The 68,655-nt window shown below is 61.6% G+C and overlaps 1 protein-coding gene across 8 annotated transcripts; it reads left to right on the top strand.

Moving 5' to 3' along the window:
- The first annotated feature begins 10,080 nt into the window (after positions 1 to 10,080).
- ABLIM2 (actin binding LIM protein family member 2) lies at positions 10,081 to 61,347 on the top strand. 8 transcript variants are annotated; one of them, XM_060188540.1, is made up of 22 exons: positions 10,081 to 10,216; positions 28,963 to 29,106; positions 29,237 to 29,420; positions 31,223 to 31,335; positions 32,226 to 32,352; positions 33,115 to 33,208; positions 37,502 to 37,589; positions 38,784 to 38,842; positions 39,523 to 39,600; positions 40,118 to 40,258; positions 41,281 to 41,313; positions 43,828 to 43,948; positions 46,675 to 46,770; positions 48,307 to 48,405; positions 50,411 to 50,464; positions 55,571 to 55,623; positions 56,917 to 57,055; positions 57,284 to 57,345; positions 59,230 to 59,284; positions 59,501 to 59,508; positions 59,693 to 59,773; positions 60,839 to 61,347. In XM_060188540.1, the coding sequence occupies exons 1-22, from the start codon at positions 10,207 to 10,209 to the stop codon at positions 60,950 to 60,952; spliced, it is 1,953 nt and encodes a 650-aa protein (XP_060044523.1). In that variant the 5' UTR covers positions 10,081 to 10,206; the 3' UTR covers positions 60,953 to 61,347. The 8 variants fall into 8 exon arrangements, with proteins under 8 accessions (XP_060044523.1, XP_060044515.1, XP_060044516.1 ...); XM_060188532.1 differs by adding an exon at positions 54,137 to 54,256 and having other exon boundaries at positions 59,501 to 59,773; XM_060188538.1 differs by lacking the exon at positions 29,237 to 29,420 and adding exons at positions 24,637 to 24,764; positions 54,137 to 54,256 and having other exon boundaries at positions 10,102 to 10,216; positions 59,501 to 59,773.
- Positions 61,348 to 68,655: the final 7,308 nt, after the last annotated feature.

The following is a 68,655-nucleotide window of genomic DNA, read 5'->3' as shown; positions in this document are numbered from 1 at the left end:
TCCGGTTGGCTAGAACTTTGTTCAATATTTTTGCATCTATGTTTATCAGAGATATTGGTCTGTGGTTTTCTTTTTTGGTTGTGTCCCTGTCTGCTTTTGGTATCAGGGTGATGTTGGCTTCATAGAAGCTGGCAGGGAGTACTCCAGTGTCTTCAATCTTCTGGAAGACTTTTAAAAGTAGAGGTATTAGTTCTTCTTTGAAGGTTTTGTAGAATTCATTTGTAAAACCATCTGGTCCAGGACTTTTATTTTGGGGGAGATTTTTGATAACTGTTTCAATTTCATTAGCTGTGATGGGCCTGTTCATGTTATCCACTTCCTCTTTACTTAGTTTGGGAAGTTGGTAGGTATCTAGGAAATTGTCCATTTCTTCCAGGTTCTCTAGCTTGGTGGCATAGAGTTGTTCATAGAAGCCTCGCATGATATGTTGAATTTCTGCGGTGTCTGTTGTGATAGCTCCTCTTTCATTTACTATCCGATTTATTTGGGTCTTCTCCCTTTTTTGTTTTGTGAGTCTGGCTAAAGGTTTGTCGATTTTGTTTATTCTTTCGAAGAACCAACATTTACTTTCGTTGATCTTTTGTATGGTTTTCCTATTCTCAATGTTATTTATTTCTGCCCTAACTTTAGTGATTTCTGTCCTTCTGGTTGCTTTAGGGTTCCTTTGTTGTTCTTCTTCTAGGTCTTTAAGATGTGCAATCAGGCTGTTTATTTGTGCCTTTTCTTGTTTCCTAATGTGTGCTTGTATAGCTATGAACTTCCCTCTTAGGACTGCTTTAGCTGTCTGTGTCCCAAATATTTTGATAGCTTGTGTCTTCATTTTCATTGAACTCTCGAAACATTTTGATTTCTTCCTTGATTTCCTCTTTGACCCAGAAGTCGTTAAGAAGTGTACTTTTGAGCTTCCACATTTTGGGACTGTTACTAATCTTTTGTTGATTGTTAGTTTAATTCCACTGTGGTCTGAGAAGATGCTTGGGATGATTTCAATGCTCTTGAATTGGCTGATGCTATCTTTGTGGCCTAACATATGGTCTATCCTTGAGAATGACCCATATGGATTTGAGTAAAATGAGTATTCCAGTTTCTTGGGATGAATGACTCCGAAAATTCCAATAGTTCTAGTTTATCTATCTCTTCATTTAGCTCCCTTATGTCTTTATTGATTTTCTGCCTGGATGATCTGTCAAGTTGAGAGAGTGGGGTGTTGAAGTCCCCTACTATGATTGTGCTGCTGTTAATATATTGCTGTAGCTCTTTCAGTAGAAGTTTGATGTATTTAGATGGCTTCTCATTGGGTGCATAGATGTTAATAATTGTTAAGTCCTCTTGATTGACTGATCCTCTGAGCATGAAGTAGTGTCCATTCCTATCTTTTTTAATCTTATCTATTTTAAAGTCTATCATGTCAGATATGAGAATAGCTGTTCCTGCCTTTTTTTGTGGGCCATTGGCTTGTATGATAGTTTTCCATCCTTTCACTTTAAGTCTGTGTTTGTCTTGTTGAGTTAGGTGAGTTTCCTATAGACAGCAGATTGTTGGGTTGTGTTTTCTGATCCATCTTCCTACTCTGTGTCTTTTAATAGGTGAATCCAGGCCATTGACATGTATTGATATCAAAGATTGAAGATATTTTAATGCCATTCTTGTAGAGTTTTAGAGTGTTTTGATATATGTCCTATTTGTGGTGGTCTTGTTGTTTATAGGAGACCTTTCAGAACTTCTTTCAGGGCAGGCTTGGTGATGGTTGATTCTTTCAACTGTTGCTTGTCTGAGAAGGTTTTGATGCCTCCCTCTAGTCTGAATGACAGTCTAGCAGGATATAGTATTCTTGGCTGAAAGCCTTTCTCATTGAGCACTCGACAGATATCTTGCCATTCTCTTCTGGCCTGTAGTGTTTGTATGGAGAAGTCTGCTGCTAATCTTATGGGTTTTCCTTTGTAGGTGACTCTTAGTTTTTCTCTTGCAGCCTTGAGGATCCTTTCTTTATCCTTATTCCTTTCCATTCTAAGTATGACGTGTCTTGGTGTCTTTAGGTCTGGGTTAATTCTGTTTGGGACCCTCTGGGCTTCTTGAATCTTTATGTCTTTGGTGTTGCCTAGACTAGAGAAATTTTCAGCTATTATGGCCTGGAGAATGCTTTCTTCCTCTCCTTCTCTTTCTTCCTCTGGTAAGCCAATAATGCGTATATTGTTTCTTTTGAAGTCATCCCATAGGACTCTGTTGTTGTTTTCAGCATCTCTTAATCTCTTTTTGAGATCTCTTACTTCTTTTTTAGTTGCCTCTAATTCATCCTCAATCTTGCTAATTCTGTCTTCAGCCTCAGAGATTCTATTCTCTCTGCCCTCTACTGCTTTCTGGAGTTCATCTTTTTTTTTTTTTTTTCCCTCCAGGGTTATTGCTGGGCTCGGTGCCTGCACCATGAATCCACCGCTCCTGGAGGCCATTTTTCCCCCTTTTTGTTGCCCTAGTTGTTGCAGCCTCGTTGAGGTTATTATTGCCATTGTTGACGTTGCTTTGTTGTTGGATAGGACAGAGAGAAATGGAGAGAGGAGGGGAAGACAGAGAGAGAGGGGAGAGAAAGACAGACACCTGCAGACCTGCTTCACCGCCCGTGAAGCGATTCCACTGCAGGTGGGGAGCCGGGGGCTCGAACCGGGATCCTTACGCTGGTCCCTGCGCTTTGCACCACATGCGCTTAACCCGCTGCGCCACCACCCCCTGGAGTTCATCTATTTTGCCCTGCTCTGATACTGTTTTAGCTTGTTCAGCTAGTTGCATTCTTAGCTCAGGGATTTCAGCTTTCAGCTCTCTAATAACCATGAGATAATTAGTATTTTCTTCCATATTCTCATTTGTTTTTCCTGCATTTCTGATCACAATTTTTTCAAATTCTTTACTCACTCCTGTTATTATTTCCTTAGCTAATGTTTGGATGTTGAACTCGTTGTTTTGTGCTTCACCCTCTGGAGGACTTTTAGCTGGACTCTTGTCCTGGTTCGATTCTCCAATATTTTTTCTTGTTGTTTTAACCATTTTATATATTAAGTTATGAGTTCCCTTTATCAGTACTTTTCAAATTATTGATCACTATTGCCTGGATTGATTTGTGTCTAAGTAAGTTCATTAAAGGGTTCACAGTGGTGGAAGTTAACACTTATTTCAATCCCTGAGTTGGAGCTCAGTGGTGTAAAAGCCTCTTTTTTTTTTCTTCCCTGTAGGCTATGGGAGCCTGAGGGCTTTTAAACTATCAATAGGCTTCAGCTTAATCACTGACTCCTGACCAAGAGATAAAGCAGGGTGTGGCAGAGATAATCCAGTGGTTATGCAAAGAGACTTTCACAGCCCCTCAGCTCTGTCACTGAGGTATAGGTCTTCTCCTGAGTTTCCCGGTTAGATCTCTGTCCCCTGGTGTCCCTCCCTGTTGCTGCTCCAGATTCTGAGGGTAGTAGCAATGGAGACTCAGAGTTGCACTTGGTGAGTTACAGTTCTACATTATACCTACTGCCTAGAAAAATAAACCAAACGTACAAGTGCCCAAATATTGTGGGTGAAAGGGAAAAAGTTACTTAAGATTTTACAAAATACAGAGCCACAGAAGATAAGATGCCCAAAAGTCAGATGGAGTCACGCTAGATGTTGCTGCTTTTTCTCCGAGAAGGGTGTTACCCAGTCATCCATGTCCACAGCCGAACGGTGGTCCTGCACATCTCCTAGACAAAAACTAGATGACACTTTTCTCCCAGCCAAGATGCCATCAAACAAAAGGTGATTTGTAACACAGCAGGTCTCTCATCCTAGAGAGACAGTGAGGTTCCGTGAGAGTCACACGCACGTTTCTAACCGAACGCTCACTAAATACAAGCGTGTATCCACAGGGCTTGTATCTGTACAAAGTGGTTCTTACTGACATAGGGGAAACGTTTAAGAATACCACAATCCAGATTTCTGAACAGTAAGTCAACAGCTTCATTCTCCAAGGAGAAAAATCCCTTTTCATTAAAAAAAAAAAAAAGTGGAGTTATACATGTAACAATGTGTTTATACAGTAACTGTGATGATTACAATTAACCTTGTGTTTCTGTGCTTTTTTTTTTTTTTACCACATCAAAGGTTTTATTGCAGAATTGGAACTATATTCTTATTCGGTAAATTTGAGTTTTAGGATGAGTCAGATATTAGCTATATAAAATGTTAGCATTTTTTAAATTTCAGATTAAGAGCACATACCTAGAATTTACGGTTGCAATCCTAACTGTGTTGACAATGATAATAGCTACAAATGGAAGACATACCACACACAAAAAAAATCCTGATGTGACCCTTACTTGATATTTAGTCTAGTCTTCTTTGGGATAAAAGGGTAAGAAGACACAAATACCATCATCTTAGCACCGTTTTCAAATTAAACACCAGCCTTCAGCTAAAAAAATTAACTTACTTCCAACTAAACAAACTAGCACAAGATGGATGTGAGCGGCCTCCTTCCCTCTGGTGCATGACTACATTCTAGTGGCTCCTCTGTGTTGCATCTGAGAGATGGGACAGCAACAAGAAAATCCATCTTTCCCATGTCACACCAGGTGGAGAAGAGATATCCGTAACTCAAGAAGCCGCAGCACGGCCAGATAAAAGAAGCAGGACCACCCACTCTGGGAGACAGGACAGGAATATTTGCCAAGCCCTGAGCTCAGAATTTTTGTTTTCACTTCAAGATGAATGTGACAGCACCCCAAACTCAAGGGAATGTTCGTCCTCGTCTGGACCAGCAGAGGCTCTCGGCTGCCCTAGAGGCCGGCCAGCTGGCCATCCCATCAGACCCCACCCAGACGGCCAGCCGCCCTCATCTTCTCTAGTGAATGAATTATTTTTTAAAAGAATTAGTTTATTTATTTATGAGAAAGATAGGCAGAGAGAGAAAGAACCAGACATTACTCTGGTACATGTGCTGCAGGGAATTGAACTCAGGACCTCATGCTTGAGAATCCAGTGCTTTATTCACTGGGCCACCTCCCCTACCAGACCACTCGAGTGAATGAATTATTCTTTTTTCTTTAATATTTATTTATTTATTTATTTATTCCCTTTTTGTTGCCCTTGTTTTATTGTTATTATTGTTGTCTGTCTTTGTTGTTGGATAGGACAGAGAGAAATGGAGAGAGGAGGGAAGACAGAGAGGGGGAGAGAAAGACAGACACCTGCAGACCTGCTTCACTGCCTGTGAAGCGACTCCCCTGCAGGTGGGGAACCGGGGGCTCGAACCAGGATCCTTCCTCAGGTCCTTGCGCTTTGCACCACCTGCGCTTAACCCTCTGCGCTACCGCCCAACTCCCCAAGTGAATGAATTATTAAGTGAGTGAATGAATGAGTGAATGAGTGAGTTGAGTGGGTGAATGAGTGAGTGAATTATTAAGTGAGTGAGTGAATGAGTGAGTGAGTGGGTGAATGAGTGCCAGTCGCTGTTCAGGGCACCAGTTGCCGGTCTAGCTTCGCGGGCGGGAGACAGACGACCAGGGACTCATGGCCGAGCTGGGAAGCAGTATCTCGTTTATTAATCAGATACATCGCCTTTTATGCGTCTCTTCACTGGAAGTGGCAAGGGAAAGGAAATGACTAGGAGAGGGGGCGGGGCAAAAAAAAGAGTGGGAACAGAACCTAGAAAGCTTCCATCTAACCAGTGGGGATTAAGCCGATACCCTGCAGGCAGGGCGGGACCCAGGGAAAACAGTGATGATGTAAACAGACCACATCGTAAGTAAGACAAGCGAACCTAATGTGATGCTCAAAACAGAAGGTCTTAGAAGCAGAATTTAGAAGCATACAAACAAATGAGTGAATGATTTATTAACTGAGTGAGTGAATGAGTGAGTGGGTGAATGAGTGAATGAATTATTGAGTGAGTGAATGAATTATTGAGTGAGTGAATGAGTGAGTGAGTGGGTGAATGAGTGAATGAATATGTGTGAGCAAATAGGGAAGTGAAAACAGGAGGAAGGGAAGGAAGAAGGGAGGGGAGGAGGGGTGGGGCGGGAGGTGACAGCTGTGAAAGCTCTGGTCGCTTGAAACCAGGAATACATGGGCCTGCAGGGGTGGGCAGGGCTCAGGGACCCCATCCCTTTTTTTCTTCCCCCGGAGCCCTGCTCAGCTCTGGGTGATGGTGGTGCTGGGGACTGAACCTGGGGCCTTGGAGGCTCCGGCATGAAAATCTCTTTGCAGAACCATGATGCTGTCTTTCTGCATTATTATTAATATTATTATTATTATTATTATTCATTATAGCAACCAGAGCCCTGGGTGATGGCAGTGCTGGGGACTGAACTTGGGGCCTCAGAGTCCCAGGCAGGAGAGTCTTGTGCAGAACCCTGTGCTGTCTCCCCAGCCCCATTTGTTATTTTTTTTTTAATGAGAGATGCAGAGAAACACCAGGGCCCTGCTGAGCTCTGGCTGACAGTGGTGCTGGGGATTGAAGCTGGGGCCTCAGAGCCCCAGGCAGGAGAGTCTTTTGACAGAACCATTATTATTATTATTATTATTATTATTATTATTATTTCTCAGAGCCTTGCTGAGCTCTGGCTGACGGTGGTGCTGGGGATTGAAGCTGGGGCCTCAGAGCCTCAGGCAGGAGAGTCTTGTGCAGAACCCCATCATCGTCCTCATCATCTTACCCAGAGGCCTTGGTTTCCCCGCCTTGGTGTGGAGGGTGCTGGGCCGAGTCCCTCTGTGCAGGCTCGGTTCCCTGGCCCTGGCGAGCTGCCAGCCCCTCACTCCAGTCCTGGCGGCCCCAGACCTCCCAGAGCCTCCACCCGGCGGCCTGCCCGCCGCCACCCTCTAGCAGGTGGCCCCCGGAGGAGCCCGGGCCGCAGCCCCCACAGGCCGGCTCCCCGCCCCCCCCCCCCGCATGTGGGCCGCTGGACGGCGGGACGGGGGCTTCCGGGCTGCTCTGACCACGCCGCCCCTCAGCCTTCACAGAGCAGGAGGCTGGGGCAGAGATGTGAGTGGGCCGAGCGTACATGTCACCCTGCCCAAGCACCCGGGTTCGAGCCCCCTCCTCACCTGCAGGGGGAGCTGCACAAGTGGTGGAGCAGGGCTGCAGGTGTCTCTCTGTCTCTCTCCCTCTCTTTGTCTCTTTCTTTATTCTTCCCCTTCTTCTTCTTCTTCTTCCTCCTCCTCCTCCTCTTCTCCTTGTCCTTGTCCTTGTCCTTGTCCTTGTCCCCCTCCTCTTCTTTCTGACACAGCCCTGCTCAGCTCTGGCTCACTGTGGTGCGGGGGATTGAACCTGGACGTCAAAATCTCAGGCAGGAGAGTCTCTGCAGAACCATTACGCTATCTTCCCCCGCCCTCCCCTCTCAATTTCTCTCCACCCTGCCAAATAAGATAGAAAGAAAACATTAAGGAGGGGGCCGGGCAGTAGTGAACCCAGTCAAGCAAGCACACTAAGGGTAAGGGTCTGGGTCTGAGCCCCCCCCATTCATTTTACCACCTGGTTTACAGCTGGGGCTCAGTGCCCGCACCACAGATCCACGGCTCACGGTGGCCACTTCTTTCTTTCTTGTTTTTAAATTTATTATTATTATTTTTTAATATTTATTTTATTTATTTATTCCCTTTGTTGCCCTTGTTGTTTTATTGTTGTAGTTATTATTATTGTTGTTGTCATTGTTGGATAGGACAGAGAGAAATGGAGAGAGGAGGGGAAGACAGAGAGGAGGAGAGAAAGACAGACACCTGCAGACCTGCTTCACCGCCTGTGAAGCGACTCCCCTGCAGGTGGGGAGCCGGGGATCCTGACGCCGGTCCTTGTGCTTTGCGCTGTTGTATGCTTAACCCGCTGCACCACCGCCCGACTCCCCACTTCTTTCTTTCTATTTTGTTGTTTGACAGAACAGAGAGAGAGACTGAGAGAGGAGGGGGAGATAGAGAGGGAGACAGACAGACACCTGCAGACCTGCTTCACCGCCCCTGGTTTCCCCCCTGCAGGTGGGGGGCGGCGAGCGGGGGCTCGAACCTGGTCCTTGTGCACCTTAGTGTGCTGTACCAGCTGCGCTACTGCCCAACCCACAGGCCCGTCTTAGATGCTGGTGGTGCTGGTGCTGGTGGTGCTGGTGGTGCTGGTGGTGCTGGTGATGGTGGTGATGGCGGCTGCTTGCAGGCAGGGAGGGTGTTGAGGGCAGAAAGAAGACAGATCAAAGCAGCGGAATGAATGGGTGGGGATCTCTCAGGCAAAACAGTGATTATGGTGATGATAAGTTTGGTAAGACGACAGGATGGATGTCACCTCAAATCAAACCCTGCCAAGCTCGACCACATCCTCACAATTCCCGACAGTGCAGCTGGTGGTGGTGGTGGTGGTGGTGACGGAGGTTGCATGGTGATGGTGTTGGTGGCGATTTTGGTGGTGATGGTGGTGGTGGTGCTGGAGGGGCCCGAGCACAGGCGACCCCCGGCCTGTAGGAGGAGCTGGGTCACCTGGGAGCCCGTCCTCTCCGCCTGGCAGTGGGCGCCGTGACAGCTCCTGCACCAGTGTGGGTGGCGGGGAGGCGGTGCACCGACGATGGATAGATAGAGGGACGGGGACGGGGGACAGATGGGTGGGTGGGACAGTGCAGGGACGGTGCGTGGGTGGCGGACATGCCGGGTAAAGCAAACGCACTGGACAGGCGGCCAGACTTCAAGGCCAGCGTGGGCACAGTAACAATCATGATGGCACGTCTCGTCTGCCACACCCCGGCTTCTCCCAGGCCTTTGAAGAGTGGAGATGACATGGCCCCTGCATGTCATGTCTTCCTAGCAACCTGCAGGGGAGACTGAGGCCCGCGGGGGTGGGGTGTCCCTCTGGGCCTGGGGTGTCCCCCACCCTTGGGGCCCGCTTGCTGGGTGACCCCGGGGAGTGACTCCTCACGAGAGAAGGCGACGGGCCCTGCGGGGCCGGCCAGACACCGACCGCCCGCCCACCCCACCCTCTGGGCCTCAGGCACTCCGGGCCGTGCCACCCGCGCCCCAGCGCCTCCCTCGCCCGCCCGAGGGGCAGGTCTCCCCAGCTTAGGGGACGGAACGCCACCCCTGGGCCTTTGGGGACACGGGACATGCTTCTTCCAGGCAGGCCTCCGGGCCCATCAGCCCCTCACCCCGGGCGCGGTCGGTCTCCCCGCCGTGGGGGGGGGCCGGGGCGGCTTGCTCAAGGTCACGTGAGGGTGGCGTGACCTCTGACCCTGCCCGGAGCCCTTCCATCGCACTCGCGGGGGTGGCGGGTTTCAGGGCCCGGGGGCTCGGCCGCCGTCTGGCCCAGCCTCGGGGGTGCAGCGCCCCCAGCTTGTTTTCCTGCTTTTCCCCAGCACGGGGGTCCGGGCTCGAACACGGTCACGCACACGGTCACGGTCACGCACACGGTCACGCACACTGTCACGGTCACACACTGTCACGGTCACGCACACGGTCACGCACACTGTCACGGTCACACACGGTCACGGTCACACACGGTCACGCACACGGTCACGCACACTGTCACGGTCACACACTGTCACGGTCACGCACACGGTCACGCACACGGTCACGCACACGCACACGGCGGAGCTGCTCTCGCGCTGCGCCCCGACGCCCTGGCGTGGCAGGTCCCGAACCCTCGTCGGGGCGGCCGCCTGCTCCCAGCCGCGCCTTCTGCCCCGGGCCCGGCGCGGACCTCACCGAGGACAGGCTGCGGCGGGGGTGTCCCGGCGTGTGCGCGCACCCCAGCCTGGGCCCCGAGTCCCGGGCCGCGCGTCGCAGCCCCTGGTGCCCTGGTGGGAAGCCCAGGGGTGTCCGGGGGCTCGGGACGCGCCCCCCAGCTCGCCCGCAGGCCGCCAGCCAGGCCCCGCCCGGGGCAGCTCCGCCGAGACGGACAGCGGCCGGAACGGGGGGGGGAGGGGGGCAGCGCGCCGCGCGGCCTTCTGGGACTTGTAGTCCGCGCGCTCTCGCAGGTGGCGGCGCGCGGGCGGGGAGGCGGGGCGCGGCGCCTACATTTCCCGGCAGCGTCCGCGCGCGGCGGGGCGGGGCGGGGCGGGGGCGGAGGGCGGGGCCTGCGCCGCTCGGGGGCGGGGCCGGGGCGGGGCCAGCGCGGCCGGCTGCGGCGGCGCTGCGGGCGCCCAGCTCCGGGACTGCGCGGGGGAGCGCGGCGGCCGCCGGCAGGGGCGCAGCTGCTGGGGGCTCCGGCCGCCGCCCCCCGCCGCCGCGATGAGCGCCGGTGAGTGTGGGCGGGGGTCGCGGGGTCCCGGGAGGGTGACATCGGCCGGCGTCCCCGGCTGCACCTGTCGTCCTCCCCCCCGCTCCGCAGCGCCCCCCCAACTTTTTCTCGGGCGTCTGGCCGCCCCCTCCCCCGCAGGCTCTGCGCACACCGGATGTTGGCGCTGCGGGGCCGGGACCCAGGTGGGCGCCCGTGGGTGACAGCGCCTCTGCGGGGCTCCCGGGGTCCCCCGCGGGAAAGGGGGTGCGGGGGGTGCGGGGGCGGCCAGAGGGGGCGCCACGCGGAGGCTGGGACCCGGGGCGCCGCCGGGGGAGGGGGCGCCGCCCTGCGCGTTTCCGCGGAGCCGGGTGGGGACCCCCAGGCCCCCCCGCCGACACATCCGGCCGCAGATGTGGGGGTGCGGCCTGCGGGAGCCCGAGACCCCGAGAGAGACCCCCGCACCCGGCACCCAGTACCCCGCCGCCCCGCACCCCGCCGCCCCTGCGCAGCCGGAGAACCCGCGTCGCCACTGGCCGCGCCCAGGGGTGTGGGGGCGGGAGGCTCACGGGGGTCTGAGGCTCAGCCTGGGGATCCTGGCCTGGGGGGTCCTGGCCTGGGGGGTCCTGGCCTGGGGGGTCCTGGCCTGGGGCATTAGCCTGGGGGTCCTGGCCTGGGGGGTCCTGGCCTGGGGCATTAGCTTGGGGGGTCCTGGCCTGGGGGGTCCTGGCCTGGGGGGTCCTGGCCTGGGGCATTAGCCTGGGGGTCCTGGCCTGGGGGGTCCTGGCCTGGGGGTCCTGGCCTGGGGGGTCCTGGCCTGGGGGGTCCTGGCCTGGGGCATTAGCCTGGGGGGTCCTGGCCTGGGGGGTCCTGGCCTGGGGCATTAGCTTGGGGGGTCCTGGCCTGGGGCATTAGCCTGGGGGGTCCTGGCCTGGGGGTCCTGGCCTGGGGCATTAGCCTGGGGGTCCTGGCCTGGGGCATTAGCCTGGGGGGTCCTGGCCTGGGGGTCCTGGCCTGGGGCATTAGCCTGGGGGGGTCCTGGCCTGGGGGGGTCCTGGCCTGGGGGGTCCTGACCTGCGGCATTAGCCTGGGGGGTCCTGGTCTGTGGGGCACGGCCTGGGGGGCTCACCCTGGGGGACTTGTCCTGGGGGATTAGCCTGGGGGTCCTGGCCTGCGGCATTAGTCTGGGGAGGGGTCCTGGCCTGTGGGGGGCCTAGCCTGGGGGTCCCGCCCTGGGGGCTCGGCCTCCTTCCTGGCCCTCCTTCCGAGGCCGGGTCGCGCCTGCCCTTGGGTTCCCGGCAGGGAGGGGCCGTCCGGTTTTCAGGGTGCGACCAGGCGGCCTGCCAGTCACAGGCTCAGCTGGGTGGGGTGGGGGCGGGGACTCGAACCCAGGTCGCCCCCGCAGGGCCCCGCAGAGCCGCCGCCCCCACCCAGCAGGCCGTGCTGGTGGCGTCTGAGGCCCCCTTGGCTTCGCCTAGTGGCAGGTGCGGTGGCCGCCGCTTCTGCCCCTGGGACGAGCCGAGCCGTGGCCTTGCCATCAGGGCGAGCAGAGCATGCCCGGTGCTGTCCTGGGAGGAGCCCGGGGGCCTGGCCGAGAGATGCCACAACCGTGAGGCCGGGCTGGGCCCTGGGGTGGGGGGCCCGCAGCCTTGCTGGCTCAGTCGGACCCCCAGTCGGACCCCCATGCACCGGACCCCCCTCCCGGCACCCCCCAAGCAGGTTCTCACCTGGGCCCTGGGGTGGGTGGAGTGAGGCCCCTGTCTGGCCCTGGTTGCTGACTCCTGGTCAGGGGGCCCCAGAACCCAGCACCCCAGAAGCCAGCCCAGGAAGCCAGCACCCCAGAACCCAGCCCAGCAAGGCCAGCACCCCAGAACCCAGCCCAGCCAGCCAGCCAGCACCCCAGAACCCAGCCCAGCCAGCCTGGCACCCCAGAACCCAGCCCAGGCAGCCAGCCAGCACCCCAGAACCCAGCCCAGCCAGCCCGGCACCCCAGAACCCAGCCCAGCAAGGCCAGCACCCCAGAACCCAGCCCAGGCAGCCAGTACCTGCAGGCACAGCTGGGGAGATCCTCAGCTCCCCACCCCATGTCTCCCTAGACTGATAAAGGCAGTGTCAGGGGTGGTTCCAGGGCGGCCTCTCATCCTGCTGGGCAGAAGGGGGGCAGGTGGCACTCAGCGTCAGGTGGGTGTGGGGCCAGGCCAGGTGGCCTCTCGGTGCCGTGGGTCCCCACCCCCCGTCCCCCCGTGCGTGGAGGACGAGCTAGTAGCCATATGCAGATGGAGAGTGTGATGGTGGCGGCCACACAGCAGCCCTTGTGCTCCACGAGGCAGGACGCGCTGGGGGCAGGGGGCTGGCTGTGTCCACCTGTGTCCTCAGGGGCCGGCCGTCTGGACACGGGCGCGAGTCCAGGGCCACCTGTGCCCCACCACCCCTCCCCCCCCCCCAGTCACACCCGTGGCTCCTCCCAAGTGGGGAGACTGAGGCGGGTGGTGGGGGGTGTCTGGGGCTGGGGGCGTGGGCACGTGGGGACCCGGCACGCAGGGCAGGCAGAGTGGGAAGCAGAGACCGCAGGTGAGCTCAGCTCTGCAGAGAAAAGTCTGGAAGGAACATGGACTCCCTGCTAAGCACATGCACTGCGGTGTGCAAGGACCCGGGTTCGAGCCCCGGTCCCCACCTGCAGGGGGAGCTTTGTGAGCCGTGAAGCAGGGCTGCAGGTGTCTGTCTCTGTCTCTCTCTGTCTCTCTCTCTCTATCTCCTCATTTCTCTCAATTTCTGGCTGATTCTATCCAATAAATCTCGATAATAAAAAATGAAATGAAATGAAATGAAATGGAAGCGTGGAGGCCAGACAGCGGCCCTCTGCCGGGTGGACGAGGACACGGTGGTCAGGTCCCGGCCCCTCCGTGTCCGGACTCTGGCGCTACCCGGCAGAAAGCGGCTGCCGTCCATGGGGCTTGGCTGCTCCCTGTCTGGGTCCCGCCTGCCTCCACGCCCCAGAGCGCTACAGGGTGTGTGTGTGAGCCCTGTCTGTCCGTGTGTGTCCGTGTGTGTGTCCGAGTCTGTGTGCGTGTGAGTTTATGCGTCTGTGTATGAGTCCATTTGTGTGTTGGTCCGTGTGTCCATGAGTCTGTGTGTCTGTGGGTCTGTGTGTGTCTGTGGGTTTGTGTGTGTCTGTGTGTGTCTGTCAGTCTGTGTGTGTCTGAGTCTGTGTGTGTCTGTGGGTCTGTGTGTCTGTCTGTGTGTGTGTGTGTGTCTGTGAGTCTGTGTGTGTCTGTGAGTCTGGGTGTGTGTGTGTCTGTGAGTCTGTGAGTCTGTGTGTGTCTGTGAGTGTGAGTCTCTGTGTGTGTGTCTGTGAGTCTCTGTGAGTCTGTGTGTGTGTCTGTGTGTCTGTGAGTCTGTGTGTGTCTGTGAGTGTGAGTCTCTGTGTGTGTGTCTGTGAGTCTCTGTGAGTCTTTGTGTGTGTCTGTGTGTCTGTGAGTCTGTGTGTCTGTGGGTCTGTCTGTGTGTGTCTGTGAGTCTGTGTGTGTGTGTCTGTGAGTCTGTGTGTGTGTGTCTGTGAGTCTGTGAGTGTGTCTGTGAGTCTCTGTGAGTCTGTGTGTCTGTGAGTCTGCGTGTGTGTCCGTGAGCTGCGAGTGTGCGCTGCACCCGGGGTCGCAGGGGTGCTGTCCAGGCTGTGGTCCCCGCCCGCAGCCCCGGGACCCTGCACTGACGGGGGCTGGGTGCTGGGCGCAGCGAGCGCAGCGTGGGTGGGTGGGTGGGTGGCTGGGTAGTGGCCCCGTCCGGCCGGGTCTCGGCGTGTGTCCGTCCAGGAGGGCGGGGCCTGGCTGCTGGTGCCCCGTGTTCACCCCACGCTGGCTCCGGGCACCCTGGGGTGCTGAGCAGGACCAGGCTCTCCAGCCCCGGGGTGGGGGCGCCCCTGCACTGGAGGAGGCAACATGGGAGACCTGGAAGCACGTCCCCGCGGGTGGGAGGGTCTGCTGAGAGCCCTGCACCTGCACGTCCCAGGTCCCGGGTTCGAGCCCGGCACACGGGGAAGACAGGGAAGCAGCGGGCTTGTGAGGGCTCAGGTTTGAGGCCCGGCGTGGACCTTGCAGGAACGCGGCTCCCGCCCTCTGGTCCGCTGATGAATAAATACTCTTTACACAGTGGTTTTTCTTTGAAAGTGAGTTGCCGGGGTGCCAGCGCCTGGCAGAACAGGGCAGTGGTTAGCGCCAGAGCTGGGGAGGGGTCCTGAGATGCCGGCTTCTCCATGTGGGCAGGGGGCTCCCAGGCCTGCCCACCACAGGGGCAGCCAGATGGAGGCCAGCCAGAGGAGGGAGGAGGGAGGGGAGCGCCCTCCCCCTCTGCAGGGCTCCCATGCCAGTCCCCGGGGCAGCCCCGTGCCCTGGAGGCTGTGTTGTCAGGGCTGTGGGCCTCACCGCGGCTCCCCCGGGCCCAGCGTCCTGGGTCCTGGTTGCCAGCCCTGGAGCAGCTGAGGCCGGGCCGGGCCGGGCCCTGTGGGGCTTTGCTGTGTGCCAGGCACCCCAGGGTGCTGCCTGGGCCTCGACCCGCTGACACCCCCCCCCCGCAGACCTCACGCAGGCTCCCCTCCTGCCCTCCTCTGTCCCCCGCTGCTGCCTCCCCATCCTGCGCCAGACCCCCAGGTTCCCCCAGGACCCGCCCCTGAGGCACCAGCCACAGTGGTAATGAGCCTCCCCCCCCCCCCCCCAGGGCTCAGGGCAAGATTGGCTCTCCCAAGTAAATCAGGGCTGGCTCCCTGGAGGAGGTGTGCTATATGCTGAGGCAGTGGGGAGGCTCCCAGCCGCATGTGAGCCCCCACTGGAGGCTGGTCTGTGGGGGGTTGCTGTGAGGCAGGGTTGGCACAGACGGAGAGGACATGGGTTAGAGGCCCCTCTAGGCCTGAGGCAGCACAGTGGGTAGTGCTCTGGCCCCACTCCTAGGGCCCCAGAGGCCTCAGGTTCAACCCCAGCACCCGCGTGCCCAGGCTAAGCAGAGCTCTGATCTCTCTCTAGCTCAAAATAAATAAATAAGTAAATGAACAAGGGCCAGAAGCTCACCTGCACAGCCCTCCGTGGGGCCTTGGTCAGAGCCCTGGTGCAGCGTGGCGGGGGCTTTGTACCAGGGGAACCTCCAGGGATGTGAGTTGCACTGTCTCCCTCTCTTTCCCCCTCTGTCTCTCTCTCCCTCTCTCCCTCTCTCTCTCCCTCCCTCTCCCTCTCCCATCTCCCTCTCTCTCCCCTCTCTCTTCCCCATCTCTCTCTCCCTCTCTCCCCCTCTCCTCCTCTCTCTCTCTCCCTCTCCCTCCCTCTCTCTGTTGCTGTCTGAATCAACAGCCCCGAGTGTTGACATCACAGGACTGCAAGCCTCCAGCCCTGAAAGCAAAAGGAAGGGGCCGGGCGGTGGTGCACCCGGTTAAGTGTGCACAGTGCTAAGTGCAAGGACCCGGGTTCAAGCCCCCGGTCCCCAGCTGCAGCGGGAAAGCTTCACAGGCGGTGAAGCAAGGCTGCGGGTGTCTCTCTTCCTCCCGTCTCCCCTCCGCTCTCAGTTTCTCTCTGTGTCTAGCCAGCACAATGGAAGAAAAAGGGAGAAAAAGGGGGCCGTAGGCTGGAGGTGGACGCCGGCCAGCCCTGGGGGCCGCGCGCTGGGGCTGGGGGCCGTGTCTGCTCTGTGGGCGCCGGGGCCGGGGCGGCGGCTCTGGGAGCCCCTGGGACTCCTGCAGGGGGGCGGGGGGGGGGCACTGGGACCCGAGGGTGACTAGCACCGGACGCTCAGTCCTCTTCCGGCTTCTCATCTGCGATCCGGAGTGTGTGTGGCCGCTCCGTCCGCGGCCTCCTCGGGGCTGCGGGCAGGGCGGGCGGGGGGTCCCCACACTGTCCCCAGCCCCCTGCAGTGTCCCCAGAGCCCCCCTCTGCCGCCCAGCTCCGCGGCCCTGACCCGTCGGCCACACAAAGACCTTTCTGACTGTTACTGGACAGGACAGGGAGACATCGAGGGGAGGGGGAGACAGAGACCCCTGCAGCCCTGCCCCACCGCTTGCCAAGCTTCACCCTGCACGTGGGGCCCGGGGGCTGGAACCCGGGTCCTGGAAGTTGGTGCACTTAACCAGGTGCGGCGCTGCCCAGCCCTCGTGTGCAAACCAGGCTCCCTGAGTGGAGCCGCCAGGCACCGTCCCCGGGGCCTCCCCACCCGGACAGGTCAGTCGCTGGCCGAGAGGAGGAGGGGGTCCACCTGGTCGCCCCCACAGTCGCTGCACCCGGAGAGGGGAGGACGGTCACGCGGGACAGAGCCCCTCGCTCCCTCCCACCAGGGCTGGGGGCCCCGCAGGTGGGGCTCTGAGCCAGTGACCCCCAGAACCGCATGCTGCCCCCCAGCCGGCCGGACCCCCCTCCCGGACCGGGTGTCGCTGCCCGATGGGCCCCACTGCGGTGCTGTGGGCGCCGCCCACCAGGCTCCTCTGTCCCCCTCGTGAGGTGGCCCTGCTCTCCCGACGGCTCCCTCCCGGGGGGCAGACCCCAGGGGCCACGGCACTCGGCCGCAGGAGGAGACCGCAAGGGGGGCCCCTTCCCACCCTGTAGGGACCCCGGCTACTCTGACCTCCTTGGGGGACATGGGCGGGTTCCTTGGGGACCCGGGGCGGCCAGCCCTGCCTGTCCCAGTTCTGGGAAAGGGGGTCACGCCAGGAATAGCACCATGCCCCCCCCCACCCAGTGCCACCTGGCCCGGGGCCCAGTGGACACAGAGGAGAGGCACTGGCCACCGGCTGTGCTGGGGTGGTGGGGACGGTCACTGGTCCCTCGCACTGAGGACAGCAGAGCCCAGCGCTTCCTGTCCTGTCCTGAGGGAGAGAAGTGCAGGGAAAGGAAGGGGACATGGAGGGATAGGGAAGGGACATGGAGGGGACATGGAAGGGGACAGGAAGGGACAGAGGACAGAGAGGGACAGGGAGGGGCAGGGAAGGACATGGAGGGGACAGGAAGGGACAGGGAGGGACAGAGAGGGACAGGGAGGGACAGAGAGGGACATGGAGGGACAGGGAGGGGCAGGGAGGGACATGGAGGGGACAGGGAGGGACATGGTTGGGACAGGGAGGGACGGGGGACAGGGAGGGACAGAGAGGGACATGGTGGGGACAGGGAGGGGCAGGGAGGGACATGGAGGGGACTGGAGACAGGGAGGGACAGAGAGGGACATGGAGGGGATGGAGGGGACAGGAAGGGACAGGACGGAGAGGGACAGGGAGGGGCAGGGAGGGACATGGAGGGGACAGGGAGGGACATGGTTGGGACAGGGAGGGACGGGGGACAGGGAGGGACAGAGAGGGACATGGTGGGGACAGGGAGGGGCAGGGAGGGACATGGAGGGGACTGGAGACAGGGAGGGACAGAGAGGGACATGGAGGGGATGGAGGGGCAGGGAGGGGACAGGAAGGGACAGGACGGAGAGGGACAGGGAGGGGCAGGGAGGGACATGGAGGGGAAAGGGAGGGACGGGGGACAGGGAGGGGCAGGGACTGGGAGGGACATGGAGGGACGGAGGGAACGGGCAGGGGCAGCACTGAGCTGGCCTGGGGATGCAGGGCTCGCTCTCTGTGTAAACAAAGTGGGAGTGGGGGTGGGACAGAGATGGCACTCAGCAGGCAGGTGGCATGCCTTGCTCCACCTGTGACCCCGGCTTGAGCCCCAGCACCACATGGAAGAGCCCTGGCGCTGGGGGAAGCTCGCTGCTATGGCGTCTCTGTTCCTTTCTCCATCTGAATGGCAAAACAGCCCAGGGGTGAAATCCCAGGTGTGGTGAGAGCACGCCTGACCCCCCCCCACAGGACCCCTCACACGTGCCCCCGCCCCCACGCACAGACACTCATGCTTGCTAAACTGTGGTGAGGCCGTGGCCCAGTGGGGAGGACCCTGGACTGGCCTGCCCGAGGCTCCTGGTTCCACCCAGGGGCTGTGGAACCCCCCCCCCCCAAGGTGAGTAGATCCGGAAGGAGAGGGGAGGGGCAGAGGGCGACGGGCACTTGTCTGAGGAGAGAGCAGAGCCCCTGCCCTGCACACAGGAGGCTGAGGCCCAGACAGGCCACCCACATGCCTCGTGGGGAGCCGGCTGTTAGTGACTGATTACTATTACCGTATTGCTACTGTTTATTACTATTATTGCCATCAGGCGTATCTGTGGTACTCAGCGCGCCTGCACGGTGAACCCACCTCCCCCACCGGCCTTTCTTATAGTTTTTTTTTTTTGCTATTTGATTTGACAGGACAGAGTATAATTGAGAGGGAAGGAGGGCAGGGCTGGGTGGTGCCACACCTGGTTAAGTGCACATGGTACTAAGTGCAAGGACCTGGGTTCAAGCCCCCGGTTCCCACCTGCAGAGGGGGCGCTTCACAAGCGGTGAGGCAGGGCTGCAGGCGTCTCTCTGTCTCTGTCCCTCTCTGTCTCCTCATCCCTCTCAATTTCTCTTTGTTTTAGCAAAAAAAAAAAAAAAAGGAAACATGACCTCCGGGAGCAGTGGCTCCGTAGTGCCGGCACCAAGCCCCAGAGACAGCCATGGAGACAAAAAAGAGAGACAGAGAGAGCAGGGGACACAGACAGGAAGATGGACAGACCCTGCAGCCCTGCCCACCACTCATGAAGCCCCCCCACAGGTGGGGAGCAGGAGCTCGAGTTTGAGTCCTTGTGCCTGGTCAGGTGTGCGCTCTACTCGGTGCACCACCGCCCAGCCCCCTGGAGCCGATTCTGACTCGAGCGGGCCTGGAACCCAGTGACCCAGCTACATGGGGTGCAGGGTCACTGCCGGGTGACAGGCAGCAGATGGCTCTGGCATCCCCTCTGTGTCTGCAGATGTCTGGAGGGCTTCCAGGTGGAGGTGTCCACCTGTAGCTGGCCAGGGTGGGGATCTTGCTACGGGCAGGTGGCAGGTGCTGGGGTCCTTGCTGGGCCTCAGGACTGCCCAGCCAGGATTCCTGTGAGTCTGTGTCCCCTGACATCCCAGAGGGCCGTGGGGGTCAGGGAGCACATCAGAAGGGGCGCCGGCTGTGGGGTGTCGGGAGTGGGCCGAGCGGGCGGTGGGGCCCAGCACCTCCGTCCTCCAGGCTGGGGTACAGTCTGGGGCCCCATCTTCTGGGTGCAGGGCGGCCCATTTGTGCCGTGAAATTAGTTCAGTGAGGCGTCCAGCTGTGGCAGGAGGCGGCTGGGCTGGAAACAGAGCGAGAGGCCCAGGAGAGGTGTCAGCCGGAGGGCGTGGGAGCTCACAGAGAGAGTGTGCCGTGCTGGGCATCCTGGCCTCCAGCCCTGGCAGCCAGGCAGCAAGCACCCTGCACAGCACCCAGGGAGCCCATGGAGGGTGGGCAGGGCTGTGGGGTCTCTCCTCTCTCAGCACCCTGCACAGCACCCAGGGAGCCCATGGAGGGTGGGCAGGGCTGTGGGGTCTCTCTCCTCTCTCAGCACCCTGCACAGCACCCAGGGAGCCCATGGAGGGTGGGCAGGGCTGTGGGGTGTCTCCTCTCTCAGCACCAGGCACAGCACCCAGGGAGCCCATGGAGGGTGGGCAGGGCTGTGGGGTCTCTCCTCTCTCAGCACCAGGCACAGCACCCAGGGAGCCCATGGAGGGTGGGCAGGGCTGTGGGGTCTCTCCTCTCTCAGCACCCTGCACAGCACCCAGGGAGCCCATGGAGGGTGGGCAGGGCTGTGGAGGTCTGTCCTCTTTCAGCACCCTACACAGCACCCAGGGAGCCCATGGAGGGTGGGCAGGGCTGTGGGGTCTCTCCTCTCTTAGCACCATGCACAGCACCCAGGGAGCCCATGGAGGGTGGGCAGGGCTGTGGGGTCTCCCTCTCTCAGCACCCTGCACAGCACCCAGGGAGCCCATGGAGGGTGGGCAGGGCTGTGGGGTCTCTCCTCTCTCAGCACCAGGCACAGCACCCAGGGAGCCCATGGAGGGTGGGCAGGACTGTGGGGTCTCTCCTCTCTCAGCACCAGGCACAGCACCCAGGGAGCCCATGGAGGGTGGGCAGGGCTGTGGGGTCTCTCCTCTCTCAGCACCCTGCACAGCACCCAGGGAGCCCATGGAGGGTGGGCAGGGCTGTGGGGTCTCTCCTCTCTCAGCACCAGGCACAGCACCCAGGGAGCCCATGGAGGGTGGGCAGGGCTGTGGGGTCTCTCCTCTCTCAGCACCAGGCACAGCACCCAGGGAGCCCATGGAGAGGCACGCACAGTCCCTCGTGACTGGTGCTGGGAGGGGCATAGTTGGTGACGCCCCCAGCGATGTGGGGAGCTGGATCTGACCCCCAGCCTTGAGGCACCTGAGTCTTGTGAGGCCCCGTTCGGGGTCCCAGGCTGAGCACCCCAGTGTCTGGGAGAGTGGATGCTCTCGGTCTGCATGGCTCTGGGGGTCAGTCGGTGCCCCCACTCTGTCTTTCCTCAGTCCCTTTGCCCGGCGTGGTGACAGGTGTCTGTGGAGCTGGGTCGCTCTATTTTTATCCCGGAGGGTGGCCCTGTCCCCTCCCCGGACACCAGGCTGGCAGTGCCACGTGACCCGGCCTGGCCGTCCCCAGAGGTACCCGCCCTGCCCCTTGTCCTGGCAGCTGGGTGTCCCCTGCCCTGGAGCTCACAAGGCTGGGGGCTCACGGGGGACACAGCTCCAGCCCGCCCTGGCGTCAGGGAGGCCGCAGGCCGCTCTGCTGGTCACAGCCCGTCAGCACGGGAGCCTCGTGGCCCCGTGTGGCCCCAGTTGAGGGAGGCGGAGACAGACAGAGAGACAGAGACAGAGAGCATTCTGTTCACCTCCTCTCCCCACTTCTGGATGGGCCGTTTGTTTTTTGGCTGCTGTTTGGTGAGCTCGCTGTCTGGTGCTCTGCCTGGTGGTTCCTTTTGCTGTGCTGAAGCCTTTTTTAAAAAAATTATTTATTCCTTTTTGTTGCCCTTGTTGTTTTATTGTTGTAGTTATTGTCGTTGTTGGATAGGACAGAGAGACATGGAGAGAGGAGGGGAAGACAGAGAGGGGGAGAGAAAGACAGACACCTGCAGACCTGCTTCACCGCCTGGGAAACAACTCTCCTGCAGGTGGGGAGCCGGGGGCTTGAACCGGGATCCTTATGCCGGTCCTTGTGCTTTGCGCCACCTGCGCTTAACCCGCTGCGCTGCCGCCCGACTCCCGAAGCTTAAGATGTCTAGTTGCAGACCACACACACCACCAGAGTTTTGTCCCCTCCCAGCTCCCAGAGAAACCTCGTTCTCTCAAGTCCCGCAAACAGTTTTCCTGCTTCTGCTCTGTTCAGGTTGTTTGTTTGTTGTTTTGCAAGTTCATGTGAATCGGACCTCTAGCTTCCACATAGGAGTGACGAGTGAAGCCACCGGTAGTTAGTTCTCTCTCTCACCTCTTTACTTATTTTGCTAAGCACAATTACCTCCAGTTCTATTCATTATGTCCCAAAGGACACGATATCATCTTTTTGATGGCCGAGTAGTATTCCGTGGACTCTAGATCCCATAACGTCTTTATCCAGTCATCTGCTGTTGGGCATCTAGGCTGCTTCCACTCTCTGGCTGTTGTGAATAATGCAGCTATGAACACAGGGGTGTGTGGAAGCTTTTTAATTTGATCTAGTCCCATGGATTTATTTTTGTTTTTGTCTCTCTTGTGATTGGGTTTGTATCATTGAAGATGCCTATAAAATTGAGATGAAAAACATCCCTGCCAGTAACTTCCTCTAAGTACTTGATGGTTTCTGGCCTAACACCCAGGCCCTTGGTCCATCTGGAGTTTGTTTTTGTGTGTGGTGAGACGTAATAGTTCAGTTTCATTCTTCTGCACCATTCAACCCAATTTTCCAGGCACTTTTTTTAAAACTTTATTTACTGGAAAGAGACAGCCAGAAATAGAGAGGGAAGGGGAGATCGAGGGGGGAGAGACAGAGAGACACCTGCAGCCCTGCTTTACCACCTGCAAAGCTTTCCCCCTGCAGGTGGGGTCTGGGGGCTGGAACCCGGGCCCTCGTGTGCTGTAACACGAGCGCTCAACCAGGTGCGCCACCACCCGGCCCCCTCCTAACACTTTCAAGGCGGTCGTGACTGGCCAGGTCACCTCTGGTGACGCTGTCATGAGCGTCACTCCCAGTGTGTGTGTCCCAGCCTGTGGGGGTTCCAAGAGTCTCAACCCTGTGCAGAGGCCGGGAGCCTGGGGGGGGGCTTCCATGGGGAGGTGGTGGAGGGAGGAGCCAGGAGGGGCTGAGAAGGGGAGACTGGGGGGCACAGGGCCTGAGGCTTGAGGGGCCTGAGGCTCCTCCCCGGCTCCTCCCCGGCCTGTCCTGAGTCCTCCTGCTTGGGGCAGGGTCCAGCAGAAGCCCCCCCCCCCCCATGGTGTCTCTGCCATCACCACGTCTGTCACAGGCCAGGCCTGAGCGCCCCTCAGCCTGGCTCTGGCCTGCCCTCGCTGGGGGACCCCACCTGTGGAGCAGGGTTCTGGGCCCCTGCCCTGGAGGCCAGCTGTCCCCGAGGTCAGGTGTCGGTGAAAGGTGACAGCCGGGCCGGGGCTGGGCGCACAAACACCCGCAGCTCCAGGCAACAGGACCCCACCCGGGCTCAGCAGGTCCCCTCAGCTGGGACACAGCGTCCCCGCCCCTTAGGGTCCCCGATGGCCAGCCGGGAGAGGACGGACTGGCCTAGACACCCGGGCCAGACCCGGCACTGTGTCCGCATCTCAGGGGAACGGCCCCAGGGTAACAACGGCAGAGGGACAGGGTGTGGCTGCCAGGTGGGCGCTGGAGACGGGCCGGGGGACACTCAGCACCAGAGCAAGGGACTTGTGCCCCAGGTGACCCCGGAAGGCAGGACATGTGGGGTTTGTCACTCTCGTTCTGGGGATGTCCCTGATGTCATTGCACTCATTTCTCAGTAATCCTGAGACAGACGTGGCCACCCAGACCCTTAGCCATGGGTAGTGGGGAGTGGAAGTCATCCCCACATGGGAGGAGGGAGAGGGGCTGAGGGGAGAAGGGAGGAAGAGGGCTCTATGCCTGCCCTACAAATCCAGAGGGGAGGGGGAGGGAGGGGAGCCTTCACGGATGGTGAGAGACACCTGGACAGGGGTTGGGGTTGGGTTGGAGTTGGATTGGGGTTGGGTTGGGTTGAGGTTGGGTTGGGTTGGGTTGGGGTTGGGTTGGGGTTGGGTTGGGTTGGGTTGGGTTGGGTTGGTGTTGGGTTGGGTTGGTGTTGGATTGGGTTGGGTTATATGTGGTTGGGTTGGTGTTGGGTTGGGTTGGTGCTGGATTGGGTTGGGTTATATGTGGTTGGGTTGGGGTTGGGTTGGGTTGGTGTTGGGTTAGGTTGGTGTTGGGTTGGGTTGGGGTTGGGCTGCGTTTGGTTGGGTTGGGTGGCGTTAGTAAATCTTGAAAATGAAAGTGTCCACAGAGCTCGGTGAGGACAGAGACGGCCAGATAGCAGTTCTGCCCCCCAGAATCTTCCCACAGGCACATGTCACATCACACACAGGGATCGAACCCAGGGCTTCAGGGATGGGTGGCAGAAACTCAACTGTGGAACCCCTACCCCACCGACTTTTTTAATTTTTCATTTCATTGTTTTTATTGCCACCAGGGTTGTCTCTGGTTTGACGCCCGTGCTGTGAATCTTCTGACTCCGTGCCCTTTTTCCCTTTTTCCTTCCTTCCTTCCTTCCTTCCTTCCTTCCTTCCTTCCTTTTCTTCTTATTTATTGGATAGTACAGAGTGAAATTGACATGGGATAGGGGAGATAGGGAGGGTGAGAAGCAGAGAGATCCCTACAACCCTGCTCCACTGCTCGTGAAGCTTCCCCCCTGCAGCTGGAGACCGGGAGCTTGAACCCAGGACAGGCCCTATGGGCATTGGAGAGGGACAGCTCTGGCAGGTCCAGGCCCAGCTCTGCCAGCTGCATGCTTCTGACTGCGGCCGCCGTGTGGAGGGGCCGGGCCGGGCCCACCCTGTACCCCTGCTACCCGGGCCCTGAGAGCTGACCTGCCTGGGGCCACTCCACAGGCCCGCGACCCTGCTGAGGCACCTGGCGCTCCCTGTGCTCAGGCTGAGGGTCAGCTGCCCAGTGCCAGGCCCTCCCTCGCCACTTGGTCTGGGTGGGACTCAGTCCCCGGACGAGGCCTCTTGTGGGTCCATGGTGGCCGCCCTGGCCCCTGGCCGTGTGACACGGGGACAGTCTGGCTGGGACACAGACTCTGGCCGCTGAGCCCTGACCTTCCGGAAGGCCACGCAGGATAGCAGATGCTCTTTCCGGGAGTGAAATAACAGCCGGGGGCCGGGGCCGGGCCAGCTGCTGGGAGCGGAATTGTCCAGCCATTGCCAAGAGGGCGGCTCTGTCCACTGGGGCACCCTGGGGTCGGGCCCAGGGCTTCTGGCAAGACGGCCACCTCCCAGCTCTGCCTCTGGACGGGACCCACGTGCCTCTCCCCCACACCCGCAGGGCCCCCGGGGAGCCACGCCAGGGGCCACGGACCCACCTCCTGTGCCGGACGGACGTGCTGACTGATGCCCTCGCTTGCTGGTGGCGGGTGCAGACCCCGCCATGGGCAGCGGCTCCCCTGGGCGACGGTGGGCGGGGGGCCAGGATGGAGACACACCGGGGGCTCCAGGAAGGGTGGGTTCCTGCATCCTGCCCTCCACGTTCACAGGACTGACAGCCTGGTCCTGGGATGGGGCAGGGGGCAGGAGTGACAGGCAGGTCACACCTGCAGCTGGTGCCGTGCAGTGTCCCTGTCCACCACCAGAGGGCAGTAGCCCTCCCTCTGTGATGCCGGGGGTAGGGGGTGGGCAGGGGGTGCTGGGGACCCCTCCATGGGAGCAGGTGGGCTGGGGCAGGGTGGGTGCTGGGGACCCCCCCATGGGAGCAGGTGGGCCTGGGGCAGGGTGGGTGCTGGGTGCTGGTCCTCATGGGAGCAGGTGGGCTGGGCCTGGGGCAGGATGGGTGGGGCCTGGGGCAGGATGGGTGCTGGGTGCTGGTCCTCATGGGAGCAGGTGGGCTGGGGCAGGATGGGTGCTGGGTGCTGGTCCTCATGGGAGCAGGTGAGCTGGGCCTGGGGCAGGATGGGTGCTGGGTGCTGGTCCTCATGGGAGCAGGTGGGCTGGGGCAGGGTGGGTGCTGGGTGCTGGTCCTCATGGGAGCAGGTGGGCTGGGGCAGGGTGGGTGCTGGGTGCTGGTCCTCATGGGAGCAGGTGGGCTGGGCCTGGGGCAGGATGGGTGCTGGGTGCTGGTCCTCATGGGAGCAGGTGGGCTGGGCCTGGGGCAGGGTGGGTGCTGTGTGCTGGTCCTCATGGGAGCAGGTGGGCTGGAGCAGGGTGGGTGCTGGGTGCTGGTCCTCATGGGAGCAGGTGGGCTGGGGCAGGGTGGGTGCTGGGTGCTGGTCCTCATGGGAGCAGGTGGGCTGGGGCAGGGTGGGTGCTGGGTGCTGGTCCTCATGGGAGCAGGTGGGCTGGGCCTGGGGCAGGGTGGGTGCTGTGTGCTGGTCCTCATGGGAGCAGGTGGGCTGGGGCAGGGTGGGTGCTGGGTGCTGGTCCTCATGGGAGCAGGTGGGCTGGGCCTGGGGCAGGATGGGTGCTGGGTGCTGGTCCTCATGGGAGCAGGTGGGCTGGGCCTGGGGCAGGATGGGTGCTGGGTGCTGGTCCTCATGGGAGCAGGTGGGCTGGGCCTGGGGCAGGGTGGGTGCTGTGTGCTGGTCCTCATGGGAGCAGGTGGGCTGGAGCAGGGTGGGTGCTGGGTGCTGGTCCTCATGGGAGCAGGTGGGCTGGGGCAGGGTGGGTGCTGGGTGCTGGTCCTCATGGGAGCAGGTGGGCTGGGCCTGGGGCAGGGTGGGTGCTGGGTGCTGGTCCTCATGGGAGCAGGTGGGCTGGGCCTGGGGCAGGATGGGTGGGGCCTGGGGCAGGATGGGTGCTGGGTGCTGGTCCTCATGGGAGCAGGTGGGCTGGGGCAGGATGGGTGCTGGGTGCTGGTCCTCATGGGAGCAGGTGGGCTGGGGCAGGGTGGGTGCTGGGTGCTGGTCCTCATGGGAGCAGGTGGGCTGGGGCAGGGTGGGTGCTGGGTGCTGGTCCTCATGGGAGCAGGTGGGCTGGGGCAGGATGGGTGCTGGGTGCTGGTCCTCATGGGAGCAGGTGGGCTGGAGCAGGGTGGGTGCTGGGTGCTGGTCCTCATGGGAGCAGGTGGGCTGGGGCAGGGTGGGTGCTGGGTGCTGGTCCTCATGGGAGCAGGTGGGCTGGGCCTGGGGCAGGGTGGGTGCTGGGTGCTGGTCCTCATGGGAGCAGGTGGGCTGGGGCAGGGTGGGTGCTGTGTGCTGGTCCTCATGGGAGCAGGTGGGCTGGGGCAGGGTGGGTGCTGGGTGCTGGTCCTCATGGGAGCAGGTGGGCTGGGGCAGGGTGGGTGCTGGGTGCTGGTCCTCATGGGAGCAGGTGGGCTGGGGCAGGATGGGTGCTGGGTGCTGGTCCTCATGGGAGCAGGTGGGCTGGGGCAGGATGGGTGCTGGGTGCTGGTCCTCATGGGAGCAGGTGGGCTGGGGCAGGGTGGGTGCTGTGTGCTGGTCCTCATGGAAGCAGGTGGGCTGGAGCAGGGTGGGTGCTGGGTGCTGGTCCTCATGGGAGCAGGTGGGCTGGGGCAGGGTGGGTGCTGGGTGCTGGTCCTCATGGGAGCAGGTGGGCTGGGCCTGGGGCAGGGTGGGTGCTGTGTGCTGGTCCTCATGGGAGCAGGTGGGCTGGCGCAGGGTGGGTGCTGGGTGCTGGTCCTCATGGGAGCAGGTGGGCTGGGCCTGGGGCAGGATGGGTGCTGGTCCTCATGGGAGCAGGTGGGCTGGGCCTGGGGCAGGGTGGGTGCTGTGTGCTGGTCCTCATGGGAGCAGGTGGGCTGGAGCAGGGTGGGTGCTGGGTGCTGGTCCTCATGGGAGCAGGTGGGCTGGGGCAGGGTGGGTGCTGGGTGCTGGTCCTCATGGGAGCAGGTGGGCTGGGGCAGGGTGGGTGCTGTGTGCTGGTCCTCATGGGAGCAGGTGGGCTGGGGCAGGGTGGGTGCTGGGTGCTGGTCCTCATGGGAGCAGGTGGGCTGGGGCAGGATGGGTGCTGGGTGCTGGTCCTCATGGGAGCAGGTGGGCTGGGGCAGGATGGGTGCTGGGTGCTGGTTCTCATGGGAGCAGGTGGGCTGGGGCAGGATGGGTGCTGGGTGCTGGTCCTCATGGGAGCAGGTGAGCTGGGCCTGGGGCAGGATGGGTGCTGGGTGCTGGTCCTCATGGGAGCAGGTGGGCTGGGGCAGGATGGGTGCTGGGTGCTGGTCCTCATGGGAGCAGGTGGGCTGGGGCAGGGTGGGTGCTGTGTGCTGGTCCTCATGGGAGCAGGTGGGCTGGGGCAGGGTGGGTGCTGGGTGCTGGTCCTCATGGGAGCAGGTGGGCTGGGGCAGGATGGGTGCTGGGTGCTGGTCCTCATGGGAGCAGGTGGGCTGGGCCTGGGGCAGGGTGGGTGCTGGGTGCTGGTCCTCATGGGAGCAGGTGGGCTGGGGCAGGATGGGTGCTGGGTGCTGGTCCTCATGGGAGCAGGTGAGCTGGGCCTGGGGCAGGATGGGTGCTGGGTGCTGGTCCTCATGGGAGCAGGTGGGCTGGGCCTGGGGCAGGGTGGGTGCTGGGTGCTGGTCCTCATGGGAGCAGGTGGGCTGAGTCTGCAGTCCTAGGGCCGCCCTGAAGGACCTGTGCCTCCCACCTCCCTGTGTTGCCAGTGGCTGGTGGCATGAGACCCTGCCAGCCTGGGGCCAGAGCTGGGAGATGAGTTCTTTTTCATGCTTCTCTCTGGGGCTAGATACAGAGACAGAGGCAGGCAGAGACAGACAGACACAGACAGAGGCAGAGACAGAGGCAGAGACAGACAGGCAGAGACAGAGACAGACAGACAGAGGCAGAGACAAGACAGACCTACAGAGACAGGCAGAGGCAGGGAGAGGCAGAGACAGACAGAGGTAGAGACAGGCAGAGGCAGACAGAGACAGACACAGACAGAGGCAGAGACAGAGAGACAGACAGAGGCAGAGACAGACAGACAGGCAGAGGCAGACAGAGACAGACAGACAGAGGCAGAGACAGACACAGAGAGACAGACAGACGCAGTGACAGACAGAGAGAGGCACAGGCAGAGACAGGCAGAGGCAGAGACAGGCAGAGGCAGACAGAGGCAGAGGCAGACAGAGACAGACAGAGGCAGAGACAGACAGAGACAGAGGAAGACAGAGACAGAGATACAGAGACATAGACAGAGGCAGGGAGAGACAGAGACAGGTAGAGACAGACACAGGCAGAGGCAGAGACAGACAGACACAGGCAGAGGCAGAGACAGACACAGACAGACACAGGCAGAGGCAAAGGCAGAGGCAGAGGCAGGGAGGGAAGCTGTCCCCAGTGCAGTGGTGACAGACTGGATGCTGGGCTTAGCAGGGAGCCTTCCCTGGCTGCCCTCCCTGAGAACAGGGCTGCCGTGTGTGTGGGACCCGTGACCCCCACCCCCCATGTGCCGGCTCCATGTGGACCTCATGACTGGGGACACCCAGCTGTCCCCGGGGGCTGTCCCCAGGGGGCTGGGGCCATCAGCTCTGTGCCCCATGGACGTGGGCTAGGTGGGTGCTGTGAGGGTGGGCCCTGGGCTGGGGTGCTGGGTTGTGCTCTGGGACGGGCGCTGGGTGGGTGCTGCGTGGGCCCTGGGGGAGCTCCGGGGCGGGTGGGCCTATGGGTGGGCCTCCCTCAGCTCCCCAGCGCCCACATGACGCCCCCCACAGTGTCGGAGCCCCCTGCGGCCCCCGGCCCCCTGGACCCCCCTGGCGGTGCGGCCATCCTGTGCCACACGTGTGGGGACCCCTGCCACGGCGAGGTGCTGCGGGTGCAGAGCAGGTACTTCCATGTCCACTGCTTCGTGTGCAAAGGTGAGTCCTTGCTGGGCCTGGGGGGAGGGCGGGGGGGCGGGGCGGGGCAAGGCAAGGGTGGGGCAGGACGGATGGGGCAGGGCAGGGCAGGGGTGTGGTGTGGTGGGACAAGGCAGCTCCCTCCCCCCAGCTTGCGGCTGCAGTCTGGCGGCAGGCGGCTTCTTCGTGCGCGGTGGCGAGCACGTGTGCGCCCGCGACTACCGGAGGCTGTACGGGGCACGTTGCCTGGGCTGCGGCAGCGCCATAGAGGGCGAGGTGGTGTCGGCGCTCGGCAGGACCTTCCACCCCGGCTGCTTCGTGTGCGCCGTCTGCCGGTCAGTGACAGTGACAGTATAGTGACAGTGACAGTAACAATGACAGTGACAGTAACAATGACAGTGACAGTAGCAATGACAGTGACAGTAACAATGACAGTGACAGTAACAATGACAGTGACAGTAACAATGACAGTGACAGTAACAATGATAGTGACAGTAACAATGACAGTGACAGTATAGTGACAGTGACAATAACAATGACAGTGACAGTAACAATAACAGTGACAGTAACAGTGACGTATAGTGACAGTGACAGTGACAGTAACAATGATAGTGACAGTAATAGTGACAGTAACAATGACAGTGACAGTAACAATGATAGTGACAGTGACAATAACCGTGACAGTAACAATGACAGTGGCAGCAACAATGACAGTGACAGTAACAATAACAGTGACAGTAATAGTGACGTATAGTGACAGTAACAGTGACAGTGACAGTAACAATGATAGTGACAGTAATAGTGACAGTAACAATGACACTGACAGTAACAATGACAGTGACAATGAGAGTAACAATGATAGTGACAGTGACAATAACCGTGACAGTAACAATGACAGTGGCAGCAACAATGACAGTGATAGTAACAATGACAGTGACAGTAACAATGACAGTGATAGTAACAATGACAGTGACAGTAACAGTGACAGTAACAATGACAGTGACAGTAACTGACAGTGACAATGACAGTCACAGTAACAATGACAGTGACAATGACAGTGACAATAACCGTGACAGTGACAATAACAGTGGCAGTGACAGTGACAATAACTGACAGTGACAATGACAGTCACAGTAACAATGACAGTGACAATAACAGTGGCAGTGACAGTAACAATGACAGTGACAGTGACAATAACAGTGACAGTAAGTGACAATAACAGTGACAGTAACAGTGACTAACAGTAATAGTGACAGTAACAGTGACTGTAACAATGACAGTGACAGTAACAGTGACTGACAGTAAGTGATCGTAACAATGACAGCGACAGTAACGATGACACTGACAGTAATAGTGACAGTGACAATAACCGTGACAGTAACAATGACAGTGACAGTAACAATAACAGTGACAGTAACAATGACAGTGACAATGACTGTGACAATGACAGTGACAATAACCATGACAGTATCAATCAATGACAGTGACAGTAACAATAACAGTGACAGTAACAATGACTGTGACAATAACAGTGACAGTGATAGTGACAATAACAGTGGCAGTGACAGTAACAATGACAGTGACAATAACAGTGACAGCAACAATGACAGTGACAGTAAGTGACAGTAACAGTGACTAACAGTAATAGTGACAGTAACAGTGACTGACAGTAACAGTTATCATAACAATGACAGTGACAGTAACAATGACAGTGACAGTAACAGTGACAGTGACAGTAAGTGACAGTGACAGTGTCAGTAAGTGACAGTGACGGTGCCGCCCACAGTGCGGTGGGCCCGCAGGTCCATCCACACGGTCGCCACCAGCAGGGCCCTGTCCCACCCTCTGTTAAGCTGCCCTGTTCTTCATTCCTCTGGGAGTCTGGACCCAAATTCTCTATGGGGAGCAGCAGGTGGGAGTTGTGGCTTCTGTCATTGCTTCTCCCTGGACATGGGTGTTGGCAGGTGGACCCACACCCCCAGCCTGTGTCTGTCTGTCCCTAGTGGGGCAGGGCTCTGGGGAGGGGAGGCTGCAGGACACATGGATAAGTGTGAGGGCGAGACGGGCGTGGGCTGAGGCGCATGGTGGTGGGGGTGAGGTGACACCCCGGGATGACACTGTCTCCCTCCCTCCCCAGGCTGCCCTTCCCGCCGGGGGACCGAGTGACCTTCAACGGGAAGGAGTGTGTGTGTCAGAAGTGCACCCTGCCCATGGCGGCCACTGGGGGGTCCCTGTCCCCGGGGCTGTGGAGTAAGTGGGGGCTGCTGGGGGTCCCTGTTATCAGGGCTGTGGAGTCAGTGGGTGCTGCTGGGGGTCCCTGTTCTCAGGGCTGTGGAGTCAGTGGGGGCTGCTGGGGGTCCCTGTCCCCGGGGCTGTGGAGTCAGTGGGTGCTGCTGGGGGTCCCTGTTATCAGGGCTGTGGAGTCAGTGGGTGCTGCTGGGGGTCCCTGTTCTCAGGGCTGTGGAGTCAGTGGGGGCTGCTGGGGGTCCCTGTCCCCGGGGCTGTGGAGTCAGTGGGTGCTGCTGGGGGTCCCTGTTATCAGGGCTGTGGAGTCAGTGGGTGCTGCTGGGGGTCCCTGTTCTCAGGGCTGTGGAGTCAGTGGGGGCTGCTGGGGGTCCCTGTCCCCGGGGCTGTGGAGTCAGTGGGGGCTGCTGGGGGTCCCTGTCTCGGGCCCTGCTCTGGGCTGCTGTCTCCTGGGAGGTGCTCAGGGGACCCTGCATCTGAGGACATCACAGCTGAATTGCAGAGCACGTGTTTCTTTATGGGGCGCTGGTGTCAGGAAGTGCTGGGATTGGAACCCGCGGCCTCTCGGCCCGGCCTGTGCTCTGAGGGATTGAGCCATCTCCCGGTGCCTCCTCCTGTCACAGTCCCGCCTGTCTGCGGGGTCCTCAAGGCCAACTGCTTCACCGCCACCTGTCCGCACTCTGGGTGCTTAGCCCCTGCAGTCCAGCCTGTACCCAATGCCATGTCTCCCCCTAGTGCCAAGCCCCTATGCCCTCAGTGTCCCCCATGTCCCCAGTGCCCCCAGTGTCCCCAGTGTCCTCCAGTGCCCTCATGCCCACCATGTACCCCCCAGTGTCTCCAGTCTCCCCAGTGCCTAGCCTGAGCCCCTAGTACCCCTTGTCCCCCATTTCCCCCAGGCTGCGGTGGCTGTGGCCTGGAGATCCAGAGTGGCCAGTCCCTGGTGGCACTGGGTGAGCACTGGCACCTGGGCTGCTTCAAGTGCTCGGCCTGCGGGCAGCCGCTGAGTGCGGAATTCATCAGCAGGTGAGCGGGCGCGGGGCACACGCAGCAGGCACGGGCTCACACGGGTGAGGACGCACACGTAGATGGTGGCGGTACACACGCAGACACAGGCACAGACACACGGACACTCCTGCAAGCCCAGACTCACAGGCAGACGCACGCAGGAACACGCAGGCAGACAGACACACGCACCCGCCTTGGCCCTGTGCTCTGGCTCTGTCCGATGTCCCATCCAGGGGCCGACGGGGGACGCGGGTCTCTCCGCTCTCAGCTCTGGGCCACGAGCTTCTGGAAAGGCCCCCACCCGCAGGCCTGTCCTGAGCAGCCTGGTGGCGAGGACCCCGAAATGCAGCCCCCACCCTCGCCCGGCACGCCGGCCACCCACAGCCCTGAGCGCAGCAGCCTGGGGCCCCGGGAAGGCGGGAGGCCGTGGGAATGTTGCGGGGGCGCCGCCTGGTCAGGGACCAGAGACCTCGGTCCAGCCCCTGGAGACATCCTCTGGGGTCTTCCCCGCCCTGACGGCAGCCCCGTGGGACCTGGCCCTCCGGTGCTGCGCCCGGGACTCGGTTTCCCTTTGGGGAGGAGCCTGGCGTCCCCCGGGCTGTGGGTCCCCGGGAATCTAGGGGAGCAGCCTCACCGTGCAAGTCCAGGGCTCAGCTCCGGGTGCGTCTGCACAGCTGCCCCCACACCAGCCCGGGACCATGCGTCAGGGAGGGAGGCCCCGGGCCCTGAGCCCCCGCCGACTCCCACTCCCACTCCCACGCCCACTCCCACTCCATTCAGGGACGGACTGCCCTACTGCGAGACTGACTACCACTCCAAGTTCGGCATCCGCTGTGACGGCTGCAACAAATACATCACCGGGCACGTGCTGGAGGTAGGACTCGAACCCGGGGCCTGTATTCTCCTAGAGCTGAGTCCTGCTCTGGGCAGGGGTGATTCCCCAACCCTAGAGGAGAGCTCTGCGGGGAGGGAACTCCCCTCTGCACCACCACCCACTCACCAGCTTGGCCCGGAGACCCTGCCCCCTTCCCAGGGCTTGCTTGGCCTGTGCTGCCTCCTCCAGGAAGCCTTCCATGGTGTCCTTGACAAGTTGACAGTCTGAGAGGTGGGGAGGACAGGGGACTCTGGAGTCCAGACAGGACTGAGGAGCTATGAAGCCCCGCCCCCCAGATGCAGGACTGTGCTACTCCTTGACCCTGACACCCACCTGCTTCCCAGTGTCCCACCTTCCCCTGCCAGGCTGGGAGTCTCCCGGGAACAGTGTTTTATGAGCTGCTTGATGGGACAAGCTGATTCTTGGGGACAAGGACACGTTTAGGGGATACCAGGCCCTCCCGCTGCACACCTGAGACCCTCCCCCTGCACACCTGAGACCGTCCCCTGCACACCTGAGACCGTCCCCTGCACACCTGAGACCCTCCCCCTGCACACCTGAGACCCTCCCCCTGCACACCTGAGACCCCTCCCCTGCACACCTGAGACCCTCTCCCTGCACACCTGAGACCCTCCCCTGCACACCTGAGACCCTCCCCCTGTACACCTGAGACCCTCCCCCCGCACACCTGAGACCCTCCCCCTGCACACCTGAGACCCTCCCCCTGCACACCTGAGACACCTCCCCCTGAACACCTGAGACCCCTCTCCCTGCACACCTGAGACCCCTCCCCCTGCACACCTGAGACCCTCCCCCTGCACACCTGAGACCCTCCCCTGCACACCTGAGACCCTCCCCCTGCACACCTGAGACCCTTCCCCTGAACACCTAAGACCCCTCCCCTGCACACCTGAGACCCTCCCCCTGCACACCTGAGACCCCTCTCCCTGCACACCTGAGACCCCTCCCCCTGCACACCTGAGACCCTCCCCCTGCACACCTGAGACCCTCCCCTGCACACCTGAGACCCTCCCCCTGCACACCTGAGACCCTTCCCCTGAACACCTAAGACCCCTCCCCTGCACACCTGAGACCCTCCCCCTGCACACCTGAGACCCTAACCCTGCACACCTGAGACCCTTCCCCTGAACACCTAAGACCCCTCCCCTGCACACCTGAGACCCTCCCCCTGCATACCTGAGACCCTAACCCTGCACACCTGAGACCCCTCCCCCTGAACACCTGAGACCCTCCCCCTGCACACCTGAGACCCTTCCCCTGCACACCTGAGACCCTAACCCTGCACACCTGAGACCCCCTCCCCCTGAACACCTGAGACCCTCCCCCTGCACACCTGAGACCCTCCCCCCTGCACACCTGAGACCCTCTCCCTGCACACCTGAGACTCTCCCCTGCACACCTGAGACCCTCCCCCTGCACACCAGAGACCCTCCCCCTGCACACCTGAGACCCTCCCCCTGCACACCTGAGACCCTCCCCCTGCACACCTGAGACCCCTCCCCTGCACACCTGAGACCCTCCCCTGCACACCTGAGACCCTCCCCCTGCACACCTGAGATCCCTCCCTCTGCACACCTGGCCTGTGACATCACCTCTGATGGGAACACCGCCCCGGCTCAGGCTGCTTCAGGCGTGAGGCCAGCCAGCTCCCTACGGCCATGGGCAGCACCCCTGCACCCAGTGGAAACACCTGCAGGCCTGTCTCTGGAATGTTCCGTGCCCCCTCAGTGTGGCCAGGGAGACAGTGGTGCGGTGGATTGGGGTTTAGGGGTCAGGGGTTAGGGGCCCGGGGGTCAGGGGTTAGGGGTGGGCTAAGGAGGCAGGTTGGCCTTCCCATGTGGTGGGCACAACTGGCACCCCTGGTCCCCCCCCATCAAGCCCTGTGCTACAGGAGGGTGGAGGCCGTCCGGGGCGGGCGGGGTCTCCTCCAGCAGGTGTGGGGAGCCCTGAGCCCTGCCGCCTGCCCTGAAATGTGCATTCACGGGGGGTGGGGGGCTTCTCTCTCTGAGCGGCTGGGGGACCCAAGTGGCTGCTGCCCAGCCTGCTCCCATCAGCGGCCCAGTCCCGTCCAGGGTGACAGCCGTCCCCACCCAGTAAGGCCGGCGCTGGGGCTGGGGCCACCCCCGGAGGGACCCCGGGCTGCTGGGGAGGGGCAGGATGAGTGAGGCGACCCCCACCTGCCTTTCTAGCTTGTTCTGGAGACTGCCACACAGGTGGGGGGCAGACCCAACTCAGCCCCACCCTCCTCCGTCCTGCTGTGTCCCCATGGCAACGAGGAACCGGCCTCCTCCCTCCTGCCCCTGCACCCCAGCACCCCCTATGCTCAGGCCAGGATAGGGCTCCCCGGCTCCCCTCCCCCACTGGCTGGGGACCCCTGTCCACTGCACCTGGACCCTGGGGTGCCCCGCTCTTCCCTCCGGCCCCTAGTGCCGCAAGGTGTGCGGGTCACCTGCCTTCAGGGGGGGTCACCGTAAGCCTCCCCCCAGTCACTGCTCCATTTCTGGCCCCTGGCTGTGCCTGTCCCCAGGCTGACCCCAGGGCTGACCCCAGGCTATCCCCAGACCCAGACTAACCCCAGTCTGACCCCAGGCTGACCCCAGGCTGACCCCAGATTGATTCCCAGGCTGACCCCAGGCTGACCCCAGGCTGTCCCCAGACTGATCCCAGGCTGACCCCAGTCTGACCCCAGGCTGACCCCAGGCTGATACCAGACTGATCCCAGGCTGACCCCAGGCTGACCCCAGGCTGATCCCAGGCTGACCCCAGGCTGATACCAGGCTGACCCCAGGCTGACCCCAGGCTGACCCCAGACTGATTCCCAGACTGATTCCCAGGCTGACCCCAGACTGATCCCAGGCTGACCCCAGGCTGACCCCAGGCTGATACCAGGCTGACCCCAGACTGATCCCAGGCTGACCCCAGACTAATCCCAGGCTGACCCCAGACTGATTCCCAGGCTGACCTCAGGCTGACCCCAGGCTGATACCAGGCTGACCCCAGGCTGACCCCAGGCTGATCCCAGACTGATTCCAGGCTGACCCCAGGGCTGACCCCAAGCTGACTCCAGGCTGACCCCAGGCTGACCCCAGGTATCCCCAAGTGTTTCCAAGTGTCACCAGGCTGAGCCCAGGCTGACCCCAGACTGATCCTAGGCTGACCCCAGACTGATCCTAGGCTGACCCCAGACTGATTCCCAGGCTGACCCCAGATTGATCCCAGACTGACCTCAGGCTGACCCCAGGCTGATACCAGGCTGATCCCAGACTGATTCCAGGCTGACCCCAGGGCTGACCCCAAGCTGACTCCAGGCTGACCCCAGGCTGACCCCAGGGATGACCCCAGGCTGACCCCAGGTATCCCCAAGTGTTTCCAAGTGTCACCAGGCTGACCCCAGGCTGACCCCAGGTGTCCCCAGACTGTCCCCAGGTGTCCCCAGGCTGATGCCAGGCTGTCCCCAGGCTGACCCGAGGTTGTCCTCAGGTGTCCCCAGGTTGTCCCCAGGTGCCCCCAGGTGTCCCCAGGCTGATGCCAGGCTGTCCCCAGGCTGACCCAAGGCTGTCCCCAGGTGTCCCCAGGTGTCCCCAGGTTGTCCCCAGGTGTCCCCAGGTGCCCCCAGGTGTCCCCAGGCTGATGCCAGGCTGTCCCCAGGCTGACCTGTGGTTGTCCCCAGGTGTCCCCAGGTTGTCCCCAGGTGCCCCCAGGTGTCCCCAGGCTGATCCCAGGCTGACCCCAGGTGTCCCCAGACTGTCCCCAGGTGTCCACAGGCTGACCTGAGGCTGTCCCCAGGTGCCCCCAGGTGTCCCCAGGCTGATGCCAGGCTGTCCCCAGGCTGACCCGAGGTTGTCCCCAGGTTGTCCCCAGGTGCCCCCAGGTGTCCCCAGGCTGATGCCAGGCTGTCCCCAGGCTGACCCGAGGCTGTCCCCAGGTGTCCCCAGGTGTCCCCAGGTTGTCCCCAGGTGTCCCCAGGTGCCCCCAGGTGTCCCCAGGCTGATGCCAGGCTGTCCCCAGGCTGACCCGAGGCTGTACCCAGGTTGTCCCCAGGTGTCCCCAGGTGTCCCCAGGCTGTACCCAGGTGTCCCCAGGGTGCCCCCAGGTGTCCCCAGGCTGATGCCAGGCTGTCCCCAGGTTGTCCCCAGGTATCCCCAGGGTTCCCCCAGGTGTCCCCAGGCTGATGCCAGGCTGTCCCCAGGCTGACCTAAGGCTGTCCCCAGGTTGTCCCCAGGCTGTCCCCAGGTGTCCCCAGGGCTGCATGTGGCACTGTCTGTCCCACAGGCTGGTGAGAAGCACTACCACCCACAGTGTGCACTGTGTGTCCGCTGTGGACGTGTGTTCTCTGAGGGCGAGGAGATGTACCTGCAAGGTGAGTGTCACAGCTGAGGGGCAGCTGGGGGGACAATTGGGGGGTCAGTTGGGGAGGGGGCAGCTGGGGAGGAGCAGCTGGGGGGCAGCTGGGGAGGACAGCTGGGGGGTCATCTGGGGAGGGGGCAGCTGGGGGGATCAGCTGGGGAGGGGGCAGCTGGGGGGGCAGCTGGGGAGGGGCAGCTGGGGGGGCAGCTGGGGAGGGGGCAGCTGGGGGGTCAGCTGGGGAGGAGCAGCTGGGGGGTCATCTGGGGGGGCAGCTGGGGAGGGGCAGCTTGGGGGCATCAGCTGGGGAGGGTGCAGCTGGGGGTCAGCTGGGGAGAGTGCAGCTGGGGGTCAGCTGGGGAAGGGGGCAGCTGGGGGGTCATCTGGGGCCGGGCAGCTGGGGGGTCATCTGGGGAGGGGAAGCTGGGAGGTCAGCTGGGGAAGGGGGCAGCTGGGGGATCATCTGGGGCCGGGCAGCTGGGGGGTCATCTGGGGAGGGGAAGCTGGGAGGTCAGCTGGGGAAGGGGGCAGCTGGGGGATCATCTGGGGCCGGGCAGCTGGGGGGTCAGCTGGGGAGGGTGCAGCTGGGGGTCAGCTGGGGAAGGGGGCAGCTGGGGGGTCATCTGGGGCCGGGCAGCTGGGGGGTCATCTGGGGAGGGGCAGCTGGGGGGGCAATTAGGGGGTCATCTGGGGACGGGCAGCTGGGGGAAAGCTGGGGGGTCATCTGGGGAGGGTGCAGCCAGGGAGGGGGCAGCTGGGGGGCAGTTGGGGGCCAGCTGGGGAGGGGGCATCTGGGGAGGAGCAGCTGGGGGGCAGCTGGGGGGTCAGCTGGGGAGGGTGCAGCTGGGGAGGGGGCAGCTGGGGGAGCAGTTGGGGGGTCAGCTGGGGAGGGGCATCTGGGGGGCAGCTGGGAGGACAGGCTGGCCGCGGCCTCCTTTGAGTCTGTCCTCCTGCGTGTGGCCGGGGGCCTGGACGAGGCCCTGCAGAGGGACGTCAGTGGGTCAAGGCTCCCAGGGCCTTGGGAGGGGAGCCTAGTGGTCAGTGCTCACTGGGGTCAAGGCTCCCAGGGCCTTGGTGGGAGGGGAGCTTAGTGGTCAGTGCTCATTGGGGTCAAGGCTCCCTGGGCTGTGAGTGGCTGTGGGAGCTCCCAGAGGTAGTCACCAGGGACTCCTCTCAGCGTCTCTCTGCCTTTCCGTCCATCTGTCCACAGGCTCCTCCGTCTGGCACCCGGCCTGCCGCCAGCTGGCCCGCAGTGAGGACAGGAGCAAGGTGGGCAGGCGTGGCCCTGGGGGCAGCTGGGGGCGTCCTCCCGGCCTGCAGGGCCCGTCCACCTCGCTCCTCAGCAGACGGGCTCAGACAGCGGGACTCACGCAGCAGCTGCCCAGGCCGCCCCGGCTCCCAGGGGCTCCCCACCCCCAGTCAGGTCACCCCACCCCCAGGGTGACCCCGGAGACCCCCGGACACTGCCCAGGCTGCAGGGCACCCGGCCCTGTCCCCGCTCTCCCCACCTCTGCAGCCTCGTCCTGGTCCTGCCTGGAGTCCAGCCCAGGGTATGGGGGACAGCGGGGGGGCTGGGCACCAGGAAGGGAGCGGAAGCTGCTTGGAGATGGGCTGCTCGGGCCGATAGAGAGACAGAGAGACAGGGACAACCAGCGCAGGCCACCCCTGGCAGATGGGGAGGCAGGCAGACTCCAGCGAGCCCTGGGGTCCCCCCGACAAGGACCCGGCTAAGCACCCGTCTTACCAGACACAGGCACTCGGGTTGGAGCCCCAGCCCCCACCTGCAGGGAGGCTTCACGAGCAGTGGAGCAGGGCTGCCGGTGTCTCTGTCTCTCTCCCTGTCCCCCTCTCTCGACGAACCATGAAAGGGCTTTCCTGCTCCCCCCCCCCCGTTAGCTGAGCCCCGGGAGTTCTGGGGGCCGCCCCTGCCCAGCCTCCTCTGCCCTCAGGAGACCAGGACCTCGTCTGAGAGCATCGTCTCCTTGCCTGCCTCCAGCACCTCAGGGTCCCCCAGCCGCATCATCTGTGTGAGTGTGACCCTCTGGGGTTAGCGGTCAGGGGTCGGGGCCAGGGGCGAGACCCCCAGCAGCCCCGTCCCGTGGGGGACCCGTCTCCCCGCTCCCCTCTCCTTTGTTTCACCCGGAATTCCCTCTGGTCTGGGAAAGCCCTGATGACGAAAGCCTTTGTCCCCCTCCTGGGACGGCCGGGGTCCTACAGAGGCACATCTTGGTGACAGTCTGTCATTCTGTGTCCCCAAGGCCAGCCCACAGAGAGCAGGCACCACCCCCCGCCCCACCGCAGCCCTGGCCTGGCCCCCCACCCCAACCCTGCCTGCTGGGTCAGAGGTCAGAGGTCACCCTCAGCCCCAGCCCCCCACAACGCGGTGCTCGCGGCCCCGCTTTGAGGCCCCGGCCCTGGGCGTCCACGTCTCCCTCCAACCCCCCAGTGTGGCCTCGGCCTGGGGACCCCCGTCCGTCCCCCTCCCCACGACCCCCAATCCCCCCGTCCAGCTGCTCTGTGTAACTGCCCCCCCTCCCCCCGCAGGCCAAGCTGGGCGACAAGGCCCTGGACTACAGGGACCTGGCGGCACTGCCCAGGAGCAAGGCCATCTATGACATCGACCGGCCAGACATGATCTCCTACTCGCCCTACGTCAGCCACGCGGCCGACAGGCAGGGCTATGAGGTGGGGACAGGACGGAGACACAGGGCAGCGGGCTGAGGACGGGGGACAGCAGGGCTGGGGACGGGGGACAGCAGGGCTGGGGACGGGGGACAGCAGGGCTGGGGACGGGGGACAGCAGGGCTGGGGACAGGGGACAGCAGGGCTGGGGACGGGGGACAGCAGGGCTGGGGACGGGGGACAGCAGGGCTGGGGACGGGGGACAGCAGGGCTGGGGACGGGGGACAGCAGGGCTGGGGACGGGGGACAGCAGGGCTGGGACGGGGGACAGCAGGGCTGGGGACGGGGGACAGCAGGGCTGGGGACGGGGGACAGCAGGGCTGGGATGGGGAACAGCAGGGCTGGGGACGGGGAACAGCAGGGCTGGGGACGGGGGACAGCAGGGCTGGGGACGGGGGACAGCAGGGCTGGGGACGGGGGACAGCAGGGCTGGGGACGGGGGACAGCAGGGCTGGGACGGGGGACAGCAGGGCTGGGGACGGGGGACAGCAGGGCTGGGGACGGGGGACAGCAGGGCTGGGACGGGGGACACCAGGGCTGGGACGGGGGACAGCAGGGCTGGGACGGGGGACAGCAGGGCTGGGGACGGGGGACAGCAGGGCTGGGACGGGGGACAGCAGGGCTGGGACGGGGCTGTTGGAGGGGGACAGGGGGCAAGGAGCTGGCAGCCTGTGAAGTTGGGACAGGGGACCCCCAAACTCCATCGCTCATCTCTCCACCCCCTTTTCCTTCTGGGGGAGGAGGGCCAGGTGTTTCTGAGGTGCCCCCTCCCCACCCATGGGACCTGGATTTCCTTCTGGGACCTGGAAGCAGAGGAGCAGGTGGGGGGGCTGCAGGAGGAGGTGTGGGTCCCGACTGCTTCCTGGGCATCTCCCTTTTCAGGGTGCACCCACCACCTTTTCCCAGGAAGCTCTGGGGCTCCTCTCCTGGGCTGCCGTGCTGTGGGAGAGGCCGTGGGGGAGGACACGGGGGAGGCCGTGGGGCGTCCATGTGGCCGGCTGACTGGCTGTGTGTTGTGTCCACAGGCCGCCCAGGTGCCCTCGCCCACACTGACTGAGGTAACTGCCCCCCCGTCTCCACATAGTCACCCCGGTTATGAAGATAACCTCCCCTGACACCCATGGGAAGCATCTGGACCTGGGTTCTGCCCACCCGGCCCCCACAACACCAGAGGAAGCTCGGGCCAGTGGTGTCTCCTCCTCTCTTTCCTTGTCTCTCTGTCAGAGAAAGTCAACCCAGAGAGGTGAAGCCTGGGGATAAAAGAAATAGAATAGAATAGAATAAAATTAAATTAAATAGAATAAAATAAATAAAATAAAATAAAATTGGGGGTCGGGCGGTAGTGCAGTGGGTTAAGTGCAGGTGGTGCAAAGCACAAGGCCCGGCATAAGGATCCCGGTTCGAGCCCCCGGCTCCCCACCTGCAGGGGAGTCGCTTCACAGGCGGTGAAGCAGGTCTGCAAGGTGTCTGTCTTTCTCTCCTCCTCTCTGTCTTCCCCTCCTCTCTCCATGTCTCTCTGTCCTATCCAATAACAACGACATCAATAACAACAATAATAACCACAACAAGGCTACAACAACAAGGGCAACAAAAGGGGGAAAAAATAGCCTCCAGGATCAGTGGATTCATGGTGCAGGCACTGAGCCCCAGCAATAACCCTGGAGGCAATAATAAATAAATGAATGAACAAATGAATGAATGAATAAATAAATGAATAAATGAATAACACGCTCCAGTGAGCTGCCTCCTGGTCTCCAGAGCCTAATGCAGTTGCGACTGAAGGCACCTCCCCGAGGTCCCTGCTGGGATGGAGGAAGCTTTTCATCTACCCGTTTGTTTAGTCACTAACTCGTTTATTCGCTTATTCGTTAGTTTGCTTATTTGTTAATTCGCTTATTCTTTTATTCATTCACTTATTCACTTGTTTATTCATTTATTCACCTATCTATTTGTTCACTCATTTATTTACTTATTCATTATTCACACGTACATTTATTTACCTGCAGGGTTGTCGCCGGGGGTGCTGGCACTACAAACCCACAGCTCCTGGTGGCCATTTTTTTCCCTTTCTTTCTCTTTTTGTTAAATAAGACAGAAAGAGACAGAGGGAAGGGGAGCTAGAGAGGGAGAGAGACAGAGAGACACCGCAGCCCTTGTGAAGGTGCGGAGTGCGGGCTCACGCCTGGGTCCTCGCCCTTGGGAACGCGTGTGCGCGCTTACCCGGTGCGCCACCTCCCTGCCTCCAAGTCACCTCCCTGACTTATTTTCCTGCCCTCAAGGCTGTTGCCTGGGCCGTGAACCTACCGCTCCTGGTGGCCACTCCCCCCTTTCTGTTTTATTCGATGGGACAGAGAGAAATCAAGAGGGGAGGGAGAGACCTGCAGACCTGCTTCACCTCTCCTGAATCTTCCCCCTGCGGGTGGGGAGCAGGGGTTCAAATGCACATCCTACGTGGTGACTGTGTGTTCAACGGGGCATGCTACTGCTTTGCCCTGTTTGTTTTCCTGAGAGGGACAGGGAGACAGAGAGAGAGGATGGGAGAGAGGGGGGGAAAGGAGAAGAAAGGGAGAGAGGGGGAGAAGGGAGAGAGGGAGGGGGAGAAGAGAGGGGAGAAGAGGGAGAGGAACCAGCCGGGTTGTGGCATCCAGTGGTGATGGGGATCAAACCTGCGACCTCAGACTCACCCTTGGCACCTTTGGCTCTGGATTCTGGGCCTACGTGCCAGGGAGTCTCGGTTACCAAGGGGAAACTGAGGCAGACAGCTCCCCGGGCGCTCACCAGCTGAGTCTCCTTCCCCTGCTGGGTCCAGGGCCCTGGGCAGGATGTTCAGCCTGGCCCGGCACACCCCCCACACACACACACACACAGCCCAGCTCTGCAGAGCCGGAACCTTCTCCAGAGCCCCTGCCTGGCCACTCGCTCAGCCCCATGCTGCCCCTTGGGGGTCTGAACACCCCTGGGCGCTCCTGCTGGGATGGGGCACTGGGCCCACTGGTCACGGGAGCCCCTAGTGGACAGCTGCCGTGAGCTGGGTGGGTCTGTGGGAGGACTTCTGGGTGGAGGCAGGGCCAGGCTGCCCATGGGGGGTCAGGCTAGAGGGGACACTGGTGGGGCTTTGGGGACAGTGACTGGGCACAGGCAGCCCCCACACTGCCATGAGGCAATGCCTGTTCCCCCACTGGTCACCAGCTGTGACCCCAAAGACTGCAGTGCCCTGGTCCCTGCCACTGTCACCTGCTCAGCCCCTCCCTGAGCCCCTGCACTGGCCTGGGGGGCTCCCTCCTGCTCCCTGCCCTTCCCCCCTCCCCTGCAGAGCCCCCATGAATGGGGCTGATCACACAATGCTGCAGGGGTGGAGAGCAGGCAGGAGGGAGCCCTGTCCCAGGAGGGGAGAGGGAGAGAGGGAGGGAGGGAGGGGCCTAAGCCTTCAGTACCAGGGGGCTTGGGGCCACAAAGCCCTCACTCCCCCACTCAGGCATCCTGGCTGGAGCTGGTGTCACCTTGGTGAACAGGGAGGGGGACCCCAGGCCGGGCAAGGCTTCGCGTGCTCATGGGGGACACGTCTTCCCCAGGGGGACCTGGATGACCGCTCCTACAAGCAGTGCCGGACCTCCAGCCCCAGCTCCACGGGCTCCGTCAGCCTGGGGCGTTACACGCCCACCTCACGGTCACCCCAGCACTACAGTCGCCCAGGTACCTGGCAGAACTGCCCGATGTCCCCCCAGGAAGTGAGCTGGGATGAGGGGAGCTGAGGGGCCTGTGCCGAACAGAGTGGACTAGGGCTGCAGCCTGCTGACAGTCAAGGGCTGTCTGGAAGCACAGGCCAAGGGGGTGCTCGCTCCAGAGTCTGCACTGGCTGTCCAGAGACTCTCATGCTTGTCCAGTAGCATCCAATCCAGAATAATCTAGCTATATTCCAGAGTATATTAGCCCCTCACCCGGCAGGGTCTAGCTCCTCACCCGGCAGGGTCTAGCTCCTCACCCGGCAGGGTCTAGCTCCTCACCCGGCAGGGTCTAGCTCCTCATCCAGATGGGTCTAGCTCCTCACCCGGCAGGGTCTAGCTCCTCACCCGGCAGGGTCTAGCTCCTCACCCGGCAGGGTCTAGCTCCTCACCCGGCAGGGTCTAGCTGCTCACCCGGCAGGGTCTAGCTCCTCACCCGGCAGGGTCTAGCTCCTCACCCGGCAGGGTCTAGCTCCTCACCCGGCAGGGTCTAGCTCCTCACCCGGCAGGGTCTAGCTCCTCACCCGGCAGGGTCTAGCTCCTCACCCGGCAGGGTCTAGCTCCTCATCCAGATGGGTCTAGCTGCTCACCCGGCAGGGTCTAGCTCCTCACCCGGCAGGGTCTAGCTCCTCACCCGGCAGGGTCTAGCTCCTCACCCGGCAGGGTCTAGCTGCTCACCCGGCAGGGTCTAGCTCCTCACCCGGCAGGGTCTAGCTCCTCACCCGGCAGGGTCTAGCTCCTCACCCAGCAGGGTCTAGCTCCTCACCCGGCAGGGTCTAGCTCCTCACCCGGCAGGGTCTAGCTCCTCACCCGGCAGGGTCTAGCTCCTCACCCGGCAGGGTCTAGCTCCTCATCCAGATGGGTCTAGCTCCTCACCCGGCAGGGTCTAGCTCCTCACCCGGCAGGGTCTAGCTCCTCACCCGGCAGGGTCTAGCTCCTCACCCGGCAGGGTCTAGCTCCTCACCCGGCAGGGTCTAGCTGCTCACCCGGCAGGGTCTAGCTCCTCACCCGGCAGGGTCTAGCTCCTCACCCGGCAGGGTCTAGCTGCTCACCCGGCAGGGTCTAGCTCCTCACCCGGCAGGGTCTAGCTCCTCATCCAGATGGGTCTAGCTCCTCATCCAGCCGGGTCTAACTCCTCATCCAGCCGGGTCTAACTCCTCATCCGGCAGGGTCTAGCTCCTCATCCAGCAGGGTCTAACTCCTCATCCAACAGGGTCTAATTCCTCACCCAGCAGGGTCTAGCTCCTCATTCAGATGGGTCTAACTCCTGATCCTGAGGTTCTAGCTCCCGCAGTGCTCAGCTCCTGTCTCTTCAGGGAGGCCCATGTCCAGAAGACTTTAGCAGCATCACCAGAATGAATGTGGCCCAGGCCTCACTGGGGCTCATGGCAGGTGTCCCTTGGAAGGATGAATCTCCCCCAGCAACCCCCTGAGATGAGCCCCCTAGTTCCCTAGGCTCTGCTCCCGTGGGTCAGGGGCTTCCCGTCTGCTGTCCTTGTGAGACCACCCCCTCAGATGCAGTCCTGGGTTGGGGTCCCCTGTCTCCCTCCTCCTCTCCTGCCTGCTGCCCCGGGGCTACTCCTTGGCTTCCAAGCCCACAGGAATGCTTCCCCTCAGACCTGGCCTTTTGGGGGCCTCCCCAAACCGCTGCCTCGCTCGCCAGCTGGCGCTGAGCCCCACACTGAGGCCCAGAGGTGAATGAATGAGTGAATGAATAAACGAATGAGTGAGTGATCGAGTGAGTGGGTGAGTGAGTAAATGAATGAGTGAATGAATGAATGAATGAATGAGTGAATGAATGAGCGGGTGAGTGAAGGAGTGAGTGAGTAAAGGAATGAGTGAATGAATGAATGAATGAGTGGAAGAGTGACTGTGTGAATGAGTGATTGAGTGAATGACTGAGCAAGTGAAGGAGTGAGTGGAGGACTAAATGAGCGAGTGAGAGAATGAATGAATGAATGAATGAGTGATTGAGTGAATGAATGATCAAGTGAAGGAGTGAGTGGAGGACTAAATGAGCGAGTGAGAGAATGAATGAATGAGTGAATGAATGAGCAAGTGAAGGAGTGAGTGGAGGACTAAATGAGCGATTGAGAGAATGAGTGATTGAGTGAATGAATGAGCAAGTGAAGGAGTGAGTGGAGGACTAAATGAGCAAGTGAGAGAATGAATGAATGAATGAATGAGTGATTGAGTGAATGAATGATCAAGTGAAGGAGTGAGTGGAGGACTAAATGAGCGAGTGAGAGAATGAGTGATTGAGTGAATGAATGAGCAAGTGAAGGAGTGAGTGGAGGACTAAATGAGCGAGTGAGAGAATGAATGAATGAGTGATTGAGTGAATGAATGAGTGAGTGAATGAATGAATGAGTGAATGAATGAATGAGCAGGTGAGGCTGGCCGACCACCACTACCCCCATCCCCTGCATTTGGTGCCCGGCTTGTCCACTTCCTGGCCTGGGATCACCCCAGGTGACAGATGTTCCTGGCCTGGGGTGTGCGCAGAGTCCCCCACCTGGGTCGTACCCTCCCGTCCACCTTGGGCGCTGTCCCTGGCCCCTGCAGCCCCTGAGCCGAGCAGCCTGGCGGCTTTGGGGACCCTCCGAAAGGTGCCCCCCAGCCCCCACGAGGCAGGTGTCCCAGAGCCGTAGCCTGGGCTCCGTGGCCGCCGTCTCTGACTGCTCTCTGTCCCCGCAGCTGGTACCAGTGTGGGTACCAGCAGCTGCCTCTCCCTGTCCCAACACCCAAGCCCCACCTGTACCTCCCGGCATCGTTACATCCCCTACTTCCCAGGTAAGCGGCCGCCCTGTCCTCAGCATGGCCCCGCCCTGTGTCCCCCACACCCCGCTGTGTGTCTTGCGGTCCATCCATATGTCCGTCCGTCCCTGTTGTGTCTGTGTTCACAGAGGGAGGGGGGCTGCCCCGTGTGGAGTGGCACCCCTAGGGCCAGGTGAAGCAAGGTGTGTCCTCAGCTCCTGGCTCCCTGGGGAGTCAGCCCCAGTGGGGGCCACTGATGGGGACAGTGGCTGGGCCCTGTGTCCCTCACCCTTGGATGCGCTGTGGTGAGGCCCTGGCCCGAGTCTGAGGCTGTGAGGAGGAGGTCGCAGCGGCCAGGTGTCAGCCCTGGGGGACAGGTGGCCTTCTAGGGAGAACAGGGACACACCTGTTCTCTGTTACCCCCCCCCCCAGAGGCCTGGCCTGAGTGCAGGGGGACCCAGAGTGGCCTGGCCTTGGAAATGCATGGTAAAGGTCGGGGTTCAAGCCCGCCCGTGGGGTATGGCTGGTGTGACGCTGCTCCTTGAGGTGGGCCAGATCCCCCCACACACACCTGTCTGCTCAGAACCATCCCAGCCCAGGACTCGCACCCCTGCACCCTGAGTGGGCCCCTGAGGCAGAGGGCATGTGGGTGACCGCCAGGGACAGGAAGCCAGAGCGTTCAGGCGCAGGGTGTGGCCGGACGGGGTTCCGTGGTACCTCAATGTGTAGGGAAGCCTGGGCTGGCAGGATGTTCCAGAAGGTTCCGTGGAGGTAGGTGGCCTCCAGGATGTTCTAGAAACTCCCGCACCAGCAGGATCTTCCAGAAGGTTCTGTGCATTCTGGAGGGAGGCCGTCGGGGCAGCAGCCAGGGCTGGACAGACACCCAGCAGTGCCAGCAGCTGGCATAGCCATGCCCCGGGCTCAGAAGATGCCAGAATCTTGCCAGCTGCCCCTCTCTGGCTCTGGCCAGGCTGAGTCCCTGGTGTGGGCCTCTCACACCCCCCACCCAGCATGAGCTGTTCCCCCACACCCGTGTCCTCCTCCATAGCCCATCTGTGGGGGCCCTGGCGCCCCCCAACCCACGCACTGCTGATTCTGCCATAGACTGGGGGCCCTGTGTCTGGGGCTGCCACCCCCGGGCAGCCTGTCCCTGTTGTCTGTCCCCTCCTGCCGTCTATCTGTCCCTGGGGGGCTGGGTCCCCACTGTGCCTGTGTGGCTTGGTAACCCAGCCTGTCCTCCAGCAGACCCCAACACCAAGCCCCGGGGAACTCGTGCCGCACCCCAAGACAGAGACTCACCCTGGGGCCCTGGGGGGTCTGGAAGAGCCACACCATCCTGCACCCCGACATGGGGGCCACACCAGCCCAGCCCCCCAAACTCGGCCTTTAAGCAGAGCGCTGAGGTCCCGGGTCCCTGGGAGAGGCTGGTTACCGAGTCACGGGATTGGGGCTGGAAGGTGGGGTCCCCCATCCCTGGGTGAGGGGCTGCCCCCCCCCCCTGCAGGGGGTGTCTCTCTGCCTCCTGCCCCCCAGCTTGAAACCGTCTCCTCTCCTCTCTGCTGCCCCCTGGAGGGAGCGAAAGCGGCCGCAGCACCCCCAGCCTCTCGGCCCCAGACGGCAAGCCCCCCCACTCCACCTACCAGCAGGCCCCCCGCCACTTCCACGTCCCAGGTAGGCGTGCATCAGGGGCCAGGCTGCAGCCCTGCAGTCTGCCTCCACGAGCGAGCGTGGTCTGTTCCCCAAAGCTCTCCATGAGATCTGCCTCCACAGATCCACCTGGGGCAATTTCTCACTAGGTAGATGGACAGACGGATGGGGATGGGGACGGGGATGGAGTGGAGATATAGATAGGGTCAGGGATGGGGACAGAGACAGATGGGGACAAGGACGGATGGGGACAGGGATGGAGACAGAGACGGACAGGGACGGGGACAGGGACAGAGATGGATGGGGAGAGGGATGGGGACAGAGACAGAGATGGATGGGGACAGGGCCGGACAGGGACAGGGACAGAGATGGATGGGGAGAGGGATGGGGACAGAGACAGACGGGAACAGGGACGGGGACAGAGACAGATGGGGACAGGGCCGGACAGGGACAGAGATGGATGGGGAGAGGGATGGGGACAGAGACAGACAGGAACAGGGACGGATAGGGACGGGGCCAGAGACAGAGACAGATGGGGACAGGGCCGGACAGGGACAGAGATGGATGGGGAGAGGGATGGGGACAGAGACAGACAGGAACAGGGATGGATAGGGACGGGGACAGAGACAGAGACGGATGGGGACAGGGTCGGACAGGGACAGGGATGGAGACAGAAATGGATGGGGACAGGGACGAGGACATAGACAGATGGGGACAGAGATGGACAGGGACAGAGATGGATGGGGAGAGGGATGGGGATAGAGACAGATGGGGACAGGGACGGGGACAGAGACAGACGGGGACAGGGATGGGGACAGAGACAGACGGGGATGGGGACAGAGACAGACGGGGACAGGGACAGAGAGACGGGGACAGGGACGGGGACAGAGACAGACGGGGAGAAGGATGGGGACAGAGACGGATGGGGAGAGGGATGGAGACAGAGACGGATGGGGACAGGGATGGGGACAGAGACAGACGGGGACAGGGACGGGGACAGAGACAGACGGGGACAGGGATGGGGACAGAGACAGATGGGGACAGGGACGGGGACAGAGACAGACAGGGAGAGGGATGGAGACAGATGGATGGGGAGAGGGATGGAGACAGAGACGGATGGGGACAGAGACAGACGGGGACAGGGACGGGGACAGAGACAGACAGGGACAGGGACGGGGACAGAGACAGACGGGGACAGGGACAGAGATGGGGACAGGGACGGGGACAGAGACAGACGGGGAGAAGGATGGGGACAGAGATGGATGGGGAGAGGGATGGAGACAGAGACGGATGGGGACAGGGATGGGGACAGAGACAGACAGGGACGGGGACAGAGAGACGGGGACAGAGAGACGGGGACAGGGACGGGGACAGAGACAGACGGGGACAGGGACAGAGACAGACGGACACAGGGACAGGGACAGAGACAGATGGGGACAGGGACGGGGACAGAGACAGACGGGGAGAGGGATGGAGACAGAGACGAATGGGGACAGGGATGAGGACAGGGATGGGGACAGAGACAGACACAGGGACAGAGATTGAACAAGGACAGAGACACAGACACGGACAGGCAGACATCACAGCCCGGGAACTTCTCCCACACGGAGCTGGTGGCCTCCATCCTGAGGTTTATGAGAAGCTGGGGGACGCAGCGGTGTCTGTGACAGACCCTCCCGCCTGAGGCTCCTGGGCCCTGGGTTCCATCCCCAGCACCCCCAGCGAGAGCTCGGCAGAGCTCTGGCATTAGAGCAGCAGCAGTAACCCCCAGCGGACAGACCCGCACCCCGCCAGGAGCTTGTGCCTGTTTCTCTGCACACCCTGCCCCCCTCCCCGGGGATCCAGGCTGCTCCCAGAATGCACCAGGACGGGCAGAGCCTCTCCTGTCCCCTCTGCCCCCACCTCCCCCAGCCCCTGTGACTCTCAGGGTGCCGGCCTCTCCCCGCTTCCTGGGTGGAGCCTCGGGGTGTCTGGGGTGTCCGTCCGTTCCCTCTCTGTGCTGACCACTGTTCTCTCCTTCCCCCCACAGACACGGGCTGCAAAGACAACATCTACAGGAAGCCGCCCATCTACAGGCAGCACGGTAAGCGCCCCTGTGCCCGCCCCAGCTGTCAGTTGTTGGGGAGGGACAGTGGGCTGGCAGGACGGGGACAGATGGAGGGACTGGAGGTGGGCAGACCCCACCCTGTCCAGTCTGTGGGTTTCTGAGCTAGAGTGGACATCTGTGGGGGGCGGGGGTCCCTGGGCGGGGCTGTGTCCAGACACAAGTCAGCCCTGTCCTCCGGGGGCCCCCACCCCACCAGGGCCTGCCGGGCACAGGGCCATGGGGAGCAGGACGCAGGCGTAGAGCTGGGAAATGTGTAGCTTCCATGCGCAAAGCCTGAAGCTCCAAGGTCCCAGGTTCAATCCCAGCTCCACCATAAGTCAGAGATGAGCGGGGTTCTGGGTGCAATAAATAAATAATAATAATAACAATAATAATGCAGGAAGACAGCACAGTGGTTCCGCAACAGACTCTCCTGCCTGAGGCTCTGAGGTCCCAGGTTCAGTCCCCAGCACCACCAGCAGCCAGAGCTGAGCAGGGCTCTGGGCTCTACCTCTCTCTCTCTCTAATTAAAATAAAGAAAAATGCTAAAAAGAAAGAAATAGGACTGGGGAGACAGTATAATGGTTCTGCAGAGACTCTCCTGCCTGAGTCTCTAAGGCCCCAGGTTCAATTCCCAGCACCGCCGACAGCTGAGCAGCTAGGGGAAAGAAACAGACCAGGGTCCCCACCGTCCTCGCCAGAATGTCCCGTCTGGGCCTCAGTCTCTCCCCCCGCGGCCTCCCCCCAGCACGGGAACAGGGCTGTCACAGGAGAAGACTGACCTTGAGTCTCTCCTGAGAAGGAAGCATGAGTCTCACCTCGTGTGACGGGGGCGGGGCTCGCTCCCACTGCTGTGTGTGGGGTTTGGGTTCCAGGCCTGGAGGTGACCTGGGACCCGGGCCTGTGGTTCACAGAGCCGGCAGCTTCAGTGGGCTGGTGGCCGGGGCCAGCCTGGCAGTCTGTCCTGCAGGGTGACTGTCCTTGTCTCCACGGGGAAGCCAGGGAGCAGAGGGCAGAGAGGGTGGGTGAGGGTGGAAGACCACCGTTCACGCTCCTGGGGGGGAAACTGAGGCCCGGTGTCTGCACGGAGTCACCGTGGGCTGCTGTCTTTTTCTGTGAGAGCTCGAGGCCGCGTCCTGTCCTTGTCCTGCTCGTGGGCGCCACCAGGGGCCTTTGGTGCCCGGACAGGGAGCCGGGGGGCGTCACTGGTCTCTCCCTGGAGAGGCCACTCCTGCCCCTGCTCCCCTGAACCTGAGTGGTGGTCACACCCTGGGTCACTCCAGTGGGACCCCCGTGGGAGCGGGGTGGGGGGTTGGCGAACCCTGAGGAGTGTCCCCCAGCCTGGGACCCCCGTGGGAGAGGGGTACGGGGAGTCGGGCGGTGGTGCACATACTGCTGAGCACAAGGACCCGGTTCGAGCCCCCACTCCCCACCTGCAGAGGGAACGCCTCACAGGCGGTGAAGCAGGTCCGCAGGTGTCTGTCTCTCCCTCTGTCTCCCCTCCTCTCTCAATGTCTCTCTGTCCTGTCCAGTTAAGATGGAAAATGGCCTCCAGGAGCCGTGGGTTCACAGGGTCGGCACCGGGCCCCAGACAGAGACAACCCTGGAGTGGAAAGAGGAGAGAGAGAGAGAGAGAGAGAGAGAGAGAGAGAGAGGGATGCTGACCCTCGGGGCCCACGAGCAAGCACCCTGTCCACTCACAATGGCCGCCACTTCCAATGCCTGTGCCCGGCCATGTTTGGGGCCATGAGGCTCTGGGGGGCGGGGTGGCCCGCGGGGCGGGGAAGGTGTGACAGCCCCTGGCTGGGGCAGGCAGGTGACATCCAGCCTGGCCGAGTGTGTCTCCGGAGTGATCCCTGGTCAGGGGCCGGGGGGTGAACTGTCAGGGGCCTCGCACCCAGCGCTGCCCCCTGCCCCTTGACCCCACAGCTCTCGCTTGGCAGTCAGGCCTGGTGGCAGGATGGGGCCCCACCCTCAGAGTCCCCCTCACCAACGCCCAGCTTCAGCCCCTCTGGGGTCTCTCAGAGGTGGGGGGCTGGTTGAGTGCGCACGTCACTGTGTGCAAGGACCCGGGTTCGAGCCCCCGCCCCCCCACCTGCAGGGAGAAGCTTCCTGAGCAGTGGAGCAGGGCTGTCTGTCTCCCCTTCCCTCTCAATCTCTCTCTCTCTCTCCAGTAAGCCAATAGTTGTTGTTGTTTAAGAGATTGTTTTTTCAAATATTTATTTATTTATTCCTTTTTGTTGCCCTTGTTTTATTGTTGTTGTAGTTATTGTTATTGATGTCGTTGTTGTTGGATAGGACAGAGAGAAATGGAGAGAGGAGGGGAAGACAGAGAGGAGGAGAGAAAGACAGACACCTGCAGACCTGCTTCACCGCCTGTGAAGCGACTCCCCTGCCAGGGACTCAAACCGGGATCCTGACGCCGGTCCTTGTGCTTTGCGCCACATGCACTTAACCCACTGCGCTACCGCCCGGCTCCCAGTCAGTAGTTTTTGAAAGGGAGGCCAGGCTGTGGAGCATCTGCTAGCACACACGTTATCACATGCAAGGACCTGGGTTCGAGCCCACGCTCCCCACCTGCAGGGGGGAAGCTTCACGAGTGGTGGAGCAGGGTTGCGGGTGTCTCTCTGTCTCTCTCCCTCTCTATCTTCCCCTCCCCTCATTCAAAATATATATAATTAGGGAGTCGGGCTGTAGCACAGCGGGTTAAGCGCAGGTGGCGCAAAGCACAAGGACCGGCATAAGGATCCCAGTTGGAACCCCGGCTCCCCACCTGCAGGGGAGTCGCTTCCCAGGTGGTGAAGCAGGTCTGCAGGTGTCTGTCTTTCTCTCCCCCTCTCTGTCTTCCCCTCCTCTCTCCATTTCTCTCTGTCCTCTCCAACAACAACAACAACAATAATAACTACAACAATAAAAAGGGCAACAAAAGGGAATAAATAAATAAAATAAATATAAAAAAATATATATATATATAATTAAAAGTTTTTAAAAAACCACTTTTAAAAATTATATTAAAAGAAAGACACCCACATGCCTCCCCTGCCCTGGACATTCTCCCTGAAGGGCTCCAGGCCCGGGGCACACACAGCCCTTCCTGAGGGGGCCCTGCGGCTGACTCTGGGGCCCCTCCCATCCACCCCCACCTCTAGACCCCACATCAGGCACCCGTCCTCCCGTGGGGTCCTCACACTCTAAGGGGCCCTGTGCCGACTCTGCAGGTGGAGAAACTGAGGCTCAGAGTCCTAGTCTCCCCTCCTCTCTCCCGAGATCCCGCGTTCTAGGGATTGGGGGGTGCTGGTGTCACCTGGTGACCCTGGCCGGCTCGTGGGCTGGACACGTGTGGCTAGCATGTCACGCTCCAGCGTGTGGCGCACTGGAGCAGAGGTGGCCACTTAGTGGCCTTTGCAGGCGGTCCTGTGGCTGGGGGCCTGGGGGGTGCAGCCAGAGGCCCTGTTCCGCCTAGGTAGACGCAGCCACGTGCAGGAGTGGACACTGGGGTCCAGCGACGGCTCTTGTCTGGGCAGCAGAAGGTCCCTGGGTGGCCATGCCCCCCTCACCCCCGCAGGCTCCCGGACCCCTGGGGCAGACAGCGGGGGTGTCGGCGCCCAGACCACGGAGGGCACCCCGGAGGGCGGGTCTGAGTGTCCGACTGTGGCCTTGTCTCTCAAGGCCCACTGGTGCGGTGCCCCGGGTCCCGGCTCTCGGGCCTCATGTCAGCCTTGTCCCTGGTGGCACGTGAGGTGGGGAGCTCCAGGAGGCTCACGGGTCCCAGCCCCTTGCGGCCAGCAGGTAAGGAGCCATCTTGGGGGGTCTCTGCCGCGGCCGCCGTGGCCCCTCCTGGCTGAGGCCCAAGCTCCCCCCCCCCCATGGTGCACCCCGTGGCCTGGTGGGACCTGCTGGGGATCTAGTTGGCCGGCTGGGTGACGGCCCCCAGAGAAGGGGGGACATCTCATTTCTCACGGCTGGAGACAACCAGCCTCTTCTGTGCCTCCCTCTGCTCCAGGGACCCCCAAGGCCCCCACAGCACCCCACAAACCCTCATGGCCTGCCACAGCTCCACATGGCCCCCATGCCCCCCACGGACACCCCATGGGGCCTTCCATAGCTCCACATGGCCCCCACAGATCCCCAGATTCCCATACCCCACTATGGCCCCCCCAAAACCTGCCACAGCCCCTTTCAGTTCCCCACGACTTCCCAGGGTCCCCACAGCTCCCCACCCCCACCACAGCCACCCATGGCACCCCTTGGCTCTCCATGGGCCCCCACGGTTGCCTCAGTCCCCCCCCCCGTGGTTCCCCATGCCCCTCACAGCCTCCCCATGGCTCTCTGGGGCTCCCTATACCCCCCACAATTCCCCAGGGCCTCCATGCCCCCCATGACTCCCCAGGGTCCCCCTGGCCCCTCACAGCCCCCCATGGCTCCTGAGGGCTCCCCATGTCCTCCCATGCCCCCCATCCCGTGGCTCTCCAGGCCTCCAGCTCTATGTTTTGGGAGGCAGAGAGGACAGAGGAGGACGTTGCTGTCACAGCATCTGGGTTCAGGACCCTCCACCCTCAGCCCCCGCTGTGCTGAGCCCCTGGTCAGCTGGGGTACAGGGGCCCGAGGCACAGGCTGGGTGTGGAGGCTGGGGTGAACACAGCTTCCTTTTTATTTTCTCATTGCCTCCAGACTTATCACTGGGGCTCGGTTCAGTGAGGCATCTGAATCCACCACTGGATTCAGGGCTATTTTTCCCTTTTTTTCCCCCTATTTTTATTGGATAGAGACAGAGAGAAATCAAGAGAGGAGGGAGAGACAGAGAGGGAGAGAGAGAGAGACACCTGCCCTGCTCGTGAAGCTTCTCCCCTGCAGGCGGGGAGGGGGAGCTCCAGGGCAGACTTGCGCTTGGTAAGGTGTGCGCCCCACTGAGTGCACCCCGCCCGGGCCTCTTCAGAGCCAGCAGCTCCACGTGGCACCAGGCAGCCCCCCAGCACCCGCCACTGCCCGCTGGCCCCGGGTCCGAGGCCGAGGGCCCTGCCCCTGCCGTGTCATCCTGCCCCAGAGACGGGTTGGGGAGGCGGGAGGCGGGGACTTGGGCCCTGACAGCCACTTTCTTTGCAGCCTGCAGGCCAGTAGATACGGAGGACAGCAGCTTCCACCAGGACAGCCAGAAGGTACCAGGACGCCATGGCCGGGGGGTGGGGGGCAGGTCCTGGTCAGGACAGGAGCCCTGGCAGCTTCTCCCCAGGCCAGCTGGGGTCACAGGTGGGGTAGCCAGTGCCCATCAGAGACAGGAAAGCTCGCTATGTCCTGGGGTCCAGAGGAGGGTCTGAGACATGCTCAGAAGGGGTGGGTCACACCAGGCTTTTCAGACAGAGACAGAGACACTGGGGAGAGACACTGGGAAGAGAGACTTGGGGAAGAGAAACAGACTGGGGAGACAGAGATAGAGAGATGGGGAGAGATCCAGAGACACTGGGAAGAGAGAGACAGACTGGGGAGAGACAGAGACTGGGGAGAAAGACAGAAACAGAGATTGGGGAGAGAGGCAGATAGAGACTGGGGAGAGGCAGAGAGACTGGGAACAGAGACAGAGATTTGCAAGAGAGACAGAGAGGCTGGGGAGAGAGGCAGATAGATAGAGACTGGGGGAGAGAGACAGACAGAGATACTGGGGAGAACAGGAGAAGCGCCACAGCACTGGGCCAGAGCCGGGGGCCAGAATCATGCCTGGTTCTGCACCCCGTGGAGAGGGTGTCGTGGGGGCCTGGCCCGCTGGCAGGAGCAGGCTTTAGATAGAGGGACGGCAGGGCACTCGCTGGCTGAGAGCCTGGGGGCTGCTGGGCCCCCTGTCTCGTTCTGAAATTTAAAAGAGGAATAGAATCCGCTCGGGAGAAGGGCCTCACCCAAATGCTCAGTCCCGGGGCAGTGGCTTCCCTGCTCCCAGGCACAAGGATCCGGATTCGAGCCCCCACTCCCCACCTGCAGGGGGGGAAGCCTCAGGGGTGGTGGAGCAGGGCTGCAGGTGTCTCTCTGTCTCTCTCCCTCTCTAGCTCCTCTTCCCTCTCAGTGTCTTTCTGTCCTAATGAAATAGTCAATAAGTAATTTTTAAAGAGCTTTATTGAAAGAATAACCAGCCAGTCAGGTAAGCACTGAGCTCAGCAGGCAGGAACAGGCCTCTCAGGCCCAGGACCCGGGTTTGATGCCAGAGCTGATGGGCCCCTGGTCCACGGCAAGCATCTCTCCACGTTCCCGGGCCATCTGAGGAACTGGGCGCGCTGGGGAACCCCTGTGGCCCCAAGCCTCTCCGGCCGCCCTTCCTGCTGAGGGCAAGTGGCAGTGCTGTCCCTTGGCCCAGAGCCTCGGAGGCCACGCCGTCACTGGAGGGGCTCGAGGCGGGGAGGCTGGGGTCGTGTCCCCAGACAGCAGAGGCCCCGCGTCACCGGACCCTCCGTCTGTCCCCACAGAAGAGCAGCTGGCTGACCCTGAAGGGGGACGCGGTAACCAGGACGGACTCCCCAGAGTCGGACAGCCGGCCCGTGTCCCAGGGCAGCGGGAGGGACAGAGACACGCCCCCGGCCACGCGTGGGGACAGCTTGTACTCACGTGAGCACCGCTGTGGGCACGGAGGGCCCCCGACGCCCGCCCATCACCCCAAACGCCACTCTCGGGGACCTGAGGGACAGAGCTGGCACCCGCTTGGGTGTGTCCCGGCCGGGTGTCACTGCCTGGCTCCTCCCTCCTGGGGACTAAGGTCTTGGCGGAGGTGTGTCAGGCTGGGGGCCCCTGCCCAGCCCCCGGGCGCCCCATGACAGGCTGTGCTGTGAATTTCAGGCTGTCCTTACTCCAGTCCTGAGCCTCCCCTGGGACACGGGAAGAATGGCCTGGACCACCAGGTGGGTGCTGGGTCGTCTCGAATGACGGGAGTGGCCCCAGGGTCTGGGCTGGGGCCTTGCCGTGGACGTGACCTGGTGACGCATGGGAGACTCACAGCAGCAACGGGGGAGGATCGAGGCTGTGCTGTCTCTCTTTCCCTCTGTGTGTGTGTCTGTCTTGAGTGAAGAGGCCAGCTGGGAATGGTAGCATCATCCATGAAGCTCAAGCCCCAGCTGGAGAGAGAAAGACAGACAGAGACAGAGACAGAGACGGAGACAGAGACGGCTGGTTTGAAGGGAGGGGCAGATAAGGACAGGCATCAGGGCCACACGGGCTGGCTGATTCCACACGGCAGACATCCCCTGAGGAATGGGCTGTGAGATTTTTATTTTTCCCCCAAAATGAGGGAATCTGATTTTCACCCCATTTCTTTTACAAAATGATGCATGTATCTGTTTATTTCTTCCTTTCTAATGTTTATTGGATAGGACAGAGAAGTTGAAAGAGGACAGGGAGATAAAGAGGGGAGAGAGGGAACCACATGGCACAAAGCGCAGGGACCGGCGTAAGGACCCCGGTTCGAGCCCCCGGCTCCCCACCTGCAGGGGAGTCGCTTCCCAGGCGGTGAAGCAGGTCTGCAGGTGTCTGTCTTTCTCTCCCCCTCTCTGTCTTCCCCTCCTCTCTCCATTTCTCTGTCTTATCTAACAACAATAATAATGACCACAACAAAGATAAAACAACTAGGGCAACAAAGGGGAAAAATGGCCTCCAGGAGCAGGGGATTCGTGGTGCAGGCACTGAGCCCAGCAATAACCCTGGAGGCAAAAAAAAAATGGGGGGAGGGAGAAAGAGAAAGAGAGAGAGAGACACCTGCAGAGCCAGTTCACTGCTTGTGAAGCGACTCCCGTGCAGGTGACTCGAACCCTGGTCCTTGTACTTGGTAATATTTGAGCTTAACCAGGTGTGCCACCAGCCACCCCCTCTGTTTATTTCTTTATGGGGGAGAGAGAGAGAGAGAGAGAGAGAGAAAGAAAGAGAGGGAGAGGGACACCAACCAGAGCATCTGTGCTGGGAATTGAAACTGGGACCTCTCCAGCTGCCTCTCCCCTGTCGGCCTCACCGAGGCTGCCCTGCTCCCCCCATGCCAGGTCCTGAGGAACGGAGGGTGACCCCCAGCCCCCACATGGGTGACCCCCAGCCCCCTTTGCTGTGGGGAGCCGCTGCACCCCAGACCCCCTCCCTGTGCACAGCCCGCCGTGCAGACAGCTGTGTTCAGGGGTGCACGTGCCCCCAACATTAGCCCAGACGCCTCAGCCCCGAGCGGGGTTCCCAGCCAGCCTGGCAGGGGGTGCCGGTCAGTGTTCCGAGTGTCCTTGCAGCCTCACAGGGGAGGAGTGATTCTGAGGGTGCAGGGGTGTGTGGCCCCAGGAGCTGGCGCAGGGGAGAACAGAGACCCCTTCCAGAAGGCTCTAGGGCTCTGGTACACAGCCTCGCAGATGCAGGAAACCCAGGTGGTCACGCCCCACGGTGACTGGAGGCCACCCCTCCATCTGGGTCCTGTCCCCTGGGTCTCTCAGGGACACCCCCCACCGTGCCTGTCCCCTGGGTCCCCTCCACCTCCACCGTGTCCCGTCCCCTGGTGCCCCCCCACTGTGTCCCGTCCCCTGGGTCCCTAGTTAAAAGCACCCCATCAAATGTCACAGTCTTTCTGGGAGCTCCAGGCTGGGACCTGTCCCCCGTCCCCAGCTCTGTCCGCTGCACTGGGCAGGCTGTCCACCCCAGGGTCTGAGGTGGCCTTCCTGGGAACAGAGAGGAAGTGGGGCATCAGATGGGGAGGGTGAGGGGGCTGGGCCGCTATCTCTTCTGTCACCAATGGAGGCCCTCCCCACCCCCTTCTCTCCTAGAACGCCACCGTGGCTCCCTGCGGAGGGGACACAAACACTGGCTGGGGCCCACGAGGTAATGGGTACAGTGCCAGGGTGGGGGTCCCCGCCGAGCACAGTGTGACCTCGGAGCCTGACCCCAGGGCTCCCCCACCCCACCCAGGACACGGGGCCCAGGAGGTCACACAGGGTCCAGCTACCACAGGGGCGGGTGGGGTTTCCCAGGGACCCTGGCAGGGGCTGGTCCCCACTTCAGGGTGAGTTCCTGAGGCCCCCGCCCTTTGTCTTGCAGAATACAAGGTAAGCAGGACCAGCCACACCTGCCCAGGTGAAGCCTCCCTCCTTTTTTTGTTTGTTTGCTGTGAGGTGGGGGTGTCCCCTGCAGGCACAGGTATGTCCCCACCCATCCCCTTGGCCTGCCCCCCCCGCCCTTACCCCTGCCCAGGAGGGCTCCGGCACCCTGTCCCTGTCCCTGTCCCTGCAGATCTATCCCTACGAGACCCTCATCGTCACCAACAGAATCCGTGTGAAACTCCCCAAAGACGTGGACAGGACGAGGCTGGAGGTGAGGGGCTGGGGGGACATGTCCTGGGGGGGGGGTGCGGCCACCAGCTCAGGGCGGAACCCCGGGGTGCAGAGGCCCTGGCGTGACCGGGCCCCGGGCCCCTCTGCGGGTCAGATCCCGGCCCTGACCACATGGGCGCAGACTCAGCGGGGTGGGTGTTACTGTGGGGACTGGCCGTGAGTGGCCCGGCCTGGGTGACAGGCGCCAAGCAGAGGACAGACGGAAGTCCAGCTGGATGTGCAAGTCCTCCTTCCTGTTGTTTTAATTATTTTTTTGATTCTCTCTTCTTCTTTCTGATTCATATTAGGACAGAGAGAAATTGAGAGGGGAGAAGACAGAGAGGGAGAGAGACAGAGAGACCTCCGCAGCCCTGCTTCACCGCTCGTGAAGCTTCCCCCCTGCAGGTGGGGACCGGGGGCTCGAACCCGGGTCCTTGAGCGCTGTGATGTGTGCGCTCGACCAGGGGCACCACCGCCCGGCCCCTGCTATGTTAATGATTATGATGGTCTCTGTCCTCACCGGGGCTTCATGGCTCCAGGCTGACCTTGTTGTAAAGAGACAGACACTGAGCTTCCTCCAGGGCCACGGGGCCAGGCTGGAACCCGGGTCACACCCATAGCAGGGCGGCACAGTGTTCAAGTGAGCCGTTTGTCTCCCTGCCCTGTCCTTTTTCTCCTCCCTGTGTCCCCAGGGGGAATAGCCTGGGGTCTGTGCAGGAGGGAGCCTGTGAGCAGTCCTGGCCTGGCTTCCTCACTCAGTCTTTGGAGAGAGAGCAAAGCATAGCTCCCCCGTCCACATCCATGGGGCTCCCCTGGTGCTGTGGTGCTCTCCTGTGGTGTCGGGGCTCAAGCTCAGGGCCCCTGCATGGGAGGTGTGTTCTCTGCCCACTGAGCCACCCCCAGACCGGCCTCACTGCCGGCTGGGCTGCCCGGGACACCAGAGGCCGGGCCAGAGGGAGGGAGAGCAGGACGGCGGCTGGAGACCCTCGGGGCAGAGGAGGGGCTGGGGGCGTCCAGGCCTGAGCCGCCTGCCCACCCGCCCGCCCGCCCGCCCGCGTCCACCCAGAGGCACTTGTCGCGCCCCGAGTTCCGGGAGGTGTTCCGCATGAGTGAAGAGGAGTTTGAGCGCCTGGCCCTGTGGAAACGCAACGAGCTGAAGAAGAAAGCTCTGCTCTTCTGAGGGGATGGACGGGACCCCGTCCCCCCTCCGCCGCCCCCCCTGCAGGCCCCACCACTCTGCCCTCCCCCCCTGCACAGCCCAGGTGGGTGGGGGCGCCTGGCCCTGGGCCGTCTCTGGGGAACCTGTGCCCCCCCTTCGGCCCCTGCACTGCACCCCCAGCCCCCCAGGCCTCAGAGGTCTGCGCTCCACAGGGAAGCTTAATTTTGTTAAGAAGCAGAGTGTACGCCACGGCCTCCTCCACCCGTCTGTCCACCCCGGCTGAGTCTGGGCCTCTCCCAGCCCCAAGGGCCTCTGAAAAGCAGCACCCCCACCTCCCAGTCGTGTGAGCACCCCCACCCTCCGTGGGTCACCCCTCTGATGGCCAAGCCCCCCAAATAAAGGGACCCCGCTCCCTCCCTCCGTGTGACATGGGGCCCCCTTCCCTGTGCAGCACCCAGGGCTCAGGGGGTGCCTCTGTCTTGAAAGGGTGCCCTAATATTCTTGGGGAGGGGGCTGGGGAGTGCAGTTGTGAGCTGGTCAGACACCCCAACATTCTTGGGGTCTGCCTGGTCAGACACCCCCACAATCTCTGGGGGCTGAGGGGACACACAGTCCTGCCCTGGTCAGACAGCCCCACAATCTCGGGGGGCTGAGGGGACACACAGTCCTGCCCTGGTCAGACAGCCCCACAATCTCGGGGGGCTGAGGGGACACACAGTCCTGCCCTGGTCAGACAGCCCCACAATCTCGGGAGGCTGAGGGGACACAGCCCTGACCTGGCCAGACACCCCCACACAGCCCTGCCCTGGTCAGACACCCCCGCAATCTTGGGGGGCTGAGGGGACACAGTGCTGATGCTGCCCTATTCTGACAAGTCCCCAGCATTCTTGGGGGGCTGGCCTGCTCTGATCTCTGGGTAGCACCCCTGGGTGTCTTCGAGCCTGTCATTTGTGGAGTGACGCGTGTCCAGGGTGTTAAAGGGCCAAGAGGCTTGTGACCTGGCCAGCGGTGCAGCCTCTGGGAGGCAGAGCCCCGTGAGTGTCCATCCCGCAGCCCCCTGCACCCCACAGGCAGCCCGACTTGGGGCGCCGAGCCCACCCTCACCCCCCCGCAGCCCGGGCCCACCCCGGGGCCCTCACCTACCCTTCAGTGTCCGGGGCCCCTGCAGCCCGGAAATAGAGGGGAGCGGGAGGGGGGCAGGGGTCACGTGTCGTCCCAGAGGCCTGAGGGGACAGCAGCCGGGGGTCGGAGCCACTGGGCCACCAGCAGATGTCCCCTGACAGGGCCCCTCGGGGAGTCCCCAAAGGCCAGGGGGGGCTTCACCTCACAGCCCGGGATGAGGACCTGCTCCCCGGGCTGGGGGAGGGGTCGGGGGTCAGGGGTCAGCGCCTCCTTGCAGCAGCCCAGCAGAGGAAGGTGGTGAAGGTGCCGTCTCCGAGGGTCTCCTGCTCCCTCAAACATAGCAGTCTTGGGGTGCGTCTCCCCCTCCCTCCCTCAAGCCCGGGGGGCTCTTGGGTCCCCGACAGAGGGTCCCGGGGGACTGGAGGTGGAGAGGGGCCTGAAGCCTGGCTGTTCCCCCCAGACTGGGGGGACTGTGTGCCCCAGGACTGAGCTCTGTCCCCTGGGCTCCAGCGTGGGGACAGCAGGGCACTGTGCTGTGAGCAGCTGGCCCAAGGACACTTCCAGTCAGCCTCTTCCTGACGCCACACCAAAGTCTCCTCTGGTGGGGGGCGGGGGCTGTGACCCCGGCCTGGAGCCTCAGCCGGGTCCCTGGGGTGCTGCGTGCTGAGTAGCCCACCCCGTCCTGGGAATCACCCCAAACCTCGTGTCACTGCTGCCTACCCCGTCTTGGGTGTTCTGGGGTCACCTTGCTCCGGTCTTCCTGGGAGCCCCCCCCCCCGTCCCCTCCCAGGAGGAGACACCCACACAGTGAGCCGCCTGCCCGGTCCCCGTCCCACCCGCCCTCTGCGGCCCACCTCTATGGAACGTTCTAGCCGGCAACAGTCTGGAGCGGACACTGAGCTGCCAGCTCTGCCCAGACATCCGGGTCCTTGATGTCTCCTTGGGTGGCAACGTGGCCCCTCTGCCTGGCAGATCGTGTCTGGGTGACTCCTACCCATCCCCCAAGACCCAGCTGAGTTTGCCCTCTTCCATGACACACCCATCCCACCCGCACCCCAGATGCCAGGTCCTCTTCCTACAGCCTAAGGGCTCCGTGCACTCGCTGGGTGCTGGTGAGAGACAGGACCGGCCCAGACCCCAGGGAGGGAGCAGTGTGCACCCCACACTCACGCCCTGCAGCCCTGTGCCCCTCAGAGCGCTGATGTGTCTGGAGACCGGTGTTCTGGGAGGGAGGTGAGGCCACCGCTGTCCCTGCCCATCCCTGTCCTGCCCTGTGGCGGAGGCGATGGGAGGGGGGGCAGCGGGCTGGCGGCTGGGAGGTGGGGGACACAGGACGCCGCGGCAGGTGGGGGATGTCCCTCCGCTCCCGTCCCCTGCGGCCCCCAGCCCTGACTTGTCCTGGAACCTGGGGCCTCAGGGTGCAGCTAGGGCAATGGGGCCCCTTGGGGACCGAGGGTACCCTGCCAGCCCAGCACCCACAGAGCCCGACACCTGGCCCCCATGCCTGAGGGAGGCATCACGCCCAGCCCAGTCTGCAGTGGGCGCCGTGGGCCGTTACGGGGCTGGTCTGTCTCCTTCCGCTGTGGCCTCTGTCGGGTGCCCTCACCCTCACCCCGGGCAGCCCGGGGGACAGCGGCTGGCTCTCCCGGGTGACACCCGTGCCAGGTGAAAACAGTGGTCTCGGAGCCCTGACAGACCACGCTGGAGACAGCTGCCCTCCCAGTGCCTCCCCACCTGGAGCCTCATTTCCCTCTGGAGCTTTTTCTCTTTCCTATATTTATTTTTTAAAATAAAATGTCTTCAACTTTATTTTTTTAATATGACATTGATTTATTTATGTGTTGGATAGAGACAGCCAGAAATTGAGAGGAAGGGGAGACAGACAAACAACTGAGCCCCTACGTCACCGCTTGTGAAGTAGGTGGGGACCAGGGGCTTGAACCCGGGTCCCTGTGCACTGTAATGTGAGCACTCAACCAGGTCGCCACCACCTGCCCCCCTTATTGGTCTCCGCCAGGGCCCTGCTCAGCTCCGGCTGATGGTGGTACCGGGGATGGAACTTGGGGCCTCAGAGCCCCAGGCCTAAACATCTCGCAGAACCCTTGTGCTGTGTCCCCAGCCCTGATTTATTTTCATGAGAGAGACACAGAGATCAGGGCCCTGCTCAGCTCTGGCTGCTGCTGGTGCTGGGGGTGGAAAGTGGGGCCTCAGGGCCTCAGGCTTGCAAGCTGTTTGCAGACCCTCATGCTGTCCACCCTCTACCCCTCCCCCTCTTTGTTTTTCTTATTCATATGTAACCAAAGAGCCCATGAGGGGTGGGGATGGGGGAACATTCTGGGCTGGGGGACGGCACTGTGGTTCTGCAAAAGGCTTTCGAGCCCGAGGCTCTGAGGGCCCAGGTTCAGTCCCCAGCACCGTCAGCCAGAGCTCAGCAGGGCTCTGTGTGTGTCTTTCTCTTTCTTTTTTCTGGGTCTTTCTTTCATTAAAAATCATATTTATAACAACAACGAGATACCACTTCACTCCTGCGAGAATGTCACACATCAGAAAAGGGAACAGCAGCAGCAAATGCTGGAGAGGGTGTGGGGTCCAAGGAACCCTCCTGCACTGCTGGTGGGAATGTCAATGGGTCCAACCTCTGTGGAGAACAGTCTGGAGAACTCTCAGAAGGCTAGAAATGGACCTACCCTATGACCCTGCAATTCCCCTCCTGGGGATAGATCCTAAGGAACCCAACACACCCATCCAAAAAGATCTGTGTCCACATATGTTCTTGGCAGCACAATTTGTAACAGCCAAAACCTGGAAGCAACCCAGGTGTCCAACAACAGATGAGTGGCTGAGCAAGCTGTGGTCTAGATACACAATGGAATACTACTCAGCTGTAAAAAACGGTGACTTCACCGTTTTCAGCCGATCTTGGATGGACCTTGAAAAAATCATGTTGAGTGAAATAAGTCAGACACAGAAGGATGAATATGGGATGACCTCACTGTCAGGCAGAAGTTGAAAAACAAGATCAGAAAAGAAAACACAAGTAGAACCTGAAATGGAATTGGCGTATTGCACCCAAGTAAAAGACTCTGGGGTGGGTGGGTGGGGAGAAGACAGGTCCAAGAAGGATTCAGAGGACCTAGTGGGGGTTGTATTGTTAAATGGGAAACTGGTAATGTTATGCATGTACAAACTATTGTATTTACTGTTGAATGTAAAGCATTAATTCCCCAATAAAGAAAAAAAAACATACATATGGGACTCGGGCAGTAGCGCAGCGGGTTAAGCGCAGGTGGCGCAAAGCAAAAGACCGGCATAAGGATCCCGGTTTGAGCCCCCGGCTCCCCACCTGCAGGGGAGTCGCTTCCCAGGCGGTGAAGCAGGTCTGCAGGTGTCTGTCTTTCTCTCCCCCTCTCTGTCTTCCGGTTCTCTCCATTTCTCTCTGTCCTATCCAACAACGACAGCAATAACAACAACAATAGTAATAACAACAACAATAAACAACAAGGGCAACAAAAGGGAAAAGGCCTCCAGGAGCGGTGGAGTAGTAGTGCAGGCACCGAGCCCCAGCGATAACCCTGGAGGCAAATGAAAAAATCATACATATGGGAGTCGGGCGGTAGGGCAGCAGGTTAAGTGCAGGTGGCACAAAGCACAAGGACCCACATAAGGATCCCGGTTCAAGCCCCCAGCTCCCCACCTTCAGGGGGGTGGCTCACAAGTGGTGAAGCAGGTCTGCAGGTGTCTGTCTTTCTCCCTGTCTGTCCTCCAGTGATAAGCCTGGAGGAAAATAAATCATATACATTGAAATGCTGAAAGGAAAAGCAGCCTACTGATCTGTCTTCTGACTCCGAGTCTCTCCCTGCCTGGAACCCACTGTGGGAAGGGTCACTCCCAGCTGCCCTCACCCAGCCTGATGCATGGCCACAGGCTGCCCTGGGCCCAGATGCTGGGGGAGGGACCCAGTCGGGGTGAGTGCCTGCCTGCTCAAGCCCCCCTCCCGCAGCCAGTGCCTCCCACCCCGTCCCTGCCCTCCTGGGGGCAGAGAAGACCCCCACACCCCCCTCCTGGGGGCAGAGAAGACCCCAGCACCCCCCCTCCTGGGGGCAGAGAAGACCCCAGCACCCCCCCTCCTGGGGGCAGAGAAGACCCCAGCACCCCCCCTCCTGGGGGCAGAGAAGACCCCAGCACCCCCCCCTCCTCCTGGGGGCAGAGAAGACCCCAGCACCCCCCTCCTGGGGGCAGAGAAGACCCCAGCACCCCCCCTCCTGGGGGCAGAGAAGACCCCAGCACCCCCCTCCTCCTGGGGGCAGAGAAGACCCCAGCACCCCCCCTCTTCCTGGGGGCAGAGAAGACCCCAGCACCCCTCCTCCTGGGGGCAGAGAAGACCCCAGCACCCCCCCTCTTCCTGGGGGCAGAGAAGACCCCAGCACCCCTCCTCCTGGGGGCAGAGAAGACCCCAGCACCCCCCCTCCTGGGGGCAGAGAAGACCCCAGCACACCCCTCCTGGGGGCAGAGAAGACCCCAGCACCCCCTTCCTGGGGGCAGAGAAGACCCCCGCACCCCCCCTCCTGGGGGCAGAGAAGACCCCAGCACCCCCCTCCTCCTGGGGGCAGAGAAGACCCCAGCACCCCCCTCCTCCTGGGGGCAGAGAAGACCCCAGCACCCCCCTCCTGGGGGCAGAGAAGACCCCCGCACCCCCCTCCTGGGGGCAGAGAAGACCCCCGCACCCCCCTCCTGGGGGCAGAGAAGACCCCCGCACCCCCCTCCTGGGGGCAGAGAAGACCCCAGCACCCCTCCTCCTGGGGGCAGAGAAGACCCCAGCACCCCTCCTCTGTGCCCACTGTCACCGTCCGGTCACAACGCAGACCCCAGAGTTCCTGAGTCCACCGACAGGCGGGTTTTGGCAGTGGGAGTGAATCTTGAAAGACTGCCTGACTGGTGTACCCCCAACTCAGGTTCTCTCTCTCTCTGTCTCTCTCTGCCTCCCCTCCTGTCCAGTTTTCTCTCTCCCTCTCTCTCTTTCTGCCTCCCCTCCCCTCCTGTCCTGTTCTCTCTCTCTCTCTCCCTCCCCTCCTGTCCAGTTCTCTGTCTCTCTCTCTGTCTTTCTCTCTCTTTCTCTGCCTCCCCTCCTGTCCAGTTCTCTCTCTCTCCCTCCCCTCCTGTCCAGTTCTCTGTCTCTCTCTCTGTCTTTCTCTCTCTTTCTCTGCCTCCCCTCCTGTCCAGTTCTCTCTCTCTCCCTCCCCTCCTGTCCAGTTCTCTGTCTCTCTCTCTGTCTTTCTCTCTCTTTCTCTGCCTCCCCACCTGTCCAGTTCTCTCTCAGTGAAAGAAAGCAAGCCCTATCCACGCAGTCTGTCCCCTCAGGGCTCTGGGGGTGTACACCCCTCCCACCTATCCATCACCCGTCCACCCATGGGCCCGCCGTTGACCTCTGTGGCCACGTCGCTGGGTCTCCTGTGCCTCCCTGACCCTCCCTGCTGTCCCCCAACTCCCTCCACATGGGGGCCAAGTCTGGAGAATGTGCCCGGGACATGCCCCCGCCGGAGCTCTGGGTCTCAGCATGCAAGTCTGGTCTGCGAGTGAGTGTGAGTGTGTGTCACGGTGCTTCACTGCGGCTGGACGGGCATGCCCACCACACCCCCACACGCCCGTGTCCCGAGCTCAGGCTCTGTCTGCAGGGCAGTGGCTTTTGCTCCTTGGCCCAGCCTCCGGCCTGCTGGCAGGGGTCTGTGGAGGCCCTGGGGGAGGGACAGGGGAAGCCACCTTCACCCCTGGCTGGGGACAGTGTGTGTGGGGGGTGGCTTCCTGGAGGAAGAATGCTGAGAAGCAGGTCTGACTGAGTGAGAGCCTTAGGGTGCTCTGGCCTGGTCTGGCTGTGCACCTGGCTGTCTTGCCTCTGTTGTGGCCGGCAAGGCGAGGCTGGGGCGGGGAGAGGCCAGAGCCCCTGCGGGTGCCCACAGGAGAGCCCTGCCGTGGGACAGAGGGCACCGGGCCCCAGCAGGGTCAGTGGGGTCACGACACATAAGGGAGTGGAGGCCAGGGACTCGGGCAGATGGGGGTGGGGCGGGGTAGTGGCAAAGCCACTGAGGTGTCCAGGTGACCCCAGAGGTCCCCGTTCTGGGGCCTGATGCCCTGGGGCTCTCCTGCACCTGTGTCTTGAGGACATTCTAGACAGGACAACCTGACCAGGTCCCAGGTTCAGCTGGGCAGGTGAAAGGCCTTAGTGTTGCTTGCAGGCCTCTCCTGGGACATCAGCCTGCCACCCTGGACTCTGGCTTGGGCCCAGAGCCCTACTGCCCACTGCCCACAGCTGCCTGTGCCCACCCAGCTTGTCCCGTCTTTGTCCCTGTCCTGGCCCTGGCCCTGTTCAGGCCCAGCTTCTGACACTGGCCCTCCTGCCTAGCCCCTGCCCCTGTGTCCCTGACCCCATGTCCCCATTCTAGTCTCTGTCCCCCCCCAGTGCCTGTGTCCCTGTCCTTGTCCCCACCTGCCTAGTCCCTGTCCCCTCCCTACCCCTGTCCCCACCCCCGTGTCCCCCTCCCCATGTCCCTCTCTCTGTCCTGTCTGCGTACCCCCTGCCCAGCTCCTGTCCTCCCCGTGCCCCCTCC

Source organism: Erinaceus europaeus, chromosome 3 (assembly GCF_950295315.1).
Source record: "Erinaceus europaeus chromosome 3, mEriEur2.1, whole genome shotgun sequence".
NCBI classification, from domain to species: Eukaryota; Metazoa; Chordata; class Mammalia; order Eulipotyphla; family Erinaceidae; genus Erinaceus; species Erinaceus europaeus.
The sequence above is the reverse complement of the archived record's forward strand: the minus strand, read 5'-3'. Positions and strand labels throughout refer to the sequence as shown.

What these genes read in the sequence shown, in the direction of transcription:
- ABLIM2 (XM_060188532.1), top strand. An exon ending in TTACATCCCCTACTTCCCAG is followed by an intron (nt 46,771 to 48,306) that starts GTAAGCGGCCGC and finishes TGCCCCCTGGAG; the next exon opens with GGAGCGAAAGCGGCCGCAGC. An exon ending in TGGACAGGACGAGGCTGGAG is followed by an intron (nt 59,774 to 60,838) that starts GTGAGGGGCTGG and finishes GCGTCCACCCAG; the next exon opens with AGGCACTTGTCGCGCCCCGA.